The 57,882-nt window shown below is 47.2% G+C and overlaps 2 protein-coding genes and 1 pseudogene across 3 annotated transcripts; 2 read left to right on the forward strand and 1 right to left on the reverse strand.

The window, feature by feature from the left end:
• Positions 1 to 1,620: 1,620 nt before the first annotated feature.
• SDHAF1 (succinate dehydrogenase complex assembly factor 1) lies at positions 1,621 to 3,627 on the reverse strand. 2 transcript variants are annotated; one of them, XM_048500831.1, is made up of 2 exons: positions 3,543 to 3,627; positions 1,621 to 2,621 (listed from the first exon to the last, which is right to left on the reverse strand). In XM_048500831.1, the coding sequence occupies exon 2, from the start codon at positions 2,564 to 2,566 to the stop codon at positions 2,315 to 2,317; it is 252 nt and encodes an 83-aa protein (XP_048356788.1). In that variant the 5' UTR covers positions 2,567 to 2,621; positions 3,543 to 3,627; the 3' UTR covers positions 1,621 to 2,314. The 2 variants fall into 2 exon arrangements, with proteins under 2 accessions (XP_048356788.1, XP_048356789.1); XM_048500832.1 differs by having other exon boundaries at positions 1,621 to 2,626; positions 3,549 to 3,594.
• A 19,721-nt stretch (positions 3,628 to 23,348) lies between these two features.
• LOC125435560 lies at positions 23,349 to 28,449 on the forward strand (annotated as a pseudogene).
• A 3,792-nt stretch (positions 28,450 to 32,241) lies between these two features.
• On the forward strand, positions 32,242 to 39,538 carry LOC125435561. Its single transcript, XM_048501755.1, has 13 exons — positions 32,242 to 32,687; positions 32,976 to 33,055; positions 33,441 to 33,490; positions 33,855 to 33,971; positions 34,302 to 34,375; positions 34,757 to 34,862; positions 35,133 to 35,228; positions 35,756 to 35,860; positions 37,653 to 37,685; positions 37,719 to 37,788; positions 38,509 to 38,600; positions 39,000 to 39,158; positions 39,296 to 39,538. The coding sequence occupies exons 1-13, from the start codon at positions 32,665 to 32,667 to the stop codon at positions 39,536 to 39,538; spliced, it is 1,248 nt and encodes a 415-aa protein (XP_048357712.1). The 5' UTR covers positions 32,242 to 32,664.
• Positions 39,539 to 57,882: the final 18,344 nt, after the last annotated feature.

Genomic DNA, 57,882 nt, shown 5'->3' on the forward strand with positions numbered 1-57,882 from the left:
TTGGAGTTCCACTGTTGGCATTAAATGCTCCAAATCTGAAGTCAGGAGGGCCTCTGACTCAAAGCTTTACTAGTCCAACATTAGTAGTATTTATATTTATTAGATTCATTGTTCAGAATGCATAAGCAATTTCTCTGCTTTAAAAAAACAACAAAATGTTATTTAAAAATAAAATCAAGTTAAAACAAATGTTAAGTTTTTTTTAAGCAAGGAGGAAACTGAAGCGGAAGCAGCCACTTAGGGGAATAAAACTAGAAAATCAAGTAGAACAGGAGCAGAAATATCCCTCAGTCTTAAAAACTGTGTGTGTGTGTGTTTGCGAGGGAAGGGAATTTTACCATGACACTAAACTGAAAATAATATAGACCCTTTGTCAACCTGAGGACAATATTTGGTAAAAGAAAAGATGCATTCAAAATATAACTAGATGAGAACCTGTATGGCATGGTTAGACGGCTGGACCCAAGTTTCACTCTGTCATGGAAGCTTGCTGGCTGACTTTGGGCCAGTTATGCATTTGCAGGCACTCACCTACCCCGCAGGTAGTTTAAAGGGGAGAAGGTGCTTTGGGACATCATTGGGGAAGAACTGCGACGTACCAATGAAGTTAAGTAAAGAACTAGATATAATTTGCTTTATGCAGAGATGCGTGTTTGTGAGATCTCTTTTCCCATGCTCATCGTGTTCAACGTGATTGTTTGACAATTGTCAGGTGATTTAAATAAGCAGACTAGGGCCCCTTCCGCACACGCAAAATAATGCATTTTCAAACCACTTTCACAACTGTTTGCAAGTGGGTTTTGCTATTCCGCACAGCTTCAAAGAGCACTGAAAGCAGTTTGAAAGTGCATTATTCTGCATGTGCGGAATGAGCCCTTGTTCTCTAGCACAGACTGCTGCAGTGGTTAAGAAGGCCCAGCAAAGACTGTACTATCTTAGACTGTTAAGGAAACAACAACTGAATGGAAAACTCCTAGTGTCCTTTTACCGCTGTGCTATAAGAGTGTCTTAACCTACTGCATCTGTGTATGGTTCTCCAGTTGCACAGAGGCGGATAGGAAGGTGCTCCAAAGAGTGATCACTACTGCACAGAGGATTATCGGCTGCCCTCTCCCCGCCTTGGAAGAACTCTATAATTCCCGAAGCCTAAAGAAAGCCCAAAATATTCTGAGAGACCCGTCTCATCCAGCACACTCTCTTTTTGAACTATTACCATCCGGCAGACGGTACAGGTCTATCAAAACTAGGACAAAGAGGCTTAGAGACCTACTCTAGAGCTGTGGCGATGCTAAACTCTGCGGCTACGTGTTGATGTGTTTGGGGCTGTGTAGGGATGGGTGGAGGAAGGGGAAAGTGAGGATGGGGTATGAGTCTGAAATTGTGTGCATCGAGGAATGCTGCTGTAAATTTCGTTGTGCGTGCACAATGACAATAAATGCTTATGCTTATGGAGGTGTTGAATCGCCAGCCCCTCAGTGGTGAAAATCCCAGTCAGGATATAGAAAGCAAACACTGCCTCCACATTTCTGGACTCTGGCTGTACCACTTTTGGGAAAGCACAATCAAGCTAATAATGCCCCTTCATTCAACAGATACACTCAGAGCAGAGGTTCACAGATGTGGTATTTACATTACAATTAGAATATTCTTTTATTCAAGGATACATTCAGGTCAACAAAAATACACCTTTAAGAACCACTCCTGGATTGTTCAAACATCTACAAGTCATGTGCAATGGATGAATAGACAAAGAGTGCTATGGTTTAAATGGGATTACGACATCTTCCCTAACCTCGTTTCACCATCTTAACTCACACTAACGGCAAATTAACCACTTCAGCTTGTCGGTCTTAAAGTGCAATATGTTTGCATCTATATACTCTTCATCTGCGTCCTCTTCTGTTTGTGGCAGCCGTACTTATCCCTGCAGAAACACCTAAAGTTCTTAGTCAAATATGGACACCGTGGCATTGTTGCTACTGAAAGCTCAGGATCCAAATAGGATCTTGAAACAGAACGCTCAGAACCCACTCAAAACAGCAATCCCCAGAGTTCCTTGGGGCAAGTCTAAACAGTTCCACCAGTATTTTTAAACAGGTTAAATACGGAGGTGTATCCCTTATTTATTTTTAAACTGAGGGGGCCAGCCACTGAAACCGTATTCTTGACTGCACCAAATGGATGCCTGACTCTACAGCACACTGAATTTCTTCCCAGTGAGCCAGGACATCACCCTGAAAATCAGCAGGCTGGAGAAATTCTAACATTGAGAAGAAGAGGCTCCTCCTGTAACCCATCAGGTTTCATCTCTAAGTCACCGCTCCTCCTGTTTCGTTTTGAGGAAGACGCCCATCTGCTTGGTGTGGACGTCTCTGAGCTGCTCCAGCTGCCTCTGCCCACGCCGAAGGAGGTATTCGATATGCATGACGTCTGCCCGAGGGATCTGGGCATGCTTCCGGAATTCGACCCGTATCCGAGGCAGGAAGCCTGGCTTGTCCTTGGCGGCTCGGATGAAGTTTCGGTACAGGCTTAGAACTTGCAGCTGGAGCTTGCTGTGGCGGGCCATGGAGGGCCACGTTTAGCCTCTCCCATCACCAGGAAGAGCCAAAAACCGAGAGAAGCTGGGACAGAAGAAAGGATCATGAGAAATGGAGGCTAATAGAGTCCACATTCAGACTCAAGATCCTAACTTCACAAAGCAGCTTCTAGCCCTCGGAAGCTGGAGTTACATTAAACGTTGTCTTGTGTTCATTTCATGTTATTCTTTCAGCTTCAAGAAGCCAGAGCCTTTCTTGTTTTTCGGTCTCGTTAAAACAATAAAGGACCTGGATAGATCTCTGGGCAGACCCTCATTCTGCTCAGAGAGGTCCAGCAGCCATTTGACGGAGTCAGCATGGTTTAGTGATTAACCTGTTGGGACTAGGATCTGGGAAAATCAAGTCCGAATCGGTAGTGGACGTTGCTGGGTGACCTCGGGCCAGCCACACATCCTCAGCCTAATCTCCCACAAATAGGAGAACGAGGCAAGCCACTGGGGGTCCCCACTGGCGAGAAAGGGTCTAAAAATAAATAACACAAGTAAAAAGCTTCCAGCTACATATTGCAAATGGAACCTCCATGAACAGAAGCAGGAAGCCCCCGAGCACCCAATCATAGGAGTAACCAAAAGGGAAAGGGCATCACTTCCTCCGGGGGCAGCATCCACTGGTGAGTGGAGTGATGCACCTGGTGGACTTTGGCCTGATCTAACCAAACGGTTCTCCAGCCTGCCTGGGAGCCACCCCCCACCCCCCACCCCCCGCCAGTTCGTGCAAAAGTTCAGGGCGCGCCTGGAACTCGCGATGGGCGAGAGGCACTCTGCTCAAGCTCAAGGGCTGCGGCGGTTTCACTCGTGAAACTAGCTGGAGAAGAGGGTCTCTCGGAGCCTGCGGGCCGCGCGCTCCCTGGTTCGCGGGTGACCCGGAAGGGCCGGGTCCCGGGTGGCATCACCACGAGCCACGTGCAGACCGGAGGCCCCGCGGCGCAACCCCTCCTCCGCTCACCTGGGGCTTCTCGGGCCGGCGGATCCTTCAGACACCTGGGGAAGCCCTCTGCTCGCTTCCCATTGGCTCGCCGCCTGGCGGGGCGGGGCTGTGGGATGAAGGCGGCGCGGCGCCCAGAGGCTCCTTCCTGATTGGTTGAACCCTTCCGGGCAATGGGCGTTCCATTCGAACGGGCAGTTCTGCCTCCCTCATTGTTTCCAGTGGGCAATCAATCCTGCCATTCCCTTGAGTCGGGGGTCTTCAAACTATGGCCCTCCAGATGTTCATAGACTACAATTCCCATGAGCCCGACCATTTGGCCATGCTGGCAGGGGCTGATGGGAATTGTAGTCCATGAACATCTGGAGGGCCGTAGTTTGAAGACCCCTGCTTGAGTCCATCCCTCCCTCCAGGGGTTGCAAAAACCAGCATCTTCCCAGCGTGTTTCTTGTGGCTGCTTTTTTAGTTCCCCATAACAGCCAGCGACATGGGGGTGGCGAACGAAGCGTGGGGTCCCGCGCAGGGTGCAATGAGGGTGTAACCTCTATCTGTGGGTTCTGTGGGGCAGAACTTGGAATGAGTTTGCAACAACAAATTTTTAAAAACAAAATGGTTTACTTTCTTAACATACAACATTAAACATCAGCATTTAACATCACACTTCAAGGTGCTGTTCAGGTTGCATTTTCAAGTCCTTGTATTTACAGTCTACTGATAACTGCCAAGTCCAATAATTCTTTGCAAGTGGGTCGGCTCATGAAGACTCAAAGGACTTGGTAAACAGGATTCAACATGATGAAGGTTTCCAGGAGAACTCTCACCCATTACAAACACAAAAAGAAACCCTGAAACAGTGAACTCCAACATTTACAACATAGCAAAAAATAAACTACCACCTTCCCAGTAGTTCCCAACAACATTGCAGTTACCTTAACAAGGTGTTAAGGGCATATAGAAATCAAGGTCCGAGCCTGGTAGCCTTGTCTCCTCCAAACTAAATGAGCTCTGCAGCCTTCTCCTGCTTTGGGTCTCCACCCCTTTCTGGGCCAACCCATTCTGAGCATGGGGGTTACAAGGGCAGGGCAGGGGTCTAATTTCCAGGGAGGGCATGAAAAACTTCCTACCAAATCAGGGATCTCCAACCTATCGCCCTCCATTGCGGTCCTCGAACATCTGGAGGGCCATAGGTTGGAGATCCCTGTACCAAATTGTTATGGACAACCTGGAGTATGTGAAAAAAAATTACCTTTTTTGCTAATTATAGGGAAATAGGCTGCCAAGGAGAACGCGAGTAAAAAAAGTTAGGAACTGTCAATGGAAGAATTAACTGGCTCTGTGTATTGTGAAGGCCTTCATGGCCGGATTCAACTGGTTGTTGTGGGTTTTCCAGGCTGTGTGGCCGTGGTCTGGTAGATCTTGTTCCTAACGTTTCGCCTGCATCTATGGCTGGCATCCTCAGAGGTGTATCGCAGAGGGAAGTGTAACAGAGGGAATTGTAACCAGTGGTAGGATCCAAAAATTTTAGTAACAGGTTCCCATGGTGGTGGGATTCAAACTGTGGTAAGCCAATGGGAAGTGAGGCGGAGACTGTAGTGGCCAGGCATTTTGGGGCAGGGCATTCCTGGGCGGGGCTGATTATCAACACACACAAGCCTTTATTGGCATATAGCCTGGGTGGGGCTGTGGCAAGGACGTTGATGCAGCGTCGGTCCTGAAGTGAGAGAGCGAATGCGCGCAGGCAGAGGCTACCACACGCCCGATTACCTCCTGCTAGACTGCTTCAAGTTCTGCAGCTACTGCTGAGGAGGAGAATTACTCAGAGCAAAAAATCATGTGGCAAAATCACCAATTAGTAACCCCCTCTCGGCACACACAAATAATTAGTAACCTACTCTTGGGAACCTGTGAGAACCTGCTGGATCCCACCTCTGAGTGTAACCTATATTAAGATGCCAACCCAGAGACTCCCTGCGAAATAATAGGGGACAGTGGTTTTTCACTTTGATAAGTAATTGATAAGTAATTGAAATCTGGAACTTACTGTTGGTGGCCATAAAGAATTCTAGATCTACTTTCCGTTTCATCCAGCTGGGGTTACCAATCCCCAGGTGGGGCTGGAGATCTTCCAGAATTATCACTGATCTCCAGACAACAAAGATCAGTTCCCATGCAAAAAAACAATGGCTTTGAGGGTGGACTGTATATTCCTCTAAGGTTCCTCCGCAGACCCCGAGCCCTTTCCTCCCGTCCCACGCAACTCTCCCAAACCTCCAGTAATTTCCACACCCAGAAGCAACATCCCTAACCAGCCCAGGTGTGGTCACATTGCAGTACTCATGGACTCGTGTCCTCAATATATTTTGGACCTTCAAGAACAGAACCAAGGAGGAAAAGGATTATGATGCAAGCCACAGCAAACAGACATATGCCAACATTCTTCTGGCTTTTATTATCCATTTAATTATTCATTTGGTCAAGGTGACCTTATTCCGCCTATTTATCAGAAGGTTTTTTCCTCTTTCCTGTTCCTATTATTTTTTTTTCCTGTCGTCTTTTGGTAACAACTCACTTTTTTGCCTTTCTGAAATTACTGCAAATGCTGAATGCTATGCAGAAGTGATGTACATATCTGTATAGATCCATGGTGGTGAACCTTTGGCACTCCAGATGTTATGGACTACAATTCCCATCAGCCCCTTCCAGCATGGCCAATTGGCCATGCTGGAAGGAATGATATGAATCTTATCGAGTACCAAAGGTCGCCACCACAATTATCAGATCAATATTGTAAATCGTTTTCTCAATTTAGATTTTGGAAGGGGTGTCAGGACAACTGTCTGATCTACAAAATCTAAATGACAGGTGTCATATGACCACCTCTTTAGGACAGCCTCTTTCTGGAGCTAATTGGACAGGTATTCTGATTGGTTGATGAAATGCATATAATGCAGCAGTGTGCTATGTACTGTGAGACTCTTGTCTTCTCGTCGTCCGGCGAAGCACTTTGTCAGAGAGAGCAACATTGCTGTGAACCTAATAAAGAAGGACCGCTTCTGGGAAGCTGGTATAGCTGTGTGCGTCTCAGTTCCTGCTGTGTGTTCCAGTGTGAGTGTTGCGCATCCCTGCTATCTGGGGTGTGAACCCCGCTTCAGTACCGCACCCCTCAACAGTTTCATTATTAAGAACGTGTAATTGTTGAAGGTCAAACAAAATGGTATCTATCCTCCTGAATTCAGTCAGTCCCAGGCTGGGCCCAGCCTCTCAGCTGGACTGAGTTTTTCTCCAGTCGTCTGCACCTGTCAGTGTTCCTCAGCAGGTGGGGACCCATCACTGGTTCTTCCACCCCTGGGGATGCTGTGGAGGCCACGCAGCAATTCAAATTGCCGTTGTAAAGAGAAGTCCAAATTGAGGAGGAGGTCTGAAAAATAACTGGCCCTCCCAACTGTAAAATGGTCCTTCTCCAAGAAGCTTCTGAAAAGGTCGGGGTCTCCATCAAGTTCCAAAAGCTTCCTGATGTTATACTTGATCTTGTCTAGTTCCCAAGCATTGGCCTCATAAATTTGCAGTAATCCTCTGTGGTCTTTCTCTGAGATTTCCCCCCACTGATTTACTTCAGTGCTTTCTCTGCTGTCCCGAAAAGTCCTTCTCGAGCTTTCCTGAAATATTTTTCGCTGCTCCTCATCCTCCACACATTGCAAGATCCAGCTTAAACGGCAAGGCCAACAATTGGCCAGAACAATCCAATCTATAATCTGTTCAATGCTCTCTCTCTCGTCTTTTCCATTCATTTCGTGTCCTCCTTTGGGCTGAAATCCCATTTTGATCATGGTCAATGTGGTCAGCACTGTGTTCACGACTCTCTTCATCTGGACAGAATTCCCTGGGAGGTATACATCACAAACCTTTTTCTGTAGGTAGGAACTGATGCGCCGGATCTCTTCCTTTGTCAATACTCTACCTTTGTTCTTCTTATCACTTTTTGCACAATATTCATTATCTGAATGTTTAGTGGGATACTCCTTCAGCTGCTTTCCCAAAATTGTTTCAAGGAGCTGCATCTTGGCTTTACAATCCAACCGTGGTAGAGAGAAGGGCAAGGACACAATGCGGTCTAAGTACAAGTAGCCGTTATTACAGGTATTACTTGACCATTGAATGGCTTCCACAAGGATACTTGGATCAGCAGCCAGGATAGAGATAAATGGAGCATTTCTGTCACAAAGAAGAATGTTTATGGCATCGAGGACGGCCACCACCTTGTCTGGACTGCATCGGTCCAAGTTGGTTATCTTCAGGACGGCCCGAATCTCTCTATCCTCTTTGAGTGCCTTGAAGCGGAGGAAGTTAATGGTAGTTTTGACCTCTTCTTTCACAGAGTTCATAAAACCCAACTGCACACTGAGATCCTTTCTCTTCATGTCATTCTGAAGTTTGTTTCTCAATGTGCAAAAAATATTCTTGAGTACCGGAACGAGAGGGAAACCAGATACAGCAGCTGACACTCCTAAAGTCACATATACCAGGTTCTTCCATAACTCTTGCTCTGCAAGTCCTTCTAGTAACACAATACATAGAACTAAACCAATAGCAACAGTTGGGAAACCCCGAAAGAATACCTTAGCCCATCTTTTTAAAACCCACCTCTTTCCCTCCGTGCTGGGCTCTGGCTCTCCACCAAAGGCCCTCACAACACTGAACAGTATTTTATTCTTCTCTTCTATTTCGTCAAGAAGTGTTGTAACAATTCCGGCCCAAATATGGTCACATCCAACATACTCCCAGGCATCAAAGTTGAGGAAGATATAGCGGACTCTTTCGAAAGATGCTGAATTTAAGACAGGGAGATAAAAAATGACGTGCCAGATGAGCGAAAGTAGAGAACTCCCATTTCTTCCTCCACCTTTTCCATCCTCTTGTTCTTCACTTCTGCTGGTCATAACTTCTGCAAAAGGAAACACAGATTAAAATGCAACTGACATGGCGTGACAGCTGCAGGTCCAGAAATGAGACAGGGCATTATGACCCAAACAGATAACCTGCAAATTCTTTTCTTGACTCACAAAAAGGATTCTACCCCCATATTTATTAGAAGAAGAAGAGGAAGAGGAAGAGGAAGAAGAAGAAGAAGAAGAAGAAGAGGAGGAGGAGGAGGAGGAGGAGGAGGAGTTTGGATTTATATCCCCCCTTTCTCTCCTGTAGGAGACTCAAAGCGGCTTACAATCTCCTTGCCCTTCCCCCCTCACAACAAACACCCTGGGAGGTAGGTGGGGCTGAGAGAGCTCCGAGAAGCTGTGACTAGCCCAAGGTCACCCAGCTGGCGTGTGTGGGAGTGCACAGGCTAATCTGAATTCCCCAGATAAGCTTCCACAGCTCAGGTGGCAGAGCTGGGAATCAAACCCGGTTCCTCCAGATTAGATACACGAGCTCTTAACCTCCTACGCTACTGCTGCTTCTTTACAGGTTTCCCACCAACCGCTTCAGCAAGATTTTTCATTGCCACCAGCCTTCAATGACTTGACTTGGATCTCAAGTTGTGTTTCTATTTTGTTCTGCATTTTGTCTGTTGCAGGGGTCAGTCCTTCCCCACAAAGGAAGCTCCTGTCGCACTGGACACTCTTTGGCTCAGTGTGGCCTTGCTTGGCTGGATGTGCCTAGCATGGGAGGACCGTGCGCCACAGTCCCTGTCTCACTAATGGAAGAAGGCTCAGTGAAGCGCCGGAAGTACAGTGTAGGATCTAAATTTGTGCGTTGATTTAAATCATTGTGACATGTGATAAGCAAACAATTTGGGCCAGTAGCCAGAAAGTTGGTGGTTGTGGTCTTGGCTGAAACATCCAAATCAACCAACTCAAAATCAGTCTTAATGGTACTGAAATGTGCTGTCAAGTCACGACCAATTTTTAGCAAGCCCATTATTTCTCAATTCAAGAAACAAACGGGTGATTTGCCATTGCCTGCCTCTACGTAGCGATCCTGCACTTCCTTGGTTTTATTAACCAGGGTCGCCACTGCTTGCCTTCCAAGATCCGGAAGGGTTGTTGCTTATTGTATATTTTCTTTGCAAGGGCAGTTGGCCTAATACATATTTTCCTGTACATATTCAATTATTGTGAAGGCATTCGTGTATGCCTGTGCACCAGTGAGTTAAAAGAAGAAGTTTTGAAGTTGCAGGGTGTTTTCCATCCTTTAGTTTTTAGATGCAGCGTGGTATGGTTGTTACCTAATGGTGCACCTGTCCCCAAAATTGTGATAGAAGAAGAAGAAGAAGAAGAAGAAGAAGAAGAAGAGGAGGAGGAGGAGGAGGAGGAGGAGGAGGAGGAGGAGGAGTTTGGATTTATATCCCCCCTTTCTCTCCTGCAGGAGGCTCAAAGGGGCTGACAATCTCCTTGCCCTCCCCCCTCACAACAAACACCCTGTGAGGTAGGTGGGGCTGAGAGAGCTCCGAGAAGCTGTGACTAGCCCAAGGTCACCCAGCTGGCATGTGTGGGAGTGTACAGGCTAATCTGAATTCCCCAGAGAAGCCTCCACAGCTCAGGTGGCAGAGCTGGGAATCAAACCCGGTTCCTCCAGATTAGATACACGAGCTCTTAACCTCCTACGCCACTGCTGCTTAACCTCCTACACCACTGATAATTTCCAAGATCAGGCTGGCCTGGGCCATCTAGCTCAGGGTTAGCAAAAAATGGTCTCATACAGTTAAGTTACAGGCAAGATATGAAATCATCTTAATTAAATGAAACTCTAATCAAGTGGTCATCAGTCAGTCCCTTTGCATACCGGATGGCAGTCCTAAGCTGCATAATGTATTTCTCTATAAGTGAAAGGGCAGTTCCTAACTGAGAACTTCAGCTTCAGAAAGGGAGTTTCTTCTCCCTGTGCCTACAACATGTTTGCTGTAGCATTAACTTAATCAGTTTCCTACAAGAATCAACCAAATCAAGGATCACATATACATCGGTCAAAGCCCATACAGACAACAGAACCAGAATGTTCCACCTGCATCAAAAGGCCCCATGGGGGCGAGGGGATGGGGTGCTGAGCTCCTCCTTGCTGGATTTGTGCCCTGCTTTCTCTAGGGGCCCTCCTTGTCCTGCAGAACCTGAACTTGAGGAGTAGCATCCCATTGCTGGATGAGTCTTCTGTAAGAGAGGCAACCATTCAGTGGCGTAGGAGGTTAAGAGCTCGTGTATCTGATCTGGAGGAACCGGGTTAGATTCCCAGCTCTGCCGCCTGAGCTGTGGAGGCTTATCTGGGGAATTCAGATTAGCCTGTACTGCTACTTAGCCAGCTGGGTGACTTCTTGGGCTAGATCACAGCTCCTCGAGGAGCTCTCGACCCACGTACCTCTACCACAGGGAGTGATGTTTTAGTTGTGAGGGGGGAAGGGCAAGGAGATTGTCAGCCCCTTTGAGTCTCCTATAGGAGAGAAAGGGGGGATATAAATCCAAACCCTTCTTCTTCTTCCCTGCAACATTTAATTTGCCTGTTGCAGAATTTTGCAGCATACCTTGGAAAAGATCCAGACCCAGTCACATAATTCACAGACTTCTACCTCCCATCCATCCATCCATCCATCCATCCATCCATCCATCCATCCATCCATCCATCCATTCCTCCATCCCTCCCTCCCTTCCTCCATCCCAGATCTTTCCCCCTCCATTGGGTGATTCCAACGAGAGATGACTGTGCTTTACCTTCAATTTTGTCTAAGAGGTCTCTCTTGTTTCGTCCCCACGGCGCATAAAATCCCACCGCTGCAGGTAGAGCAACATGATGCAGAGTTTCCGCCAGGGCTTCACAATAAATCTCTTCATTGGTAATTTGGTCTTTTGTAGCACAAAATGAAACACAAAATAGAGCAGAATTTAGAAGAGGGGGACCAAAAGCAGCAATGAACAGAAGAGGCTCAAAAATAAAGAGGGGAAAACTGGAGAAGAGAATGTAAGATCCGCAAGCGGTTCTCCCAAGAACGTTCTTGTTGCTGAATAGCTGCATGAGGACCAAACTGGATTCCTTCTGGCACTATTTTCTCAACCTCAGATGCCCCTTCTAGGGAACCTAAGGAAAATCCTGCTGGATCAGATCAGTGGCCCATGCGTTCCAGCATCTTATCTGGTGCGGCCAACCAGTTCCTTTGGAGGTCCAACAACAGAGGATAGAGGCCACGGTTGGAACTAAGCAGCTATGTAGTCTATCTCAAGGAAATACATACCAGCACAGGGGCCCAGAGGCGCAGCAAGGAGGAAAAACACCCGGTGCACTACTGTATCCTGCGCCCCTGTCCCACTCTGGAACGCCCCGCCACATCCTTGCCACACCACCACAGGGGGCGTGCCCAGTGCATCACAAGACTGAGCTAATCCGCCGGGCCTTTAGGGAGGCCAGCTGCTGATATCCGTGCCTGATAACAACAACAAAGGCCCACTGTCCCCCTCTTAGAGGAGTTTAGTAGCTGGACGCCATCTGTGTTTAAAATGGTTGCGATAATTTGAGCGCTGTATTTTAATTTTTACTTTTGTACGGTATTTTATTTATCCACTTGTTTGCTGTTAATGTTGTGAACCGCCCTGAGCCCTCCGGGGGAGGGCGGTATATAAGTGGAATAATAAATAAATAAATAAGTAAACAAACAAACAAACCCGGCCCCCTTGGAGCTATGCCTCTGCAGGAGCCGGTATGAAAAGTTGATTTGCTCATTATTTTACACTCCCGCATCATCTTCAGTTGATGGTGCAACCCCTATCAGTGGGTTCTGTGGGGCAGAACTTGGAATGAGTTTGCAAAATGGTTTACTTTCTTAACATATAACATATAACATCAACATTTAACATCACACTTCAAGGTCCTGTTCAGGTTGCATTTTCAAGTCCTTATATTTACAGTCTTCTGATATTGCCAAGTCCAATTCTTCTTTGCAAGTGGGTTGGCTCCTGAAGACTCCAAGGGCTTGATGAACAGGCTTCAACATGATGAAGGTTTCCAGGAGAACTCTCACCCATTACAAACATAAAAAAACCTTTAACAAGATGTTAAGGGCTTATACAACCAAGGTCCGAGTCTAGTAGCCTTGTCTCCTCCAACTACATGAGCTCTGCAGCCTTCTCCTGCTTTGGGTCTCCACCCCTTTCTGGGTCAACCCATTCTGAGCATGGGGGTTACACTGGCAGTTGGACAAAGTTCATCCATAATGAGAAATGTCCCCTCTTCTGTGATTTAGTTGCAATCCTGTCACTGGGCTGAGACAGTCAGGAATACAGCAAGACTCTTCGTTTCTGACCAGAGGAGCCTTGCCCACTGGCCATCCACATATCCCGTGTGTTCTCCTTCAGCTGCTTTACCGCTGCACACAGAGTCAATCCACACTTCCGTGATGCAAAATAAATTAAGGATAGCTCTCCACATTTCAGACATGCATTTTACGTACATGATTAGCACTGGTTTGGGAAGGGGAGCCCTCATAGTAGACTCTGGTTACAATCTTGGGTCCAGGCCATACCAACGGCAGTGATAGTGCATGATGTAGTAATGCGCTAGTACCTAACTACAGATGTATCTATGGTAGTGACGCAGATAAGGACATTCTACTATATGTTCTGGAGCACAGGTGTCAAATTCGCGGCCCTCCAGATGTTATGGACTACAGTTCCCATCATCCTTATGGGATTATGGGAACTGTAGTCCATAACATCTGGAGGGCCACAAGTTTGACACCTGTGTTCTGGAGTGTCCCCTCTATGATAACATAAGAACCAAATACATGAAAGGACTTCTTCCAATTGCAGGGGACACCGATAACATTGGGAAATTGATCTGTCTATTATCTGATGGTGATCCATATATTACCAATCGAGTAGCACTTTTTGCTCACGCTGCAAGAAGAGTCAGGTTAAGTATGGTGTAATGATGTTCTGTTGTATTATTTGATAGGGAGATTTATATTAGCACTAATTTAGTCTATTTTAGTTATGTCGGTATACATGGGGTGTTTTTTGTGTATGCTTTCATTTTATGATGCTGTGTATGAGGAGATTGTGAAGGCCTGTGGCCAAGACAATAAACTTATTACTACTACTACAATCTTGGGCACAATTGCTGAGAAGTATATCCCAGTGGGACTGATATCTGGGTAAAGATGCTTCATTCCCTGATCTAGACCATCCAAGATAAATCAGTCATCTCCAGAGAGGAGAAACTTAACAACAACAACAACAACAACAACCTTTATTAGGCATATAAAATAGGCTCCAGAGCGTTACAGAGAGGAGAAACTTTTTTTAAACTGGCATGGTAGAAGGCAAATGTATAAATTCCTACAAAATAAGCAGGGTCAAAACAATCGCAAATACTGACTCACGGTTCAGAAAGTTGTTCTAGTGTTATATGCAAGTTGTGTGTATCTAGTCATAGTCTAGTCTGATCACTTGCTTTATCGATGTCACAAGGACTTGATATTGTGGATGGTGAGGGTATCAGTTCATAAGCAAGTCCGTAATTAATAGCAAATGGGCACACAACTGGTAAAAGTACAGATTTGCCAGTAAAAAAGGCAGGAACCCACATCGTTCTTTCAAGCAATGAATGCAGAATAAATTGATGATAGTTCTCTATATTTTGCACAATGCATTTTAAGCACACGGTTTACATCCATTTTGATATGAACATATAGTTTATAATGTTTTAAGCTATATATTTAATCATATAAAGTATATTAGAGGTAATTTAAAGATCAGTAGGATGCTGTTAGTTAAACAAAGAACTGTAATTTCATTAGTAGAGAGGCTTTGCTTGGAAGAAGGGGGGGGGGGAGATTTCTGCACTTTTTAGTAAAGTCTGATACACATGCTGTGGAATTTGGGTATGGCCTCTCACCAGAAAGATAAAGGACATAAAGCTTACAGAAAAACACAGGCCCCTTCCGCACACACAAAATAATGCATTTTCAAACCACTTTCACAACTGTTTGCAAGTGGATTTTGCCATTCCGCACAGCTTCAAAGAGCACTGAAAGCAGTTTGAAAGTGCATTATTCTGCATGTGCGGAATGAGCCACAGATAAGGGTGAAGTAAAACTGGGTTGATATAGCAACCAAGATCTCTGAACGGGGCAAGATGACATAAAGAATACACGCCCAATTGGGGGAAGCAAGGTGGGCTTGGGAGAGGAGTGGAGATTCAAATGCAATGTGTACGCATTCCAAATCTAGCCAATGGTCAGAAGACAAGGAGGGATGTTTGTAAGAGGGTATAAATTATGTTACGCAAGCAACAGCCCCTTGGAACCTCCTCCCTGTTGCTAACAGAGGAGAGTTCCCTCTTCTGCGCTGAATTGAATGAAAACAATAAATCTCTGAACACTGAAGAAGCTTTTGGATGGTTATTTTTGCAACCGGTCAGAGCTTTTGCTCTGGGGACAGGGCCTGTGCCTATCAATTTGGGAAGGGAAGCCATCATGGCAGACACTAGTCACACTCTTAGGCATAGTTCCTAGAAAGTAAATCCCAGCAGGACCCCTGATCTAGACCAGGGGTAGGGAACCTGCGGCTCTCCAGATGTTCAGGAACTACAATTCCCATCAGCCCCTACCAGCATGGCCAATTGGCCATGCTGACAGAAGAACTGATGGGGTGGACCCTGAGCTCTGAAGAAAACACAGAGTTCTGATCTAGACCATTCAAGATTCACAAGTCATCTCTAGATAGGAAAGATAATTTCTCTCTATCTATCTCTGTATACATGTGTATATATAACTTACATTTTGGAAGGAAATTTAAACGTTGACAGAACTCCTCTGCGTTACTCATGGGGACGGCTTCTGATTGCTGGATCCAAAGAAGAATAATTTTGTGTACTAACTTCTGCCTCAGAACAGCATATAACATGTCCAGACTTTGGGGGAGTGGCCAGCCTCTCAACAGCTCAGACAAAGGCTCATGCAAATTCATCATTTTTAACAGGTTATACAGAAATCAGTAATTCCACAGCTTAGAGCAAAGGTCAAAGCAAAATCAAACACCAGCTGTAGATAGGAGCAACTCCGTCAAAAACTGTACACCATAAAATTCTGATTTATCTTTATGGAAATCTACCTCGTGGATTTCTTGGTAAGACCGATGCTATTTTGCTTCCTCAGATGGAGGAAGTTTGCTCTTTTTCAGGTATCAACCTGCCGGGGTGTGTGTAAATGCTGTCTTTCAACGTATGCTGACCCCAAAGACCTCCCAAACACCCTGTCCTTAGCAGCCTTGCTCAGGCCTTGCTTGCCAGGAAAAATTCAGCTGTTTAAAATGATATTGAACAAAATATTTTCCTGAAGTCAGGTTGCCTGGCTACACTGGCTCCATGCCCGGACACGGAGACTTGTGTGGTTCAGAAGCCTCCACAAGGTTCACAGAGAATGTATATTTATGTTTGTGCCAATGCTATATGATTTCCCTTGTGTTTGTGTCATTCTAGGATGTAATAAAAGCCCCTCTTAGTTGAGTTTGTGCCTGCAGTTTAGGATTTTAGTTTAACAAGGTTCTTCAGTTAGCTTAAGGTTCTATTAGTTTTAAGTAAGCCCTGCCAATAGGTATATGTCAAGTCTTGCCTATAAGTATGTGTGTTTAACCTTTAAGGTTTTTCTTAGGTTTACGTTTAGAAATGTGGTTTTTGAAATTTGTGTCTTGATGGCCAAAGCAGTGGCCAGAAAGGTTGATATTAAGGGACAAGGAAGTTAGTCCTGGAATTCAGTCTGGACCAACACCCAGGTAATCCCATCTCCACCAACAAAAGGGCCTTTTGACTAACAAAGGATGTCACCCTGTTTTGCTATTGGACTGTTTGAAGTTTTACTCTCAGGATCCAGAAGCTCGTTGGACTGTTCACATCCTTACTTTCAGGATCCAAGAATTCATTGGATCATTTAAACTTGTCTCTGTCTAACACTCCCAAGGAACCACCTCAGGCAAGAGGGTGCTAGCTTTTCTTCTGGGATTTGATCTCATCAGCATGTGCAAAGGGATTGTTTTCTCCCTTTGGCGTTCTAGGATATTTTCTCTGTATTAGACGGAAGGAGACCGCCCCCTTCCTGGTTTTTGCACTATGGGGGTGGGACTGCCCTACACCCCCTTTCTGGGTTACTGGGGAAATGTATAAAAAGGGCTGTGTTTCATTCTGTAGGCAGCAGTCCGGCCTGGAAAGAGCTTGAAATCACAATGAAGAACCTCTGCTCTGAAGGCAGCCTGCCTCTGCATCCGCTCACTGCTGCCAAAGCTGAAATCACTCTGAAATCACTTTCTAGTTACCCCTGGCAGTGGGTAACAGTTTGTTTATTAAGTTGTATATAGTGAAATAAATCATAAATGAATATATACAATTTGCGAAACAGCAATATTACATATTAGTCTAGAGCAGTGGTGGCGCAGGTGCCAGAGGTGGCACTCAGAACCCTCTCTGTGGGCACGTGAGCACAGAGTTCGTCATGTGGGGGAAATTACCCCCCCCACACACACACAGACATCTAGGCTGGCCTGGGCCGCTGGACTTGAGGTGCATGCACCTCAGCGAGCAGGGAGAACTCGGCTGGCAGGCCTGGTGCCTGTGCTCCAGGTGGCTGTTGCCCAGGGGTAGGGGGCAGAGGCAGCAGAGATGCTAGAGAGGCGCATGTGGGACTTGCCGGAGGCTACAGCAGGCTGGCCCCTGCTCGAGGGGGTTATTCAGGTTAAATTGCCGCGTTGGCACTTTGCGATAAATAAGTGGGTTTGGGGTTGCAATTTGGGCACTCGGTCTCGAAAAAGGCTCGCCATCACTGGTCTAGAGATCAAAAAGAAAGAAAAATAAGTATAGGAAGATAGAGGTGTTAGCACTGAAAGTATAATTGCATTTAATCACATTTAGTCATATTTAGTGGCATTTATTACTCACTTATATTCAATAATTATGATATGCTTATTCCTATGTTATACTAGCTATTTTGAGTTGCTCATTGTGGGAAGGCCTTCAGCTCTCAACTTGAGCTGGATGGCGGAGAGCTAGACAACATAGATGTCTACACTTTCTGCTGATTCAGCAGACTCTAAAGGCATAGGTAAAACATAGCCTAAAAGAAGCCCCTAACACATAACAAAAGGAGGCCTTTGAGGGTACACCAGCCAAAGCGTTCAGCAGTAAATCCTCCTGACTGAACCAAGGTCGGAGAAAGGGAACTAAGTTAAAGGGGACACATATTATTAGTTAGGAATACACTTGCCTCTCTCAGTGCATTCCTCCTGTCAGATTCTGTGTTTTACCATCCATCTAAGCGGGTGAAGGCAGGGGCACTGAGATGGTGCCGAGGATCGAGAAGCTTCGGGAGAAAGTTGTTTTAATAAAGTGGAAAATTGTTTAAGGATTGTCCTGTAATTGACCCTGAGGTGTCAAGAATTCTGTGATGTATAGGAATTTAATGACTTAGCATGTGATACTTTTCTATAAAAGGGACGGTCTCCAAAGCCGAAGTTGAGTCTTTCCTCCCAGGGTGCTATTGCAACCTGTTCCTTTCTAATAAACTTACTAACTTCTTGAAATCATTTTCTTTGTCTGTCTCTTTTTCTCTAATCTGAATTGGGTAACTTATCCTGTTCCCTCTAGCGGGGTAACAGAGGTAGTAAAGGAAGTAAAGAACTTAAGCTGGAGGTAAGGAACTTAAAAAAGGCAACGTATATTGCCCTATAAGAAATACAGGTTTTGTACACTTATGTACTTATCTAATGGACTTCCCCCCCCACCACTTTATATTTTCTTAATGTATCTTATAATAGAAAATGACAGTCCAGTTTTGTAGAACTCACTCTAACTGAAAAACTTAACTTATCAATATAACACTCTACAAGCAAAGATTTAAAGTTATCATTTTTTTGAGTAGAATAATAAATCAAAAATCGTATCTATGCTGTTGTTTTTTTTAATAAAGTTTATTTATTTCAATATCATTAAAACATTACAATTACAAAATTTCGTTTTTGATACATAAATACCTTAATTAATCCAGTATATTTCTAAAAATTTAAGTATCTAATACAGATGATTTTCTCTCTCTGTTTGACTTCCCATTCGGATTTGGTAACTTAATATTACCGTCAAAATTGACCTTATTTGGCTAATCTTTCTTCAAGCCCAGATGTGAAAAACAAAAGGGAAAACAATGATTTGAGTCTTCTGGTTTTTCTTTTTCCGTCTTTACCTTCTCCTTGTCTTTTGTCTTTTATCTATCTTTATTTATTCCGTTTATCTAAATGATATCATTTGAGATTAAGGGATTGAAGTTCTCATTTCCTCACCGTTTTCTCATCATTACACTATCCACTTGGGCTATTGTCGTTGTTTCATTACCAATGCACCCTTAGTATATGGCTGGGAAAATTGCTACTTCGTTCTCATTTGCAATATATTTTACCCACGGTTCCCAAATTGTATTGTATCTTTCCACCGGTAATGATTTGAGTTGATTTGCTCCTTTGTCCATTAAGTATAACTGACTGACTTTGTCTTTCCACTCTTCTATGGTGGGTTGATGTTCTGACTTCCAATACCAATATCTATGCTGTTGTTGATTTGTGGTGGATGTTGACAAACCATAATATCCTCCATCCAGAAGGAGGATACTCCTGTGCAATCCTGTCTGAGATGAAAGGTATTTTCCAGAATGAAGTGTGGATATCCCCTAAGGATGCTGCTGTTCAGTTCTGGTGACCTATCTCTTTAACAGCACAACCCTATGCGGAATTCCTCCTGTCTGAACCCCCTGATTTTCAGTGGGTTTAGACAGACTCAGCTCTGCCTAGGATCACACTGGACCATTTTTCATCTGGCATAGAAGAGTAGAAGGGATCCTTTCTGCATAGCAGAAACAAAAGGTCCTGCAGACATTTTAAACAGATTGGTTTGGGCTTTATTGAGTTTTCACACGGTCCACCAAAAACAGCCAATCAAGTGTGTTGCCAGACCTTCTTCCACACCTGGTGGAGCTGTAAGAGAATAAAGACGTTTTGGAATAAAATAAGAACATAAGAACATAAGAACTAGCCTGCTGGATCAGACCAGAGTCCATCTAGTCCAGCATTCTGCTACTCGCAGTGGCCCACCAGGTGCCTTTGGGAGCTCACATTACGGGATGTGTGAGAAGCAGGAACCTTCTGCTGCTGCTGCTGCTCCTGAGCACCTGGTCTGCTAAGGCATTTGCAATCTGAGATCAAGGAGGATCAAGATTGGTAGCCATAGATTGACTTCTCCTCCATAAATCTGTCCAAGCCCTTTTTAAAGCTATCCAGGTTGTGGCCATCACCACCTCCACCAATGGCAGCATGTTTAAACACCAATCCTGCGTTAAGTGAAAGTGTTTCCTTTTATTAGTCCTAATTCTTCCCCAGCATTTTCCAATGGAGAAATTGCCCCTGGTTCCTAGTATTGTGAGAAGAGAGAAAAATTTCTCTCTGTCAACGGTACTCTCCCCAGGCATAATTTTATAGACTTCAATCATATCCCCCCTCAGGCGTCTCCCCTCTCAAACTAAAGGGGTCCCAAGCGCTGCAGCCTCTCCCTCATCTGGGAAGGTGCCCCAATCCTTCAATCATCCTCGTTGCCCTTCTCTGCACTTTTTCTATCTCTTCGATATCCTTTCTGAGATGTGGCGACCAGAACTGGACACAGTACTCCAAGTGCGGTCGCACCACGGCTTTATATCAGGGCATGACAATCCTTGCAGTTTTATTATCAACTCCTTTCCTAATTATCCCCAGCATAGAGTTTGCCTTTTTCACAGCTGCCATGCGTTGAGTTGACATTCCCATGGAACTATCAACTAAGACGCCCAAATCCCTTTCCTGGTCTGTGACTGATAGCACCGACCCCTGTAGCGTGTATGTGAAGTTTGGATTTTTTGCCCCTATGTGCATCACTTTACATTTAGCTTTGCTGAGAAGCCAAATACATAGACATGTCCAGAAAAATTTGGGAGTACAATTCAAAATGGACCTGGGATTTTATTTATTGGGACTGTATGATAATAAAGAATTGTTACCGCATAAAAAATTAATAACCTATCTTATTGCAGCAGCGAGAATGTTTATAGCAAAAAAATGGAAATCCACTGAAATACCAAACTTGGAAGACTGGTTAGAGAAAATTTACATATTTATGGACATGGACTATATTTCATTATCATTACAGGCAGAGGATACAGAGAAGAGGGAAGAGGAGTGGAAACCATTGAAAAAATATTTTAACTTGAAATATAATGTATTAAAATGTGACTAATTAACTACCCATATGTTACTATTTTCCACTATAACCTGTAAAATGACAATATATTAATTTTGGAAAGAGAAGTTTTTCTGAATATCAAATAATGGATATCAAACTTCCAAAAGGGGAAGTAAGATTTTTAAATTATGTTATAGATAATGTCACTGTATAGTGTAAGGGGATTGTTTCATTTTTTCCCCTTTGTTATTGATGTTTTGTACGACAAAGTATGTCAGTAGATGGATGTACTGTTGATGAAGTGACATTTATATGTATATAATTCTTAATTCTTAAAAACATTATTATTATTTTTTTAAAAGTGTGTTGCCAGCCAAAATGGATCTTTTTCCCCGCCTGCTGCACAGAACTCTGGTCAGTTTCACGGTGGCGCCCGCTGAGATTCTCCTTCTGCGCCCTCAGACCGCTTCTACCCCTCTTCAGTCGGCAACCAGCTAACAACAGAAATAGTAGCAAACTTCTTAGTTTGAAGTTCTGAAACAAAAGGTTCTGAAACATGAAGGAGCAGCACAAATTCCTGCCAATTCTTCTAGTTTAGAATGAATTACTGAAATGTTCTTATTGAAATGTTAATTTGATAGCTGGGTAAAGCTGTAAAATGTGTTTTATTCTGAAGTTTTATCATATTGTATGACATTTTTGTTACAAGGCATTAAAGGTTACTTGGCTTGAATTTCCTAACTGTCATATTTAGGTGTGGTTAATATACAGTTTTAATTCTAAGCCACCTCAGTTGCTTGGGGTGGAGTTGTAAAATGTATAAATGTAAACAAATAGATACTGGGGTTAAAAATTCCATGGATTTGGCAAATGGCTAGCTTTCCTTTGCAGAAAAAGAGTTTAGATGTATACCCCACCTTTCTCTCCTGTAAGGAAACTTGAGGCACCTTGCAAACTCCTTTTTGCTGCTTGTCCCTGTTACCGCTGCTTCTTGGGTAACAATAAGTGATTTCAGCGCAGCAATGTATTGAGGCGCAGGAAGCCGATGTTTCTTCAAGGCAAAGTATTTTATTTGGAAGAGGTGGTCGCAGCTCGGGTAAGGGAGAATTGCGCCCTCCTACCCCCGTGCAAGAGCTTTTATTCACAAACATCAAAGGGGCAGAAGGGACAGGAGAAGGGGCAGGTAAGGGGGCAGGTCCCTTACCTTTACACCAATAAAAAAAACGTCAATACATCAATACAAAAGGAAAGATACAATTGCAACTTCTCAATGGGACTCTGAAATCCCGCTGTCAAGCGTCTTCTCGTGAGATTTCACGATGGTGCTGAAACGGATAGCAGAGCAAGTCCATTCACAGAATCGGGTGGGCCGGCTGCCGCACCCCCGCCATCTCTGTTATCAGATCAGTCCCTTCCTTGTAATCTGTCCTGAGGCTCCCGCGCCTCAGTCAGAAACAAAAGAGATTTCAAACTGTACAATGGGGGTCCCGGCACGTTCTCCAACGGCTGGGACATCCTGGGTGCTACCATCAGGCCTGATTTGTAAATCCAAAGAGGGTCTTTGTCTTTGCTGAGAAGCCAAATTCCAACCAAATTCCAGAGCCAACTTCCTTGTACCTTTAATATTCCACCCTTTTAAACACTGTATTTTCTTCTAACACAGGCTACCTAAAATGATATTTTTCCTACTTTAAATAGGGCTAAACCTAGGCTAAACATACTACATTCAATACAGGGGAATATAACACATATTTATCAAAGCAGATCGGGGGACAAAACCAAAATAAAATCACATTTGCGGGTCCTAAAGGCTTCTGGGCTACACTGAACTCTGCATCTTAACCTGGAGCCAGTGTAGCTAGGTAACTCAACTTCAGGAAAATATTTTGGCTATTTTCCTGGCGGTAACATCCCAACAACAGACGCCTTGTGAGGCAGGTGATGCTGAGAGAGTTCTGAGGAACTGAGACTGGTGCAAAGTCGCCCAGAAGACTTAAGGTGTAGGAGCTGGGAAACCAATCCACCAGATTAGAGTTCTTTCAAGTGGAAGAGTGGGGATTCAAAACCGGTTCTTAATCCACCTGAGTCCACCTGTTCTTAATCACTACGCCGTGTGTTGGCTTGCTTCTGCCAAGCTCTCGCTAGACTTTCTTGGGCTGAGCTCCAAAAAGTAAACAAACGCCTCCCTTATAAACATCTCTCCAGTTCCAAAGAAAATATCTCTCCAGTTCCAAGGAAAATGCCTTTTGTATTGGGAAGCTAAAAATGCAGTCAGTGGACCAAAGGTACAATAGGTTTTTCCCCATGGCTGTTAAGCCAAATGAGGAGTGACAGATCGGGTTCCACGCCTGAACACCTCCTGGTAATAATGCTTTTACTTTGCAGCCTGAGGAGGGGAGGAGGAGATTGAACTAAAGTCCGGTGTTAGTAACAGGCATTGAGAAACGGCTCCAAAACGGCTCTACTAGGGACCTCCACAGCAGCCGTCCCGCAAGGTCTTGCCTCCCCACTGTCTTAGGGGCTCTCCGCCAGCACCCACTGAATGGTACTATGTCCAACCTTCCCAACAGATGAGTTGGGAGCCATCCCTTTTAACAGGAAGACGACGGGATGGTCGCAGCTAATGGATTTAAATTCACTTTCCAGATCCTTTCCGGGGGTGTGTGTGTCTCTATTGAGGTCACCCCTCTTGTTTTACTGCGGGGGGTTACTGCTAGCCCCAGTTAGGTTGGTGTAAAGATAGTCGAGTGATTTGGTCTCTCTGTGATTTGGGGTGTGGGGTAGTCAGGAGAGTGAGGTGCTGTGTGGTTTCCGGGCTGTATGGCCGTGTTCTAGCAGCATTCTCTCCTGACGTTTCGCCTGCATCTGTGGCTGGCATCTTCAGAGGATCTGATAGTAGGAAAGGAAAGCAAGTGGAGTATATATACCTGTGAGTAACAATGAAGATAGCAAGGGCAATAGGTGAAGGCATCTGAATAGACGTAGCCTGGCAAGTGAGTAACAATGAAGTATGTAGCATGTGAGTAACAATGAAGATAGCAAGGTCAATAGGTGAGGGCATCTGAATAGAAGTAGCCTGGCAAGTGAGTAACAATGAAGATAGCAAGGTCAATAGGTGAGGGCATCTGAATAGAAGTAGCCTGGCAAGTGAGTAACAATGAAGTATGTAGCATGTGAGTAACAATGAAGATAGCAAGGTCAATAGGTGAGGGCATCTGAATGGAAGTAGCCTGGCCTTTGTTCCCTTTGATTGTATATTGTCTATAGTCATCCTGTGTTTGTGTGGAGCTGATAAGTCACTGTCTTGACTCTAGTGTTTTTCAACACTGTCAGGAGAGTGATTCTGCCAAGGAGTTATTTTTCCCAGGGGAAAAAAAATAGGGTAAAGTTGAATTTGGAGAAAAAGTCAGCCAATTGCAGCTGCTTTGCATTCAATTTGCTAGGAGTTTTTTTTAATGCTGTGAGGTTTTTGTGGTCCGTCCAGACCTCACATGGATGTTTGGCCCCTTCTGACCAATGTCTCCAGGTTGCCAAAGCCTTTTTAACGGCCTCCATTTCTTTGCCCCCCATGTCCAATTAAGCTGAGACCCCGTGAATTTCTTCGACAGGTAGACACAAGGGTGGAGTTTACCATCACCCTCTGGAGGAGGGTGGCACCCATCACTATGTCCGAGGCATCTTCATGAACTATAAATGGTATCTCGGGGTCAGCATGTTGAAGGAGGGGTTCGGACGTGAAGGCCTTTTTCAACCTTTCAAAGGCTTTTTGGCAGGCCTGAGTCCAATTTAACAAGACTCCCAGTTGACTACTCCGGGGCCCCTTCTCCTCACTTCTCAATTGGTCAGTCGGGGGGAGGGCTCTCTCTGCAAAATCTGAGATGAAGTCCCCATAGAAGTTGGTGAACCCCAGAATGGCTGTGGTTGCTGCTGAATGCCAGCTTCATCAGGACTGGCTTAATGTTAGGTCTCAGAACCTTAAGCCAATAAACAGACTCTGAAGTACTGATCAGCCGCATTTATTGATGAGGTATCAGAGCACCATACTTGGCAAAGCTAGTTCTGACGAAGCTGGCATTCCCGGTCCCTTTTATTCCTTGCTGAAAGCCCCTCTCCCAGTTTCCCAAGAATTCATGACAACCAGCAGAGGTGTAGCTAGGGAAAATGGAGCCTGGGACAAAATCTGAGTTTTGCCCCCCCCCCCCCCCACCAGATAACATTTTTTGTATCAGGTCATCTCAAAGTCACCATCACATTATAGAACATACCCCAACACACAAATCTGAACACACCCAGGGGTCCCTAGTGTAAACAACATTGAAAGTGATGCTATTTTTTGAAGGGGGGAATCCACCCTGAAACAGCATCACTTTTAATGTTGTTTAAACTAGAGAGCCCATATTCTCCTTTTAAATCCACCTTAAAGGGAGACTCTGGGCTCCCTAATTTAAACAACATTGAACATGATGCTGTTTCAGGGTAGATTCCTCCCACCCCACCCCACAAACAGCATCACTTTCAACATTGGTTGTTGTGGGTTTTCTGGGCTGCGTGGCCATGGTCTGGTGGATCTTGTTCCTAACGTTTCGCCTGCATCTGTGGCTGGTATCTTCAGAGGTGTATCACAGAGAGAAGTCTGTTATACACTGTGTCCAGACATCTCTTATAACAGACTACTCTCTGTGATACACCTCTGAAGATACCAGCCACAGATGCAGGCGAAACGTTAGGAACACGATCCACCAGACCACGTCCATGTGATGATATTTTAAAAAGAGAGAGTACAGGTTCACAAAAGGGTCATCTTCTAAGTTAGCAGAAGTTTGTCAACTCAAAGGCCGGAGACATTCAGTCTAATGGCAAGAAGTAGCAACAATTGACCTTTAACATGATTGGTGAGTTCAACTGTGACTCTAGACCAATGAGAGACTGTTGCCTGGGCAGGGGGAAAGTATCCAGTTGGATGTATAAGCAATGTATTGTATATGCTAAGTTCAGAGGGATAGAGATAGTGATTGAGAGTTTGAGTTCTGTGTGTGTTGAACTTTGTTCTTGCTGAAGAGTTCTGTGTAGTCTTATAGTCTTGTATAGAATAGACTCGTGTAATCTTGCAACTGCTAAAGTAAAACCTTCTTATGGAAAGAACATCTTGAGTGGACAATATTCTTTTCCAAATGTGGTAGAAGGTTGCAGTGAGTGCAAGAAGACTATAGACCTTCTCATCTTACCAGAGTGACTCCACTTTAAACTCTGCTGATGGCCCGCACAGCCTGTAAAACCCAAAACAACCAGTTGAATCTGGTTGTGAAAGCCTTCAACAATACTTTCATTTTGTTTAAATCTAGGGAGCCCAGATTCTCCTTTTAAATCCACTCCAAAGGGGATGGATTTAAAGAGAGAACCTGGGGAAAATTTGAGGGTGCCTGTTAGGGGAGCAATGTTTAAGCTAACAGCACCAAAATTTTAGGCTATGTTCATGAGATTCTCCTGATGAAACCAACCAGGTTTACTGAAGTTTGATTGAGGGCATCCAAAGTTATGGACCCTCAAAATGGTAAGCTTAGCTACTATTAGCTTCCATTTGAAACAATGGAGAATGGGGGCACCCCCTTTGGGGGTCCATAACTTTCGACACCCTGAACCAACCCTCACCAAACCTGGGTGGTATCATCAGGAGACTATCCTGATGATACCACCTAGGCTTAATGAAGTATGATTCAGGGGATCCAAGGTTATGGACCCTCAAAATGTAGCCCCATCTACTATTATCTCCCATTGGAAACTATGGGGGATGGGGGCACTCCTTTGGGGGTCCATAAATTTGGACCCCCTGAACCAAACTTCACCAAACTTCACCAAACTTCACCAAACTTGGCTGGTATCATCAAGAGTGCCACCTAGCAATAGCCTGAAATTTTGGTGCCACTAGCCTAAAAACTGCGCCCCCTGCTGGCCAACAATTAAAAACACAAAAAATACAAAAGAAATTAGAAATGAGCCCAAATTTTTCTGTGGTCCCAATGGTGGGTGCCCAGAGTATTTGTCCCCAGATGTCCCCATTGTAGCTATGCCTCTAAAAACAGTCTTTGGAGCTGAGGCGCCTCAAGATCAGCGGCAGGTAGAGAACCACCTGGCAGCAGTGGCGTAGAAGGTTAAGAGCTCGTGTATCTAACCTGGAGGAACCGGGTTTGATTCCCAGCTCTGCCGCCTGAGCTGTGGAGGCTTATCTGGGGAATTCAGATTAGCCTGTACACTCCCACACACGCCAGCTGGGTGACCTTGGGCTAGTCACAGCTTCTCGCAGCTCTCTCAGCCCCACCCACCTCACAGGGTGTTTGTGGTGAGGGGGGAAGGGCAAGGAGATTGTCAGCCCCTTTGAGTCTCCTGCAGAAGAAAAAGAGGGAATATAAATCCAAACTCCTCCTCCTCCTCCTCCTCTTCTTCCTCTTCCTCCTCCTCCTCCTCCTAAAGGACGTAGGTAAGGGGCAGTTCTCGGGTTCAAGAAACCTTCCTCTTAGACACGTACATCCAGAAGCTGAAGAAGTCCTACCAGGACAGCTGGTCGAAGCGTCACCTGAGCAGCATCAACCTGGAGCTGCAAGATGTCCAGAAGATCATGGTGACCAATATTGAGGAGGTCCTCCAGAGGGGAGAGACCTTGTCAGGTATTGAGGGGGCTCTTGAGGGTGCCGACAGACAACATGAATGGGCGAAGTGCTTGAACGACGGCGGGGGCTTCAGCTTTAAAATGGGGGGAGAAATCTAGGCCTGGGCCCTTTCTTCCACCTCCTCACCTTGAGATTTAACTTCTTCCCCTGGAGACCGTGGGGAGGCCGAAACCTCGAGCGTTCAAGTTACTCTCTCCCCTCTGAGTCCTGTGGGCCCCACTATGTCAAATGCCAACCTCCAGATGGTGACTGGCAACGTCCTGCTACTAGAACGGATCTCCAGGCAACAGAGGGCCAGTTCACCTGGGGAAAATGGCCGCATTAGAAGTTGGTGGCATTATACACCGTGGAAGGTTTCCCCTCTCCAAACCCTGCCGTCCTCAGGCTCCACTCCCCTGAGCAGCAGTGGCGTCGGAGGTTAAGAGCAGGGGCACTCTGATCTGGAGGAACCGGGTTTGATTCCCCGCTCTGCCGCCTGAGCTGTGGAGGCTTCTCTGGGGAATTCAGATTAGCCTGGGCACTCCCACACACGCCAGCTGGGTGACCTTGGGCTAGTCACCGCTTCTCGGAGCTCTCTCAGCCCCACCCACCTCACAGGGCATTTGTTGTGAGGGGGGAAGGGCAAGGAGATTGTAAGCCCCTTTGAGTCTCCTACAGGAGAGAAAGGGGGGATATAAATCCAAACTCCTCCTCCTCCTCCCAAATTCTCCAGGTATTTCCCAAGCTGGCAACTCTATGTACAATAGACAGATCTACCGAAGATTGCCTATATCTCATGGTTTAAAAGAGGCGATTTCTGGAGTGAGGGACCTTTTGGGGCGGGGCGGGGATGTGCAGTTCTCTTTCGGAAGACAAGAGTCGGGTTCTCCTTGTGTCTCTCTTCCCAGCTCTGGATTCCAAGGCCAGCAACCTGTCGACGCTCTCCAAGAAATACCGCCACGACGCCAAGCTCCTCAACAGCCGCTCCGCTTATGCCAAAGCTGCCGCCACCAGTCTCGTCTTTGTGGGTGATCATGCTCTACATCCGCTTCTGGTGGCTGGTGTGATCGGCCCCTCTCTTGCTTCTTCTTTGACATCTCTTCAGGCCTGCCTTCTAGGGGTGTGTGAAGAAAAAAGGGGGCTGTCCTTCTTCCTCCTGTCTCATTCAAGACTGAACCAGGACAGACCTGTTGCTGGAGAAACAGGAACTTCCAAAGGATCCTGGGCTGTTCCTCTTGTCACGAAGAGACCTTTATTGTTGTTATTGTTATTATTTTATTTGACATGGAACACTGTCCACTTGATGGCCAGACCTGAAGTGATTCTTGTTAGTAAATTTAGTACTATGGTTATTTATAAATGTTAACAATATGATTTTGCTTTTAGTGTGTAAATAAGTGTCTTACAATTTTGCTTTTAGTGTGTAAAGAAGTGTCTTACACTTTCCTCTGCCAGCAGTTAAATTGAGGGGGCGGGGAGGCGGTAGAGGAGAGAAGAGGAGCACATTTCCTGAATAAACCTCAAAAACAGTCTTGTAGGAATGTGTGATTTTGGTTCTGGAAGGGCAGCGTGACAACCTGAATTCAACAGGTAACATTCCCGTTCTTTTAGCTCCATGTCCAAACAAGCTGCATCTGTTGAATTTCTGCCTGCCTTACAGCTGTCACAGGCATTGCCAAAAAGAATTCAAGCAACCCCAGGTTTGTCCTTGGGCATGAGCCGTTATAGGCGGCCTGCACCGATTGAGCTATGTAAGGTGGGACCTTCAGGGTCATTTAACCAATCAAGTTCACTACCTGCTTGGACTAGCAAGAAACAGGCGGAGTTTACCATGCCCTGATGTACAGCCGGGCATTCTCGTTTGGCTGTGGAGCTACCTTGCTGGGTTTTTTCCCAGCACCAAGTTGCCTCTGTTGAACACCTGTCTGCCATGCAGAAGTCTGATGTGTATTTCAGCCCTGCCTAAATAAAGGCTGTGGGCCGGAGAGAAGCTTGGCTCTATCAGTACACGACTCTGGTGTGTTGATGTTTACTGTACAAGTGGGTCCTTTTTCAATAAATTTCATTTTTCATGAAGTTACCTCCTGGTGGATGATTGGGTGTGGAAAACATCTTTATTTTTTAAAGCGTTGGTGGCAGGGGCGTAAACGGGTGATGATTTCTCCATTATATTTCCAACTGTGCAGAGTCGCAATTAAGAACTTTGTTTGAAGCCCAGGACATGCGAATTGATAATTTCTTGGAGCATGTGCAGAGTGTAGAGGAGATGGTTTGTCTTTCTCTAAACCTGCTTTGGTGCCTTTAACAGCAGCCAGGTGACGCTTTCCCTGCCATTTTTATCAGGAAAAGTTCACCAGCTTATGACTTATGTTTGACATGTCTTCGAGGCGGTTGGAATAACACATTTAGCAGTGTTTTTTTCCTTCATTGTTAAATATAGTTTTTATGTAATAGCTCTGGGTCACCTGTGTGAAACGTGTAGAAAAGGGTCCCCAAAAAAGAACGGTATTTATAAGGAAAGGTTATAGACTGATGGACATTTCAGTATGAGAGAAAAAATTACTAAGGTGGGTGGGGAAGAAGGCAATAAAGATGCCTGCAATTGTTGCATGATGTGAGAAAGCAGAGAAAAGCATTCCTCTTCCAAAATACTGTCAGGGGTTAAGAACATAAGAACATAAGAGCAGGCCAGCTGGATCAGACCAGAGTCCATCTAGTCCAGCTCTCTGCTACTCGCAGTGGCCCACTAGGTGCCTTTGGGAGCTCACATGCAGGATGTGAAAGCAATGGCCTTCTGCGGCTGTTGCTCCCGAGCACCTGGACTGTTAAGGCATTTGCAATCTCAGATCAAAGAGGATCAAGATTGGTAGCCATAAATCGACTTCATAAATCTGTCCAAGCCCCTTTTAAAGCTATCCAGGTTAGTGGCCATCACCACCTCCTGTGGCAGCATATTCCAAACACCAATCACACGTTGCGTGAAGAAGTGTTTCCTTTTATTAGTCCCAATTCTTCCCCCCAGCATTGTCAATGTATGCCCCCTGGTTCTAGTATTGTGAGAAAGAGAGAAAAATTTCTCTCTGTTGACATTTTCTACCCCATGCATAATTTTATAGACTTCAATCATATCCCCCCTCAGACGTCTCCTCTCCAAACTAAAGAGTCCCAAACGCTGACTTGATTCTTCTGTTGGGTTGACTTGACTCTTCTGCTTCTAAAGGAAGTATTTGTTTATACATTACGTAATTGTCCTGCAGAATTTGATGTCTCGAGGTTCAGGGATGGCTGCTATATTTTAAAAAAGATGGCTTAAAGTGATCCATTTTTAGAAATTAAGCTGCACGTGTGCTTCTAAAGTGAGCCCTCTCAGGAAAAGAACAGGGATCTAAATATCAGGATTTGAAAATTCGGGTGTTTAACAATTTGATTCAGAGGTATTTTCAGGACTCACAGATCACACTTTTATTTATTCATTCAAATATTTCTATGATGCATTTCTTTGCTCGAGCACAGCCAGCGCTTGACAGGGTTACCTAAACGGCTTCCCCAAAACTTGGTCTTAGGTTTAATGCCAATAATCGGGCCCAGCTGCCCAGGCCAGCCTAGATGTGGGGGGGGGGGGCACTCTGTTTGCGTGTGCCCACAGAGAGGGCTCTGAGTGCCACCTCTGGCACCCGTGCCATAGGTTCACCACCACTGATCTAGAACAAGCTTGTTTTCTGCAACTCCAGAGACTGAGACACAGATTAGTGGTTTCAAATGGCGAGAAAAGAGAGGGCATGAAAGACAAACGGCAAAGTCCTCATCTTTTTGCAAACCATTCAAGGAAATACAGCCCTTCAAATCCTCCCCCAAAGCAACACAGAGACAAAATCAAGATCCAGTTTCACTGGGGACAAGTAGCAGAAAACTGGCAATGTTGCCCATGAAAAGGGATAGCTGAAGTTCCAGGAAGCAGCCATTCCTGAGTCCCTGGAGACCCAGTTCTGTGGGGCTAGAGCCACTGGGCAGGGCTGAAGTCCCAAGCACAAGCAGGAACCCATAAGGAGTGGGGCCATTGGTCCCCCCAAGGCCATCACTGACTGGCAGCGGTTCTCTGGGGCCCATGTGGAGCTCTTGCAAGTCTGCCTCTCCAGCCTTGCTGTCTATGCTCTGCCCCACCCCTGACCCACAGCCCCGGCCTTTGAGAAGTGAGCTGGGTGAGGACTAGAAACAGCGCTTCTTCAGGGGCGGCACCCCATCTTTCGACGACACCCCCATGAGTCTTGGCTGCCGCCTTTGCATGCCTTCAGGGCCAGGCCAAAAGGCCTCTCCCGCCCCCCCCCCCCCCAAGCTTGGAAGAAGAGCAGAATTGTCTGCTCTGTTGGGGGCCTCTGATCCTGCTGATGTCAAATGGCCTGTGCTTTGTACTGTGGGCTTGGACGCCCTAAAGGAAGGTCTCATTCAACAACTCCGGATCTGTGCTGGGTGGAGATCTGGCCGCCTCTCCCCCTCCCGCCCCCCAATCGCTAGATCCCTCCTGCCCCCAAAGCCCCTCCCCCCATGGCTGGGGGGGAGAGGAAAAGCAAGGCAGGTGGAGCCCGGTTGCTAAGCGACAGGGCACACCCTCCTTAGTGACATCACCCCCTGCTGGTCCTCTGGACCCCTGGTCGGTTGGTGAGCTCTGTGGGTTTTTGAGAGGCGAAGGAGTTGGTGGTGTTTGTTGGTGGTTGGTGGAGGAGGAGTTGAAGGAGGAGGAGTTGTTTTGCTGTTTTGTTTGTTTGTGTTAGTTTTATTTGTTTGTTTGGATTTTATTAGTTTCTTCTTGGTTCCTTTGTTGTTTGGATTTTATTAGTTTCTTCTTGGTTTCTTTGTTTGTCGTTTGGATTTTATTAGTTTCTTTTTGGTTTCTTTGTTTGGATTTTATTCGTTTCTTCTTGGTTTCTTTGTTTGTTGTTTGGATTTTATTCGTTTCTTCTTGGTTTCTTTGCATTTTATCAGTTTCTTCTTGGTTTCTTGGTTTGCTGTTTGGATTTTATTAGAGTAGTTAGTTCTTGGTTTGTTTGTTCGTTGATTTGCATTTTAGTAGCGTAGTTAATTTTTTCTTGGTTTGTTTGTTGTTTGTTTGTTGTTTATTAGCGTAGTGTTTTCGTAGGTAGAGTTTTTGAATTTTTTAAAGTTAGGTGTTTGTTTATCTTTTAGTGTCGAGTGTACATAGTGTAGATTTTGTAAATACGTTTTAAGTTTCAAATTTGTTAGTTAGTTAGAGAGTTAGGGAGTTTGTTAGGGAGTTAGGAAGGGAGATGCTGAGGAAACACCAGAAAATGTAAGTACCTAGGAAGCTGCCCCAAAGGCGGGCCAGACCCCTGAGGGAATGGGGTCTGCTGGAAACTAGGGGGGAGCTCTCTGCTGCTGTCCCTGCCTTCGGGGGTGTGGGAAACGTACCCTTTCATGCAGGCAGAGAGCCCAGCATGCTTAGAGGGAGCCCACAGCCCACAAACGACAGGTTCCAGCGAAACCCCAGCCGAGCTGTGTCCACGGGGACAGGGCTGGAGAGTGGGAGCCAGAGGAGGCCACGAGGCCCACTATTCACCTTCTCTGTGCTCTCTTCCAGGCTCCAATGCCTCCGGGCCAGATTCTTAAGGGGGAAGGTTGCCCCTCTGGCCCCTACGGAGAGCGGACGGGAGGATGCAGGTGAGGATGCGTTCCAGGCGCATGTGGCATTGCTGGCAGGGCGGGGAGGGGGAAGCGACGAAGCGGCCTGTGGAGCGAGGGCACCCCCAGCCATCCCCCTCAGGGTCCTGTGGGGTGAGAGGGGCTGAAATCAGCCACAGCCACGAGCTGACCCAAGACCCCAGGGAGAAGCCAGGCCCATCGTGCCTAAAGCTGCCGCCAGCGACAGGTCCAGGGAGCTATGCCCCGTGCCCACCTCCGGGTGGAGATCGCCCCTCAGGGCCTCTCAAGCACTGGCTGGAAACCCATCCCCAGTCCGGGAGCCTGACTGACAGGGCTCGGGGGGGGGGGGAGGAAGAAGGAGTCCCAAAGCCAACCCTGTGTCCTCTCTGTGCTCTCTCCGCAGCTGCCGTCCCGCCAACCCTGGTTGTGGCCGCCTACCTGGGCGGAAAGAAGGTAAACCTCCCACGGCAAAGGGCCGTTCCCAGGGATTCAGCAGCCCCGGGCGAGGCAGAGGGACTCCTCAGAGGGGCTCCACTCCCGTCCTCTGGGCTGGGGGGTTTGCTTCCAGGGCCCCCCCTGTGCTCTGGGCGTCTGCCAAGGCTCTCCCCAAAGGCCGGCAGGGCACACCGGGCCACCAGCCCCCAGGCAATCCCCACTGAGCCAAGCAACCTTCCAGAGAACGGGGACGAATTCGTTTCCAGCGATGATGCTGACGACTCCTCCGTTGTGGTGGAAACGCAGCTCCTGCCCCCTGCCGTGCAGCAGGGCCCCGGGGCTCCCCTCGCCCTGCTAAGGACCCCCCTCTTCCGCCTTGCAGGGGCCCAACCAGGAGCTGGCCTTCCTCCGGGCCGTGAGGAGGGTGTGCGAGGCCTGCAAGGGCAAGGGCCTCCGCACCCTCCCGTTCAGCAAGCAGGCCGTCGGGGAGGAGATCCTGGTGAGCGAGGCCGAGGGCCAGTGGGAAGGGCCGGGAGGGAGATCCCGGGAGGGCCCCGGGGGAAAGGCTGCCTTGCCTTCAGCCTCCGGCCGGAGGCCGTTTTGCAGGGTTGTGTCGGCGGCTGGCAGGCGCTTCACCGGCTGGGCCTTTCCCGATCGCCTTGGCGGGAGGCTGGGCCAAGGCGCCTGAGCCACCTGGAGCCTTTCTGCTCCGAGGACTCGTGTCCAGTCCGGCGTTGCAGGGGGAAGGAGGGAGGGAGGGAGGGAATGTGGGGGCAGGAAGAGGTTGACGGAGCCCTGACCCTCTGCTTTGCCCTTTGCTCACCCCCAGGACATCATGGAGGAGGCCTTCTTCAACCTCACGGAGCCCTTCGTGGAGGCCATGGCGACCGTCCAAAAGCTCAGGTACATCTTTTCCAGAGAGCACCATTGTCCACAGCAGTAGGACGGGGAGGAGCCGGGTGAGGCCTGGATGAAGCAGGAGACCCTCAGGGCTGCGGGACGGTGGGCAGAGCCAGGGAAGAAGAGAGGTCCCCTGAAGGGAAGAGGCTGGCCGGGGGGGCGGCCCTCCACAGTCTGGGGGAGAATGAAAGGGACCCCCCCCCCTGAACACAAGAAGATTTGCACACAGGAGCTAGGACCCTCCCCGAAGCCTTCGCACTCTGAGTTTGCGCATTTGGGACCCGGGAGAAGGGGTCGCTGTCAGGGACCGGGCACGAGGTTTGGGGGTGACTTTCCCTCCCTTACGACGACATGGGATCTGAAAACTGTCCTTCCTCCTGACAGCCAGTTCCAGCCTCCACTGGGCCCAGATCTGAGGAGCTCCATCGTGGCCTGGGCTGTCCGGCTGATCGTGAGCGGCAGCCCAGGCCCCCACCAGCCCCACCAGCTGGTAAGTTCAATGCCGACTGATATCTCCTTGTCAGGGCGTGGCGCAGTGGCCTGCCGATCTTGGGGGCCTGGAGCCACGTCTTTCCTGGATTGCTGAGGAGCAGCTCTGGGGAGAGCCGTCTTCCCCAGGCAAGGCAGGAACGGCCTCCGAGGCGGCGGCGCTCTTTGGGTCCCGAGGGCTCGGGCCTGCTTGCAGCAGGAGGGGAACAGGCTGGTCTTGCAGGAGGGCGGTGGATTCGGCCCACCCACACCAGCTCCACCTTCCTTTCAGGAGCTCCAGGACAGGGCTGAGAAGGGCCTCCGTGAGATGTTGGAGCAGCTGCTGAGGGAGGACCCGTCGGCAGGGCACGTGGTGGGACTCCTGGAAGTAAGTGTGGGGAAGACCAGGAGGGGCTGGAGGGAGGTCCCCGCGGAGGCTGCAGGGGCAAGCGGGAGGTGGCGGCTCCTCGGGGTCAGCAGAAGCCGTACTGCACTCCCACCGGGGCCCCATCTCAGCTGCTGGCTCAGGAATTCCCCCATGCCGGGTGCCTGATGGCCAGCATCCAATCAGGTTTCTTCATTTCAGTAGAACCCCCCCCCCCCAACCGCTGCCTGCCCTCCTGGGGACAGAAATGTGCTCTGGGGTGGGATTTGGAGAGCGCCCCTGGATTGAGGACTGTCCCCACACCTGCAGCCCCCCACCTGCAGCGTGAAGCGGTCCAGTCCAAGCTGCACTTTGCTGAGGGTTGAAATGGGCCCCCGGATCCCGGCTGGTGGAGAGTCCTCTGAGCCTTTCCTATCGGGGAGACCTCCTGCCGGAAAGAACCAGCACCCCCCCTCCGCCTGCCTGAGAGCACAATGCCAGGAGGGCTGCGGGCAGCAACCCCACGGGGGCAGAGCCCCTGCTGACCACAGCACCTGGCCTACTGGCTGCAGACCAGCTGTCCCACCGCCCGGTCCAGGGCCGCCTCCCTCAGCAGCTGCCTCCTTCAATTTGCCGGCCGCCTGCCCTCCTTCCCGGTGAGCCCCCCACCCGCCTCTCCGAGGGCCACCGAGCACAGCAGGAGAAGGGGGGGAATCCCAAGCTCCTTTGCTTCCACTTGGGGAGGGGGAGCCGAGGACCAGGCCTTCAGGCTTCCCCCAACCGACCGTGGGGCATCCTCCCCTCTCTGCTAAGAGGAACACTTTGGCAGGGGGCAAGGGGGGGAAGGGGGCTGAATCAAGCGGAGGGTGCTGGACTGGCTGGCGAGCGATGGGGGTCTTCTTTCCCCCTCACTGGGGGTGGGTTCAGCTGGGGAATTTCATGGGCCCCCGGTCCAGCCTCTCTCTGCCTCCACCCCCATCTCCCACCCTGCTGGTTCTGTTCTGCTCCCCAGGTGGTTATTTAGGTGCCCTGCACCCGGCCAAAGCAGAATGTAAGACTCACTGACTCAGTTAACAGTTCAATACTTAAAGCTTTAATTGTAACAATGTTGACAGACCCTGACTCCTCCCGGGTCTAACTCAATAAGGGTTACTTTGTTGCAGAAACTTTCTGGAGTCTGGAATTTATTGTAAATACTGTGAGACTATAACATCTATAACTGTTTAACTTAAATACTGTGAATCTATGACATAGTGGACTATAGAAGGAATAGCTCAGAAATTCAGCCCTTGACTATAAATGGAGATCAAGTGGAGCGGGTGGCTAGTTTTAAATTTCTGGGCGTTATGATTAAAGAGGACTTGACTACCAGAGTATTACAGACTGCTGTGTGGTGGTTAAGAAGGCCCAGCAAAGACTGTACTATCTGAGACTTTTAAGGAAACAACAACTGAATGGAAAACTCCTGGTGTCTTTTTACCGCTGTGCTATAGAGAGTGTCTTAACCTACTGCAAATAATGTATGGTTCTCCAGTTGCACAGTGGCAGATGGGAAAAGCTCCCAAAGGGTGATCCACTACTGCACAGAGGATTATCGGCTGCCCTCTTCCCTCCTTGGAAGAACTCTATAATTCCCGAAGCCTAAATAAAGCCCAGAATGTTCTGAGGGACCCGTCTCATCCAGCACACTCTCTTTTTTAAACTATTACCATCAGGCAGATGATACAGAGACCCCTCAGAACTAGGACAAAGGAGCTTAGAGACAGCTTCTACTCTAGAGCTGTGGCTATTACTAAGCCTCCGCTATTCATATTGATGTATTTGGGGCTGTGTAGGGAATTAGACAGGAGGAAGGGGAAAGTGAGGGATGATGTATAGGTCTGGGCCCCAGTTGTGTGCATCGAGGAATGCTGCTGTAAATTTCGTTGTGCGTGCGCAATGACATTAAAATGCTTATGCTTATGCTTATCTTTGACTGTCTAACTTGTTGCTGTCACCCAGCTTCCGTTGGCCCCTAACTGCCAAAACCAGACAGGTTGCCGGGTAATAACTGCCGTAGAACACCAGCCCCAGGGCTTCTTAAAGGGACAGAACTAAATTAGGTTCCCTCCCACTGAATACTATACAAACATAGCTAAACCCATACTAACTGTGGGGAAACTAAAGGGGAAATAAACAAAGGCTCTGTGGGGGCATGACAGATTCCTCGTCTCCAGCCCCCCCCCCCCTTGTACAAGGGGGTCTCCCTGAGTCTCCTGCCCACCTCTCCAGAAGCGGGCCAGTTGTCCCTTGGGGAGACCAGAAGCGTCCCCCACCCGTGCCTTTGGGTTCTTGCCTCCCCCCACGCTGTGGACAGGCGGGACCAGGAGGCAGGAAGCTCACTGGTGGTCAGAGCTGCTCTCCTCCCCGTGGACCAGTGAGCCGTGCCTTCTCTCCTTGTCCTTCCAGATCCGGGACAGCGCTGCCCTGGGGAACCTGCTGGTGCAGCTGGCGGTCTCCTAGTGGAAGAGCCAGGACACCGGGATCCGGGAACAGGCCAGGGGGACCCTGGGCCAGCTGCACAGGCTGCTGCAGTGCCGGCGGGGTAAGTTGCTGGGTGGGCAGGATGAGGCCCCCCTGTCTTTGCCGGAAGCCGGTCCCCACCTCTCTGGCCTCACTGACCTCACGTCCTCTGGCCCCACTTCTTGCTGGAGGCCCCACTTCTTGCTGGAGCAGCAGTGGCGTAGGAGGTTAAGAGCTGGTGTATCTAATCTGGAGGAATCGGGTTTGATTCCCAGCTCTGCCGCCTGAGCTGTGGAGGCTTATCTGGGGAATTCGGGATTAGCCTGTACACTCCCACACACGCCAGCTGGGTGACCTTGGGCTAGTCACCGCTTCTCGGAGCTCTCTCAGCCCCACCCACCTCACAGGGTGTTTGTTGTGAGGGGGGGAAGGGCAAGGAGATTGTAAGCCCCTTTGAGTCTCCTACAGGAGAGAAAGGGGGGATATAAATTCAAACTCCTCCTCTTCCTCTTCTTCTTCATGTCATCACAGTTCTTCCCATGGTGCTCTTCCCACTGGTCCCCACAGCCCCATCACATAGACCCGCCTGAAAGGGCCGGTGAACACAGTGGAACGCTTGGCTGCGCTCCTCTCTGAGGACACCGCCATGGCGAGGCGGGAGGTCTGGATCGGGCCGAGAGGCCCTCATCTCAAGGGCAGTTCCCTGCTGAGGCAAGAGAGAGACCCCGAGCCGAGGGGCCAGGAATGAGGCCGGCTGTCGTGTGCGAGGCCACCCAGGTCACCCCTCCTCTCCTCTCCTCAGGGCTTCGCAAGAAGACCAGGGGCCCCCGCTGGGAAGTGGACCCAGGGCAGCCCTGGAAGGAGGGCTTCTTGCACCTCCGCCACGTGGGTGAGGTAAGCGGGGTCTCTGGGGGGGGGCCGGAAGGCGTCCTCGTGAAAGGGAGGGGCCCTTGCCAAGAGGGGTCTCTGGATTCCCCCTCCCCCTGGGGGGGCCAGGAAGGCCAAAGAGATAGATTGCCCCCTCCCTCGGCCTCAGCGAGGGCACCCTCGAGGGCCCTCCCTGGACTCTGGTCTGAATTCCGTGTCCCTGCCTCAAAGTGCCCGGCCCTGCCTGGGAGAGAAGAGGGACCTTCAGGCCTCCGTTTGGAAAGGGCAGGAGGCAGGCCAAAGGAGCAGGGCAGGAGCCCGGCTGTCCGGGGAGGGAGGGAGGGGGGAGGCCAGGGCAGTCCCCCCTCCGTGGCTTCAGCTGGGGCAGGGCAGGAGAGGACTCCAAGGGTGACTCCTTGATTGCAGGTGTTCCTGGGACACCTCACCCCGCAACAGAAGGAAGCCTTCGCCCAGGCAGCGTGGGGCAACCTCTCCCACCTGGCCCAGGACTGGGTGCGGGAGGGGAGCCTCGTCCTCCTCTACTCCGTCCTGGGCCGGGCAGACCAGCTCCTGGAGGAGAAGGAGGTGAGCGGCTGGGCTGGGGAAGGGAACGGGGGGCGGAGGGGTGGGTGGGTGGAGGAGACGGAAGGCAACATCCCAGCCATGTGCTGGCAGGAAAAGGAGCCCTGGGGTCACTGGGGGCTTTCTCCCCTCTTCTCCAGGAAGACGACCTCCGGATGAGCCTCTCTGCCCTCACCTCACAGCTGTGGAAGGAGCAGGGAGGCTCCGAGGTGAGATCCAGGCATCCTGCTAGGAGGCTGGTAAGGCCACAGTTTCCACAGAAATGTGGGTCCTTAGAGCCATCAAAGGAGCCAAGGGTGCTGAAGCTCCACAATGAGGCTCGTCCTCGGTCGCCTCAGCTGGCCCCTAAGAGCCCCGAGAGCCCCTATTCTGCTCAAATCTGACTGAAAAAAGACCCGACCGGATGCTGGTCATTCTCCAGACGTTGCCCTTCCCCCACACCCAAAACGGCTTCTTCTGAGAAAGCCCCTTAATGCAGAGTGGATCTGCCCTGCTTGGGACCCCACCGTTTGGGACCCCACCCAGGCCAGGAGCCATTCTTCCATGTCTTTCTTTCAGAGGTCTGTCCAATCCTGGACAGGCGACACAAATAGATCATTCAAAGAGTTTCTCTGTCTTCTCTCCCACCCAGGTGACCCAGGGTCATTCTAACACCGACCTCCTTTGCTCGGAACCTGGGAGGGTCTACCTGGATTCATCCCTCTCTATGGAGACCCAGGTGGCCCGTGTAGCCCAGGTGGCTTTTTTCCATCTTGGCCCTTTACCTCTCCCAGGCTGACCTGGCAATGGCGATCCATGCCACGGCCACCTCCAGATTAGACTATTGCAACTCTCTATGCGCAGGCCTTCCCTTGCAGCTGACCTGGAAACTGATCCAGCATGCGGTGGCATAGTTTCTCACAGGTGGATCAATTAGGGACCACATCTCCCCTGTGCTGCACCAACTGCACTGGCTCCCAGTGGAATACCAGATCACATTCAAGGTGTTGGTTCTAACCTTTAAGGTGACCTGGGGCCGTCATACCTTAGGGACCATCTCTCCCCTTATGTCCCTACTCGACTTCTGCATTCTGCAGAGGCAAATGTGCTGGTGGTCCCAGGCCCCTCAATCATGCGACCAACCTTTGCCCGGGTTAGGGCTTTCACAGCCCTGCCCCCTGCCTGGTGGAACTCTCTCCCTCCAGCCATCAAGGCCCTGCGGGGTCTTGGACAGTTGTGCAGGCCCTGTAATATGAAATTGTTTCACCAGGCTTTGGGGGGGCTGGTCACTGAATGCGTCCCCCGCCACCCCCCACATACCACCTTAACTGGCTGTCATTGTGCTGTGTCCAGCCGCCTCTCAGGGGGATAGAAGGTTTCTCTCGAGTTGCCACCTGATGTTAGGTTTTTCTGTTTTTGTTTTGATGCTGGATTTAATTATCTGGTTTTAAGTATTAAACTGTAATTTGTATCCTCTTTAATGGTTTTATTTTCTGTTCACCGCCCAGAACCCTTCGGGAGTGGGCGGTATCATAAGTTTAACTCACTAACAAACAAACAAATAAAGTGTGTGAAGCCATAAAATAGAGATGAAGGAAAGAATGCACTGATGGCAGTGGTTATACATAGCAGGCTGATTATATATATCTTTTGAGCAGCATTGATTTATTATTTCAAGCAGTTACACAGAGTTGGGAATGCATCTCAATCAGTCAGATAACATCCCTCTGAAACATAACAAGGTAGGATTTATCTGCAGCCTTAAACCCTTCCTTCTGTCACAGAAGACATGGCAATAATTTCACCAGCTAAACAATTGGAATGGGGTTCCACTATTCTCTACCTTAGAGAGACCCAGGGGCTAAGACAGAAACCATGGCTTACTCCAGCACCTGGTCCTTATCTCAGTTTCAAAAGCTCAGGGCTTTGGCCCCACTGCAAACACAGAACAGCTGATTACCACGTTTACATTTTTATTGCAGGCCTTAAGCCTGTCCTAATATTTGAAAGAACAGGAAACTGCATATCAGTTACTTGATAGTTTGGTTTCAACTGAATTGTCCTTGGCCCAAAACAGATTAAATCTGCCGGAATGGTCCAATGTGGAACGGAACTGAATTCCCATACTGCAATGGAATCCAGGGTTCCAGACACCTTCGGGGGCACTCTTAAGCCCTAGCAAGTTTTAGGATTTTTCACAATTTGCAACAGAGAATTTGATCCATCTTTACCCTCTTTAAGACAGGTGATTCTTGGATATCTTTAGATTCGTTTTAAGCCTATGGAGAAATGGAAGATCCATCATTATACATGTTTTTTTTAAAGTGGAATATTGCATTGGGAACTTTTATCAGGAATGGCATAGAGAGGTGGGTTTTTTTTAGTTGTCCTGCATTCAACCACACAGGTCAGCGTTCCTCAGTAGGTGGAGATCCATCACTGGTTTTGTTTTCCCTGTGGATGTTGTGGAGGCCACGCAGCAATTCAAATCGCCGTTTTAAGGAGAAGTCCAAATTGAGGAGGAGGTCTGAAAAACAACTGGCCCACCCAACTGTAAAATGGTCCTTCTCCAAGAAGATTCTGAAAAGATCGGGGTCTCCATCAAGTTCCAAAAGCTTCTGGATTTTATACTTCATCTTGTCCAGTTCCCCAGTGTTGGCATCAAAAATTTCCAGTAATCCCTTACGGCTCCTCTCTGAAATTTCCCCCTGTTGATTTACTTCAGTGCTTTCTCCGCTGTCCTGAGAAGTCCTTCCTGAGCTTTTTTGCTGCTTTTCATCCTCCACACATTGCAAAATCCAGCTTAAACGGCAAGGCCAAAAATGGGCCAGAACAATCCAATCTATAATCTGTTTGATTCTCTCTTTCTCAAGTTTCATTTTATTTCTTCCTTTGGGTCGAAATCCCATTTTGATCATGGTCAACATGAACAGCACTGTGTTCACGACCCTCTTCATCTGGATAGAATTCCCTGGGATGTATAATTCACGATCCTTGTTTTGTAAGTGGGAACTGATGTGCTCCATATCTTTCTTTGTCAGTAGTTCCTTCTTTGTCAGTAGTTTGTTCTTATCGCTTTTTGCACAACACTCTTTATCTGAATGTATATTGGAATACTTCTCCAGCGGCTTTCTCAAAATTGTTTTGAGGAAATGCGACTTGGCCGTCCAACTCAATGGTGGCAGAGAGAAGGGCAAGGACACAATGCGGTCTAAGTACAAGTAGCCGTTATTCCAGGTATTACTTGACCATTGAATGGCTTCCACAAGGATACTTGGATCAGCAGCCAGGATGCAGATAAATGGAGGATTTCTGTCACAAAGAAGAATGTTTATGGCATCGAGGACGGCCACCACCTTGTCTGGACTGCATCGGTCCAAGTTGGTTATATTCAGGACCACCCGAATCTCTCTATTCTCTTTGAGTGCCTTGAAGCGGAAAAAGTTATTGATGTTTTTGACCTCTTTTTTCACAGAGTGCATGAAACCCAACTGCAGACTGAGATCCTTTCTGTTCATGTCATTCTGAAGCGTCTTTTTCATTATGCAGAACCAATACTTGAATACCCGCATGAAAGGAAAAGTCATTGCAGCGAAAGCTGACCCTCCTAAAGTCATGTATCCCATGGTCTTCAATAACTTGTTATCTGCAAATTCTCTTACTAATATATAACATAGAATTAAACCAATAAAACCACCTGGGTAACACCAAAATAATGTCTTAGTCCGTTTTTTTGAAACCCACCTCTTTCCCCCCGTCCTGGGCTCTGGCTCTCCACCAAAGGCCCTAACAACACTGAACAGTATTTTATTCTTCTCTTCTATTTTGTCAAGAAGTGTCGTAACAATTCCGGCCCAAATATGGTCACATCCAACATACTCCCAGGCATCAAAGTTGAGGAAGATATAGCGGACTCTTTCGAAAGGTGTTGAATTTAAGACAGGGAGATAAAATATGATGCGCCAGATGAGCGAAAGTAGAGAACTCCCATTTCTTCCACCACCTTTTCCATCCTCTTGTTCTTCACTTCTGCTGGTCATACCTTCTGCAACAGAAAACACAGATTAAAATGCAACTAACATGGTGTGACAGCCCAGAAATGAGAAGAGGCGTTATGACCCAACCAGGAGATGCAGTGCTTTGAAGTTCAAAGTGACATTGCTTCTTTTGGGTGGACTTCTCTCCATTGTTCCTTATCCCAGAGACAAGATAGGGGGGGACCACTGTAAGGGAGGGCAGAGAGCGCCCATAGTCACTAGAGAGGAATAGTGAGCAGTGGGGCTTTCCTTAGTCAGGGTGTAGGTCCGTTCAGCCTTTCCTTCTTTTTATCCCCTCTTATGCTCCTCTCTCCCTTCCCCTTCCTTACTCTTTTTCAATGAGCGGAGGGCAGCATCATGTTTGATTCTGCCTCCTGGCGGCAACCTTTTAGGGAGGGTGTTCACCAGCTCCTTTCCAAATCCCAAACGTGCCTGCTATTGTGACTTAGCTAGACCTATGTGACTTAGCTAGACCTATGGTTCTGTATTCTTTTCCTTAGATCTGTACTCTGTACTCACTGGGGGAGGAAAAAAGAAGAGTTTGGATTTATAACCCTAACCACTACACCAGGCTGGCTCTAGTCCGTTTTACACTGGTCACGGGGCAGAGGCTATACTGACCACCCTTGTGGATGACCTCCAGAGATACCTGGACCGAGGCATGTCGGCGCTGCAGTTACTGCTAGGTTTGACAGCAGCATTTGACTTTGTCAGTCAAATGACTGACCTTGACCAACCTCATTGCCAACACTGGGATTCGTGGCTCAGCTTTACAGCGGCTGCATTCATTTCTCCAGGTTCAGGGACAAAGGTTAGCAATCGGTGAGAGAACAGCATGCCGTTCCCTATAATGTGGAGTCCCACAAGGGGCAATCTGATCTGGCCACAGTGATCCATGCCACGGTCACCTCTAGGTTCGACTACTGTAACTCGCTCTACGCGGGCTTACCTTTAGCCATGATCCGGAAATTGAAGCTCGTGCAAAATGCGGCAGCCAGGTTGCTGGCGGGAACATCTATTAGGGACCAGATTACTCCGGTCCTGCACCAACTACACTGGCACGATCGAGTACCGGGTCATGTTTAAAGATCTGGTTATGACATTTAAAGCTATTCGCGGCATTGGACCAGCATACATACGAGACCGTCTCTCCTGCTCACGCCCTGCTGAGGCCCCTCCAGCTCCTCGGAGGCGGACCTTCTGGTGATCCCTGGCCCCAGAGCAATCCGACTCAGCCTCCCACAAGGGCCAAGAACTGACCCTGGCCCCTACCTGGTGGAATAAGCTCCCGGGTGAGATCGGGGCCCTGCGGGTTTACAAAGTTTCATGCAGGGCCTGTATGGATCTGTTCAAGCCAGGCGTTTGGCCAGCCGGGATAACACCACACTTCTGTGACAAATATCTGGCCTCCAGTGGGTGCAAGAATGGGGAAGGGGAAATAATTTTAATCGCCATCTGAATTGTTATAATTTATATATGGTTTTAATGGATTTTAATTGTTTTTATATAATTGATGGACACCGCCCTGAGCCCTTCGGGGAAGGGCGGTATAGAAGTTTAAATAAATAAATAAATAAATAAATAAATAAATAAATTCTCTCTACGATATTATTTAACGTCTGTATGCATCCGCTTGCCAAATTGATCTAGAGATTAATTTTATTGTTTTATATAAAATGTCGAAAGTTGACCTGAACCCATAAGGTAAAGGGCAGCATATGACAGTAATGAAATAAATAAACCAACAGCATGACAGCTATTTTCCATGTGTGTACTCTAGTTTAATACACTTAGTAAGAAAGTTTACTTCCTGTTTATGAAAGCAGACTGTGATTCAAATCATACCCAAAAGCCTAGACCGCTCCTAGGCACTAAAAATATACATGCACAGGTGGGCTAACGTAATTGGGAACTCTGCCCTTTGTACCAGGTAACCTTACCAAGATTCCCCACGTGATAGGCTGGGTTTTATAATTTGGAATGGCAGTTCAAAGAGAAACACATTTCACTTGCAGGCAATCATGCAATGAGAGATTGAGTGACTGGGTAAAGGAAGCCAGTTTGCAAGACCAGAGCAAGGTGGTTCCCAAGAGGATATTTTGGAGGTCATTGATTCATGAGTCGGAAGCAACTTGATGGCACTTAACATACATAATCATGCAACACACACATGAGAAACCGAATACCCAGGGCAGGCTTGTGACACCTGCTAGCTGAAAAAGATTGGGGACCTCTGGTTTAGTCCTTTGTGATTTGTGCCTCCTTGGTCAGAAACTGGAAATTAAGCTAATACAGACGGCCTTGGGATTTTCTGACCTCCCATGAACTCCATCTAAAGAAAAGGAGGAGACCAAAGAAACAACTTTTAGACCAACCAGTGTTCCTTCATGCCTCCATGTATTTCTGTAAGTACAAGGATTAAGTTTTTCTTAACTGGGAGCTGGAACTTGGAAAAGGAGCCTCGAATGTGGCTGATGGGAGGCAGTTCCTTTTCCCTCTGGCTACAACTTGCTTTCTACAGTGGTAACCTCTGAGATTAGCTGCTTATACGAATCAGCCAGATCGTCTTGTAAGGCTCACAATGCCAGGATCACATCTACATCGATCAAAATGCAAACAGGGAATAGAATCATAGAGTTGAAAAAGACCGCCAGGGCCATCTAGTCCAACCGCCTTCCATGCAGGAAGACCCAATTAAGGCACTTCTGACAGATGGCCATCCAGCCTCTGTTTAAAAACCTCCCAAGAAAGAGACTCCGCCATCTTCCGAGACAATGTATTCTACTGTCAAACATCCCTTACTGTCAAGAAGTTCTTCCTAATGTTTAGGTGGAATCTCTTTTCTCATAGATTGAATCAATTACTGCTTGTCCTAGTCTCCGAACTGTCATGATATGTAAATAAAAGGTCATCTTCTAAGGCAGCAGATAGCTGAGTCAGCAACAAGAACCAGAGCCAGCCAGTCTGGGGGCAACAAGCTACAGTCATGGACGTAGGTAAGGGGGGGTTTCTCGGGTTTGAACCCCCCCCCCCCCCCATTCATGTTCGAAGCTCCGCGCCTCCGTTTGGGGTTTTTAAAAACATTTTAGTGCTTTTTCGGTTTTTGGCCTGCAGGGGGCGCATTGTGTGGGCTAGCAGAACCAAAATTTCAGGGATTGTTTGGGGGACTCTCCTGATGATACTACCCGGGTTTGGTGAGGTTTGGTTCTGGGAGTCCAAAGTTACGGACTCTCAAATGGGGTGCCCCCATCCTCCATTGTTTCCAATGGGAGCTAATAGAAGATGGGGGCTACACCTTTGAGGGTCCATAACTTTGGACCCGCTGAACCAAACTTCACCAAACACAGGTGAGGAAATCATTGGGAAGAAGAACTCCTAAAAGATACCCTAAAAGTTTGGTGCTTCTAGCTTAACAATTGCACTCTGACAGCAGGCACCCCCCAAATTTCCCCAGATTCTCCTTTTAAATACACCCCCTTCAGCATGGATTTAAAGGGAGAATCTGAGAACTTCAGTTTAGAAGAAGAGGAAGGGTTTGGATTTATATCCCCCATTTCTCTCCTGTAGGAGACTCAAAGAGGCTTACAATCTCCTTGCCCTTGCTCCCTCACAACAAACACCCTGTGAGGTGGGTGGGGCTGAGAGAGCTCCAAAAAGCTGTGACTAGCCCAAGGTCACCCAGCTGGCGTGTGTGGGAGTGCGCAGGATAATCTGAATTCCCCAGATAAGCCTCCACAGCTCAGGAGGCAGAGCAGGGAATCAAACTTGGTTCCTCCAGATTAGAATGCACCTGCTCTTAACCACTATGCCACATTGAAAATGATGCTGTTTCAGGGTGGGGGATAATCCACCCGAAAACAGCATCACTTTCAATGTTGTTTAACTAAGGACTCCAGATTCTCCCTTTAAGGTAGGCATCCTTGGCGCGCGCCTGGGCATCCCCACGCAGGGTCATCATAAGGCTGCGCTGTCGCCGCCCCTGTCGTGGGGAGTGCCGGGGGACCCCATGCTACTTCAGGAGAGTAGCGCGGGGCTTAAGGTAAGTGTGGAAAGGTCCAGAATCATATTGTCTTTTTTAAGCTACTGTATCACATTGTTGACTCATGATCAGTTTGTGCCTTCTAAGACTCCTAGATCTTTTTCATATGTACTGTTGTTGAGCCAGGTGTTACCCATCTTATATCTACGCATTTCATTTTTTCTGCCTAAGTGCAATAACTTTGAGTCTCCTTGCAGGAGAGAAAGGGGGGATATAAATCCAACCCTCCTCCTCCTCCTCCTCCTCCTCCTCCTCCTCCTCCTCTTCTTAAATTGCCATGGACATAACCAAAAAAGTCCTTTTTATTGTTTTAATTTCTCAAGCAATCCTGAACTTATTCTGTGTTTTAGCAGAAGAAATTTCCACTGCATCATTGGATGATTCTCATAAGGAATGGCTGTACTTACTTTTAATTTTGTCTAAGAGACCTCTCTTGTTTCTCCCCCACTCGGCATAAAGCCCCACAATCACAGGTAGTTCAACGTAATGTAGAGTTTCTGCCAGGGCTTCACAACAAATGTCTTCATTGGTCTGTTCGTCTTCTGTAGTACAAAATAGACCAAAATGTTGAGAAGAAGAAAAGCAGCAATGGACACAACATGCTCAAAAAGTGGGGGGAGGAGGGGTGACCGGGTGAGACTTGAGAGGATAGCAGAAGAGGCGTGATTGGTTCTACAGGGAAGGTTTTATTGCTGGATATTGATACATGGGGACCTGATTCAAATTGGGCAGCAGAACGAGGGGTGGGTTGTTTTTTGTTTGTTTTTTGCAATTTTGAGACGTAAAGCTGATTTGAAGTACATCAGAAAGTTCCTGGTATCCTGACAGCTATTTGATTTCCCAGGGAAGAGAGCCATAAAATGCACCAAGAAGTCAGAGAGCGCAGTGATGTATTTCTGCAGAGAGACAACCATTTGCTCTATTGACAGGTAAGGCAAAATGGAAAAGTACTGTCAAGCATGATCTAGGTCCTGAGATATGTAAGATGTGTGCCCTAGGTTGATTGGGAAATATGGGTTCCCCTTCCCACATGGCAGTGAGTTCCCTATATTTGGATTAGGTAAAGGGCTTCCAGCCAGTCAAGTCAGGAAGGGTTAAAAAGATTCATAACCTCGGAGTGTTGTGTGGCTGTGTGGCCATGTTTTAGTAGCATTTTCTCTTGATGTTTCACCTGCATCTGTGGCTGGCATCTTCAGCCCAGAAACCACACAACACTCCAGTGATTCTGGCTGTGAAAGCCTTTGACAGTACAGATTCATAACATCCTTGAGTCTTTGTCAAAATGCTAGGAGTGGGTTCCCCTGCATGGAGCCCGTGGGGGTCAGAATGTTCCACAGACATGCAGGGGAGGGGATATTGGCGGTAACTCTTCTGTTTAGCTTAGGGTTGCGTTTTTTTGTTCGTTGCGTTAAATCTGTAACCCAGTAGGCATGATAGTATTTTCCTTGTCCTGGGCTCTAGCTTAATCCATAGCAATAACGTTTTGTCCTGTTTAAAAGAGCAAACTGTAATACAAAGTCCTTTAAATATGCCTTAGATCGCTTGCTCATGCTTACACATAAGTGCAAAGGATGAGCGTGAATAATTGGGAAAGTCTATCCTTTGTATATGCTCAGAGGCAGCCATTACTACTGTCCCCCAAATCACTGGGTAATGTGGGAGGCTGGATTTACAACTTGGGGTAGTGGCATGAGGAAGAGGAACATACTTTACATACACACAAACATGCAACATACATGTGAACAGGGGGTTGGTTCCCTGTTGGAACCATTTTCTCAACCCCGACGTCTCTCCTGTTGCTGCTATGTATCCCATTTCAAGGAACTACATAATTTACGACCTGAGTTTCACCAGCACAGGGCAGGCATGCCATAACGTACGGAGGATTGATTTGGTAATTATTCTACACACCTGGATCATCTTCTGTTGTCATCGGGACTTCAGAGTAGTCTGGCTTGCTCATCCTGGCAGCATCAAAACATACAAGTTCTCCAGCCGCTGGACTCTGCCCAAGATAGACCTGAATGAGCAACTGATTTCTGTAGAAGGTTTCTCTGCAGAAAGCGGCGAGGCCACCTGGACAAAGCACACCCCAAACCAGGACTGCCCTGCAGCTAACCCAACACGTTCTGTTCTTGAGAGCCAGTGTGGTGTAGTGGTTAAGAGCAGGTGGATTCTGATCCGGAGAACCGGGTTTGATTCCCCACTCCTCCACCTGAGCGGCAGAGGCTTATCTGGTGAACCAGATGTGTTTCCGCACTCCAACCTTCCTGCTGGGCAAGTTTTGGGCTAGTCACAATTCTTTCAGAACTCTCTCAGCCCCATCTACCTCATGTTGTGGGGAGAGAAAGGGAAAAGAGCTTGTCAGCCACCTTGAGTCTCCTTACAGGAGAGAAAGGTGGGGTATAATTCCAAACTCTTCTTCTTCTTCTTGCCTCTGGGATGCCAATGGGAGGTAGGGGACAGATTCTACTCTTCAGGGACCAGGTCAGCCAGGGGCAACGAGATGTGGATCCCTATGACTCTTCCATATTTATTTTCCCATCAGTTCCGGTCCCATACTGCTTTGGTTTATCCCCTGATTTGTCCTTTGCCATCTACGAGGTTTTTCCCCTCATGCTTGACTTACTCCTGATTTTCTTGGCATTTTTGCTTCATTTTTTTGCATATATCATTTCCCCCCCACTTCCTTTTGGACTATTATTTCAATTTGAAGTGGTATTTTCTCTGGATTTCAGCCTGTAATGCTCTTTCCTCCCTGCCAGATATAGTGAAAGTTTTCCTTCCCCAAACAGAGGGAACAATTGGGCCCCCTCACCCAGTCTTTACCAGGGGGGGAAAACCCCAAAGTGCCCATGAGCAACCACAGGTCAATGCTTCCCACCCAAAAACCAACACAAGATCAACAGAACCAAACCAGAACCCTGGAATCCAGTAGAACCACAAGACAATTAGGCAAAGCCTAACAGAACCAATATCAAATCAGAGAATCGCAGCACAAAAAACCCAAGCGGGGGTCTCTGGTAGCTCAGACTCAGCAAATGCAACATGCGGGTGTCCAACAGAACCCACTCCAGCAGTGCAAGCCCAACAGAACCACGGTCAAAACACAGAATGCCAGCATTTGCAGGGGATAGTTGTTGTTTTCCTTTTCACAGCTCAGGGCGGAGATGGGGGGGGGGCAAGTCGTGCTGGGACAGGACCCGAGGCCCTAGCACCGTGGTAGCAGAGCAGCACTCCAGATGTTATAGACTACAATTCCCATCAGCCCCTGCCAGAATGGCCAATTGGGGCTGATGGAAATTGTAGTCCATAACATCTGGAGTGCCAAAGGTTCGCCACCACTGCCCTAGCACCACTGTCAAAACAGAGGATCTCTGCAGAACTATCTAAATGGAGGGGGGAACTTTGCAACCCTTGCAGAATTGATTTTGATGTGCAAAAGCCCTGCAGAACTCAGACACACTCTGGCAGTTAGAACATAAGAACTAGCCTGCTGGATCAGAGCAGAGTCCATCTAGTCCAGCACTCTGCTACTCGCAGTGGCCCACCAGGTGCCTTTGGGAGCTCACCTGCAGGATGTGAAAGCAATGGCCTGCTGCTGCTGCTGCTCCCAAGCACCTAGTCTGCTAAGGCATTTGCAATCTCAGTTCAAAGAGGATCCAGATTGGTAGCCATAGATCAGTGGTTCTCAAGCTTCCTAATGCCGCGACCCTTTAATACAGTTCCTCATGTTGTGGTGACCCCCAACCCTAACATTTATCCATTTTACAGATGGAGAACACTGATGCAGAGAGTCTTAGGCGACACATGTGAAAGGGTCTTTCGACCCCCCCAAGGGGTCCCGACCCCCAGGTTGAGAACCACTGCCAGAGATCGACTTCTCCTCCATAAATCTGTCCAAGCCCCTTTTAAAGCCATCCAGGTGAGTGGCCATCACCACCTCCTGTGGCAGCATATTCCAAACACCAATCACACGTTGCGTGAAGAAGTGTTTCCTTTTCTTAGTCCTAATTCTTCCCCCCAGCATTTTCAGTGTATGCCCCCTCTAGTATTGTGAGAAAGAGAGAATTCTTGTATTGTAAGAAAGAGAGAAAAATTCCTCTCTGTCAACATTTTCCACCCCATGCATAATTTTATAGACTTCAAGTTAAAAGAGCTCCCCCAATTTTTTTTACAGGCTGAGGCCAGTAATCCTAATCCCGCCCCAAAAAAGATTTTTTTGGCTTTTTCAAATTGAATTTGCCAGCTGCTGACAGTTTCTTTTTTGCAAAAAAGCCCCCAAAATTGTCTTTGCCAAATGCACACTATCACCTTTTGTCTCTGTTCTTCGGAATTGTTTTTAAAAGCCCAAAGCACTTAATATCTCACAAAGAGATCTCACCTCTTTTTAACCCTCTGCTTTCTGAGACTTCCAGTTGGAGGATTCTGATTTGTTTCTCCCAGAAATGCCCATTTATAGAGAAAATTATCAGCCTCATCTTTCTCTGTTTGGTTTCTCACAACCATGTGATTGTTTCTAATGTCTGTTTATTTAAATTGATTTCTAAATATCTGATTGGTACAAATAGCTCATTAAGTGCAAGTGAAATCGTCTGAGATACCGAGATAAGGAGGGCAGTCACATCTAGACATATTTCTGCTATTGTTCCAATTAGCTGGAAAAGATGATCCAAGCAACAGGTATGTCATCTCTCATCCAACTTGGAAGCTCAGGAAGAAAAAGGGATGGCATAACAGCTACTGCAGAAATCAGAATGGAACTCAAGAGCCAAAATCTGTCTCATAGATTCAATACCAGTCCCTAAAAACGATAAGCAATACTTGGCTTAGGCAGCATTTTGAAATATAGGTTTGACATTTTGAATATAAATTTAAATGTGCTATTAGAGAAACCTGCACCTTCTTAAGGAAAGCCTAAAAAACGTAGGCTGCGCCATCCGATTGGAATTCACTGTTCCTCTGTGCGTGGACAGTTCACAGTGCAGTGAGAGCCCCAGTGAGAGTCACCTTGAAGAACGGGGGCATGCAAAATCATGTATTCTTAAAAAAAAACACTGTAGGCAAAAATGAGACCAAAGCAAAGCAAAAAGAAATAATAAAATAGTTTTAAAACGTTGGCATTTTCCTTTAAAAAGTTATTTGTTGTCTATTAGAATCTGGGGGAAAAGAAAAGCTCTAAAACTAAACAAGTAAACGCAAAAACACTATACAAATGCAAATGAAAAATCTCTCCATGAGTTAGGGAACTTTCCAGAAGAGGGGGTGCCTTCGGGGCTGTTTCAGGGAACAAGGACATCACACACATAACAGATACAGCACAGAAAGATACGTAACTAGTATGGCAGGGTTGCCATTTGCTGGAGTGGTTTGCATTTTTTACTCAAAATTCTTCTAATTTTCCCATTTCTATCACCATTCATTTTTCTTTTCAAGCAAAACCTTTTAAATCCTCATTTCTTGTGTCTAGACCTTATGAACGGCCATCCCACAAAGCCAGACACACGATCAATTTTTCACCTTTTCTCTGTTTCACTCCGGTATTTCAAATTCATCTTTTTAATGCGCACCTCCGGGGATTAGCGCTATGAGCTGCAGCCTCATAAGGCAAAGCACACCTTCAGTACGGAATCTAATTAAATTAATTTATTATTGTTCCAAGCAAACCATGTGGGATGAATGTAAGAGTATACGCTACAGGGGTCAGTGCTATCAGTCACAGACCAGGAAAGGGATTTTGGGCGTCTTAGTTGATAGTTCCAGCAAGAGATGAAAAAAGGCAAGAGCTCTATGCTGGGGATAGTGGGAAAGGAGTTGAGAATAGAAACTGCAAGGATTGTCATGCCCTTATATAAAGCAGTCAGATGCGACCGCGCCGGGAGTACTGTGTTCAGTTCTGGTCGCCACATCTCAAAAAGGATATCGAAGAGATAGAAAAAGTGCAGAGAAGGGCAACAAGGACGATTGAGGGCCTGGAGCACCTTCCTTATGAGGAGAGGCTGCAGCGTTTGGGACTCTTTAGTTTGGAGAGGAGACGTCTGAGGGGGGATATGATTGAAGTCTATAAAATTATGCATGGGGTAGAAAATGTTGACAGAGAGAAATTTTTCGCTCTTTCTCACAATACTAGAACCAGGGGCATCCATTGAAAATGCTGGGGGGAAGAATTAGGACTAATAAAAGGAAACACTTCTTCACGCAACGTGTGATTGGTGTTTGGAATATGCTGCCAGTCAATTGTTCCCTGCTTAAAAGAGTATCTGGAGGCTGGATTTCAGAACTCTGCACGTGCTCAGAGTTGATTGTTTCTTTTTGATTTTGTGCGGAGTGAGCTAAGGCACTGAATATTTTCTCATTCTCGTGAGACGGAGGAAGTGCTGGGGGAATACTTTGTTGCTTTCTTCTAACAGTTTTATTTTAATTTCTGCGCTTTGCAGGTGGGCTTTCATTTGGGCAGTTTTTACTTTGCTGGTTTTTAACTGCAACTTCTTTTTTTTTACCAAGTTCACTCTGGGTTTGTGTTTTATCTTTAAGACAGACTTCTATTTTTCCTCCAACCTCCTGATTGCTCTTGTCGAGTTGGTTGATTTCTGAATATTGTTTCCTGATTAGAAAGATTCCAAGTCTTTAATTTTATTTTGCCTCCAGATGAGAATTTCCAACGTCTTGATCTGGCTTTGCCAATTTTCCCGTTCTCTCCTAGGGGGATCTGGGGACGGCTGTGTCGGGCTTCGCATTTGAGTTGTCTTTGGAATCTTTTCCTTTCGTTAGAGAAGAAGAAGAAGAGTTTGGATTTATATCCCCCCTTTCTCTCCTGCAGGAGACTCAAAGGGGCTGACAATCTCCTTGCCCTTCCCCCCTCACAACAAACACCCTGTGAGGTAGGTGGGGCTGAGAGAGCTCCGAGAAGCTGTGACTAGCCCAAGGTCACCCAGCTGGCGTGTGTGGGAGTGCCCAGGCTAATCCGAATTCCCCAGATAAGCCTCCACAGCTCAGGCGGCAGAGCTGGGAATCAAACCCGGTTCCTCCAGATTAGATACACGAGCTCTTAACCTCCTATGCCACTGCTGCTCCCCAAGGGATATTTTTCCATGTTTCCGTTTTATGGGGACCACCACCTTGTCCTGCTGGCTTTACCATCTTTGCTGTGGGGTGTCCCAGAGAAGAAAGGTTTGAAATTAGGGTGGAAGGCTTCTCTAGCCCTGGGGTTCCAATCCCTGCCTTTGCTTCAGGTTTCCCCCAGTGATTAGGCACTAATTTACTGGTGGTCTCTGTGGTAGACACCCCTTGGCAGTGTTGTTGTTGTTGTTGTGGAACCCAGGCGCCTCGCGTACAAATCACCTAAACTTTGGGGATGGAAGAGAGAGTGTGCAGGCTGAGGGCTTCTTTGTTGCTTGGCCTCTACAGCAGGGTGACTCTAGCCAGAGTTTTGGGGGTTGCTCCTCTTAATGGGGCCTGGATCACTCTGGTAGTGGCACGGATGAATGGAATTGGGGCCTTTGTGCTGGTCTCTCCAATTGTGGTTCCCGCTGCCTCCACCACTGCAATCTTTGTTTCCTTCCCAGCCTGTGTGATGGGGGCGAATGTCCGTCGCAGCCAGATTTCTTGTGTGGACCTATTCCCTAGAGCCCTCCTTTCACTTTCCATTCTATCTGCAGTGAGACCACTTTTAGCATGACTTTTAATTTGCTTTGCCACCAGAGTGGGACAGATTTGTCGCTGAGCACAGATTTGCCCCGGAGATCTTCTTGCATTACTGCTTCTAACCGCTACACAACACTGATAGGAACTTCAGTTGAGGTGTAATGCCTGGAATCCATCCTCCAAAGCAGGCATTTTCTCCATGGAACTCATCTCTACATCATGGAGATCATTTCTAATTTTGGGAGAACTTGGAGGCTGGCAGCCTAGCCTAACGCATCTCACATAGAAAGAAGAAGAAGAAGAAGAAGAAGAAGAAGAAGAAGAAGAAGAAGAAGAAGAAGAAGAAGAAGAAGAAGAAGAAGAAGAAGAAGAAGAAGAAGAAGAAGAAGAAGAAGAAGAAGAAGAAGAAGAAGAAGAAGAAGAAGAAGAAGAAGAGTTGTTGTTGTTGTTGTTTGGATTTATATCCCCCCTTTCTCTCCTGTAAGGAGACGCAAAGGGGCTTACAATCTCCTTGCCCTTCCCCCCTCACAACAAACACTCTGTGAGGTGGGTGGGGCTGAGAGAGCTCCGAGAAGCTGTGACTAGCCCAAGGTCACCCAGCCGGCGTGTGTGGGAATGTACAGGCTAATCTGAATTCCCCAGATAAGCCTCCACAGCTCAGGCGGCAGAGCTGGGAATCAAACCCTCCAGATTAGATACACAAGCTCTTAACCTCCTACGCCACTGCTGCTCCCCAACATACAGCACCTTGAGCATAAAAACAAACAGATAATATTGACCTAGTAGCTAATGCTTAATTATATTGTTGAGATATTTTTGGTGGTGTTGGGCAGTTTCTCCTCTCTTTTTTTTTTTGCGGAAGGGGAATAAAATACCATTTCAAATAAGACAGTCAAGCTCCTGGCAACTGGGAGCGATCTGAGGTTTAATTGGCAGGTCTAATACAAAAATGAAGAAAATACAACAGGCGCCACCTGCAAAACAAATCCGAAAGCCTGCACGTTGTCTTGCATTGCGACAAGTCGAACAATTTTTCAGCCTTAAGAGCCTTGAGCCAAAGTATGCGCTCAGCCACACCCTTTTGGTGCATAAATAAATGTCACAAATCAGTAACAAGGACATAATGAAACCTGAGATGTTGCTACAAGATTACTGTTCCTCGGAACTGCCCAAAGATCAGCACCAAGAGATTTCCAGCGGCTGCTTCGCCTCCCCATAACTTTGTGCCATCTAGATTGACTTTTTCCTGGGACTCCCAAGAGCCACCCTTGCCTCATTCATGAGAATGGAGGTTGGTCTGCCAGCAGCATTGGGCACAACTGAGAACTTCTTGGTTAAATGTACCTACAACATACGGAATGGAGGGATCTTCTGCACCTTATCTTAAAGCTTTATGACAGTGGTGGTGAACCTTTGGCACTCCAGATGTTATGGACTACATGTCCCATCAGTCCCTGCAAAGGCTGATGGGACTTGTAGTCCATAACATCTGGAGTGCCAAAGGTTCGCCACCACGGCTTTATGAGATTCCATCGACTGAGGAAATCAAGATTTGGGAGGCAAGCAAAGTTCGTGATCAGTTATTTAATAGCGATAGTGCCTCTGACAAACAGAGAGGGGCACTCACAAAATTTGCACCTTATTTTCCAAAAATCAAAATAAATAAAATCTACACCCGTTACCTTTCAGATCTAACAAATCCTATTTTAAGGAAAGCCTATTCCAGCTTGCGCTTTCAGACCTTCCACACTGAGGACCTTCACGGTAGATATTTAGGTCAAAAGATCAGCATTTATGCAGTTGCAGGATGAACCAGGTAGAAGATATTTCTCACTATCTCCTGAACTGCTCATTTTATGAGCGCATACGTGATAAATATCTCGCAGGTGTTTTGACAGACATTAAAGGGACAGATGAGGGCAACGTTAATTATCTTCTGGTGGATGTGTTCCCAATGGTCACGGTAAAAGTGGCCACTTTTACCTTTTTATCAGTATTAATAAAGAAGAAAACAGCCCTAATGACTCCGAACAAAGCCAAATTGTAGCCCATTTCCCTTTGGTGTTCAAATCTATCAGGCTATATCGATTGTATTGCTTTTTTGTATTTTGTGTTGGATATTGCACTTTGTGTTTTTACATACCCCATTGATAGGTTGATATAGGCAATTGGTAATGATATATGCTTTTTGTATTATACAATATTTAAAAGAAATGAACAGGTGTTATAACAGTTTTGGTTTTATTCTGGACAATTTAAATTCGGAAGATTTTATCCTCGGTATGTAGTTTATTTGTAGTTAAGGTCTATGTCTTTTAACATTTGTTTTATATATTGATTGTGACGGCCTATGGCTAATGCAATAAATACTACTACTACTGCAGTGGCTTTTTTAAAATTTCAGGGTTTTAATCAATCTCTCTCTCTCTCTCTCTCTCTCTCAAAAGAGTATACAAAATCTCAATTAGGTTTGAGTCCAGTTGCACTTTAGAGCAGTGATGGCGAACCTTTTCGAGACCGAGTGCCCAAATTGCAACCCAAAACCCACTTATTTATCGCAAAGTGCCAACACGGCAATTTAACCTGAATACTGAGGTTTTCGTTTAGAAAAAATGGTTGGCTCTGAGACATGCGTTACTCCGGAGTAAGTTTAGTGGAAGTCGGTGGCTTTGCTTTGAAGCAACCGGGCAACTCTTCCAATGGGTGAATCACGACCCTAGGAGGGTTTGCTCAGAAGCAAGCCCCTTTGCCAGCAACCGAGCTTACTCCCAGGTAAAGGATCGCGCTTTAGTTCTTCGCACTTGAGAAAAATCCAGGTAGGCCGTTTTAACAGCGCTTAACAGGGTTACCTACACTGCTTCCCCAAAACAAGAGTCAAAGCCCCCTTCATCTAGAACTGCCAATTTCTAAGTGGTGCGTAGCAGAGGTGTATGGGGAGGAAATGACGCCCGGAGACAGGACTTCTTGCTGTCTTGCCATCTTCCTGGTCACGTGGGGGGCCGATTTAGCACTCCCCACGTGACCAGAT

This window comes from Sphaerodactylus townsendi, linkage group LG06 (genome assembly GCF_021028975.2).
Source record: "Sphaerodactylus townsendi isolate TG3544 linkage group LG06, MPM_Stown_v2.3, whole genome shotgun sequence".
Taxonomy (NCBI): Eukaryota; Metazoa; Chordata; class Lepidosauria; order Squamata; family Sphaerodactylidae; genus Sphaerodactylus; species Sphaerodactylus townsendi.

What these genes read in the sequence shown, in the direction of transcription:
- SDHAF1 (XM_048500831.1), bottom strand. Translation starts at nt 2,566, where the DNA reads ATGGCCCGCCACAGCAAGCTCCAGCTGCAAGTTCTAAGCCTGTACCGA.
- LOC125435561 (XM_048501755.1), top strand. Translation starts at nt 32,665, where the DNA reads ATGCTGAGGAAACACCAGAAAAT. An exon ending in ACGTGGTGGGACTCCTGGAA is followed by an intron (nt 35,229 to 35,755) that starts GTAAGTGTGGGG and finishes TGCTGACCACAG; the next exon opens with CACCTGGCCTACTGGCTGCA. An exon ending in GCTGCTGCAGTGCCGGCGGG is followed by an intron (nt 37,789 to 38,508) that starts GTAAGTTGCTGG and finishes TCCTCTCCTCAG; the next exon opens with GGCTTCGCAAGAAGACCAGG.